Genomic DNA, 71639 nt, shown 5'->3' on the forward strand with positions numbered 1-71639 from the left:
TACCTATAAAATACCACCACAAAGCATTTATCTTTTTTAATAGCTGGGTCCTATTAACCCTTTGAAACCTGCGTGAATTGGCTTGATTTATTTCACACTGCAATATAACCACACTGTTCACATACATTTAGCAATGTTCTATTTATGCTTCTCATTTCACCATGACACAGAATGCCCACTGTAAACTCTGACAAGTTGAGTTTACTTCCAGTTTACTTTCTAGGAAACCTTGAAAAATGTAAGCAAATATAGCTATTAATCTTGATTTATGTTTATAACTAACTGTTAAACTTATTTACAATTTAGTAATTTTAACTTAATTTTGTGAAGTGGTAGCAACCTAAAAATGACAAGTTAATTTGAATCAATCTTTCTAAGTTTTGGCAACATCAGTAAACAAAATTTATTGTGCTATATGCCTGTATTCTACTGGTCGCAAACTAGTCATATTAGCAAAACAGAACTGGCAGATCTCCTAACTTCATGATTTGCCAAATCCTCCTTTTCATGATCAAGTTAAGTCAGACTAAGTTACTATACTTAAAAAGAACAGGGTAATCACACTTGTCATTTTTAAGTTGAAACAAATTCATAAAATTTAGTAAATACAGATACATTTTGAGTAAACTTAACAATTAGATATAAAGTTAACATAAATTAAGATTAATTTTAATTAGTTAATTATTAATTAATTAGTTATATTTGCTTTCCTTTATCAAGGCAGTTGGTTTCCAGTATTACTTTTAACAAGATCAACTTGACAGATTTTAAATAGTATATGGACTGCCCTTGTATAATGCTTTTCTAGTCTTTAGACCACTTAAAGCGCTTTCACAATACATGTCACATTCACCCATTCACACACACATTCACACACTGGTGGCCAAGGCTACTGTACATGAATCGAACCACTGACCTTTTGATTAGAGGACAACCCGCCATGACAATAACATTCTGAGGATGTCATTTCACACTTATAACCAACCAAGCCCTTGTTATGACTGGCTCAGATACTGCAACATAGAAGCAGACACACACCGGGTTGGATGCGAAAAGAAAACATTTATTTACAAAAATGTCAAACAAAAATGATACCAAACACAACAAAAAGGTGTCTTGCTTGCAGGGTGTCAGAGAGAGGAATGAACAGGGCATGTAGCTACTGATATAGGCTCTGCCCACAGCTGCTCTCAGTCAGTGCAATCACACACACACACACACATGCACGCACACACACGCACACAAACACACACACACACACACACACACACACACACACACACACACACACACACAGGTAAAGCATGTCAGGACAAATATGTAACACCCTCCACAAACAACAAAAGCTCCTTGCTCCACAATATGTGTGATTGGTAACAATTACAGATATCCATAGTTATGACAAATCATTAATGTAGATATAAATAATAACTTGCTGTTTTTAGTTGCAAACGTGCAGATGTAATATTTTTGTGAATCACTGTTGCAGATACTGTGTTTAAGAACATCTTTACAGGTAAAAGTTGAACTACTGTGACTGAACTCCAGAAGTAAAAGTGGGTAGAGACGTCTGCAGCAGCTCCGTCAGTTCTCACATGCTCACAGTGTTTGGGAAAGTGCAGCAGTGTGTCTGTGGCTGTTGATAGAAAGCGGGAGGATGTTGACTCAGTGTGAGTTAGTTCTCCCTCATGTGTGATGGAGCTCGGTGGCTCCAGCCCTCAATGTTTGTTCTGAGCTGTAGGTTAACTGCACTGCAGTAGAAACTCACACTCATTACTGTCATGTATGTGAGCACAGCTGATCTGAGCCAACTCTGCTGATGAATGGCTTGAACTATTCTCTAAGATAGTATCGGGAGATTTACTGTTCTTAAAAGAAAAGGGCTATCCCTATGTTGTTAAAGTATGAAAATGTGTGAGAGAAGTTTCAAATACAACGGTGAATTGTTTATCATTAAACTAATGATTCTACAAAGTGAACCATGTGATATCACACATAGCTGCCTCTTGAGGCATAGATGTTAACATTAAGAGACTTTCCTAAACTGCCAGAAAAACACCCAGCCACCTCTGAAATGTGTCAAACCAATGTTTGTGACAAAATTTTAATGCCACTGTAAAAACCCTAACCATCGCAAATTAATTGACCACAGAGGATTTGGGGCTTCGTCTAATATGACCTCACAGCCTAATCCCTCCACAAAATGAGGATGAACTCTGTTCAAAACACCACTACAACACATTATGTGTAGCTTAGATCCAAACAACTGAGAATAAAATAGCAACCATTACTTTAAGGGGGTAATTATTTCCTAGAAGTTAAGGCCGTTGAACTGAATCACCCTTCAGCATTCAGCATTCATCGTATTGTCTTTAAAGCAAACATTAGATGAGAAGCCTTATAAATGATGTGGATGTAAACGTACTGCTACTGAGGTCGCACGTAACCTGTTACAACACGTTCTCATTCCAGTTTGTCACATATTGCTGTTTTGCAGTGGAATTCCAGATCTGCTTGTTACGCCTTAGGGATCCTTCAGCGTTCACTGTTTACTCTCCTCAGTGTCAACACAAGCACATGGTGGGATGATGTGGCACGTGATTATGTTTAGATAACAAAAGCACATGGCATCCAATGCTGGGATGTCAACAAACAAAAATGCTGGCATGGATGGTTAGGATTCGGGGAAGGTGGCACATGGTAAGGAGTAAAAAAAAAAGACCATCAAATTCCTGCATGCAAGTCTGAGATTTGTTGGACCCATCCACTGCCCCCCACCCTGTAGGCCCCCTCTCGCACCTTATATTACCTTGTCCCAGCAGTGTTTCAATGTAATGCCAGCCTGCCATATATCAAGCGAACGTGCAGGTTCTGTCCGGCTGCATTCTTAAGTGACGTCACCCGTCCGTGTATTATGAGGACGTTGCAGGTGCATTCCGGCTGTCCGCCGGCGTATGATAACATTGAGATCTGTTCTATCTGTTCACGTTCTCACTTGTCTGCTGCTGCAATCAAGATTAATGAGAGCAGAGAACTGAACCAAAACAGTAAAGTTCTGGGGCCTCATTACAGAAACTTCCTAATTCTGAAATCTAATTGTATCTTGAGCCTACACCAGGAAAAAAAATTCCTTTCCTTACTTATGAAAAAATCCTATCCTACATAGTCATAGTCATAGTATTAGGTAACACAATACTGTCCAAATTTAGGGATTAACATAAAGAATCCAAAATTAAGATATCATAGACCCTGCAACAAATTCAAAATGAGTGACAAAATGGTAGCAGCACTGTTGTGAACTCTGCGAGCAGTGGCAATGAAGATGACACCCTGAATACCAAATCCTAATATTTGAAACTCAAACCATATGACAATACTTTAAATTTCCCAGACCATGTATTACTGGGTATTTATATCAACTACCAAGATGATTAGTTCATAAATCTCTGTCTTAATAATTCAAATAATTTATAATTAATTTTGATTATGATTGATGTGTTGCATCTGACTCTGGAGAGGCAATATGAAAATATTGAATACTGCAATTTTAAAGGTTCCTCAGGAACAATAAAACCTTTAGTGGCCCAAGGCTCGTCCTCTGCAAAGTTTTAGACACCCACCTTACCAACATGGCAGCAACCAGTGGGGAGCAGCTACCATGACATCAACAAATGCACAGGGTGGGATGATGTAGCGTGTAGTTATGTTTACACAACACACACACTTGTCAACCAATGCCGGAATGTCAACAAATGCACATGCTGACATAGATTATTAGGATTAGGGGAAGAAGGCACATGGTAAGGTGTCAAATAAAAACATCACATTCCGACAAAGTCTGGGGTTGTTGGACCTAACCACCGCCCCTACCAGCCACCCTGTAAGTGCTCTTGCACTTCTTATATAACATCATTACCGACAGTGTTTCAACCTGATGCTGTTCTTTGGCATATCGTGTGCAACCGACAGGTTCTGACCACATTCTCAAGTGACATGGCAGGTGCTGTACGGCCGTTAATAATGATATTTTGATTTAATAATCGTCTCATAGATTTCTCAGATCATGGCCGTGCCTGGATCATGGTCATGGTTGCACTGATGCTGTGAATCTACTCGACATCAGCTACCACTGCCATTATTATTAGTCACACTTCCACTACACTTATGACTGTTATCACCACTTGCATGGATTGCAGTGTTTGTATGTTATGTTACATGCTCTCATGGTTTGCATTTGTTGATTTTTGTGTCTATTACTATTGTTGTATGTTGTTTCATTGTTTCTATTGTTGTTACAGTGCATCTCTCCCTCTCTCTCTTTCTCTCCCCCTCTTTCTTCCTCCCTCTCTTTCTCCTTTTCTCTCACTCTTTCCTATATATAATTTTGTCATCTTCTGTAATCTTATTGTTTTTTTACAACATCTATTGCACATCTGTCTGTCATGGAAGAGGGATTCCTCCTCAGTCACTCCTCCTGAGGTATCTACCATTTTTCCTCATTGCAGGGTTTTTTTGGAGGTTTTCCTTAGTCGATGTGAGGGTCTGAGGACAAAGGGATGTTGTATGCTGTAAAGCCCTCTGAGGCAAATTTTGATTTGTAATAATGGGCTTTATAAATAAAACTGACTTGACTTGACTTGACAACTACTAGTAGTAGTAACAATAATTATAATTCTAACAATGTGACTGGTTCAAGGAGGGGGATCTATATCCCCAGGATGTGATAGACTTCTCTCAGCAGAGATTCAGGACGTGATACAGAAACAGGCTCTGTCTGGCATCCCCACTCATAACAGACTCCATTGACTTCCTGGTGCCCCAGGCTACACAGTTCAGACCCATGTTGGATCTCCACGGCCTAAACCGACGCATTGCTTGAAAGATGTTCATATGCCAACCATCAAGCATTGGAACTGTCCAACAGGAAAAAAGTTATAGCAGTGCGCACATCCAAAAGCAGTAAAGACTAGATGCTGAACAGAACAAAAATAGATGCATGCTCTTCTTCAGACAAGTCTGAAAAAGGGCGCGGGCCCAAAACGTCATACGTGTAGAGGTAATAAATGTTCATGGGAGCATTATCTAGTGTGTGAACTTTATTTGTATATTTGCAACTGTCCAGCTGGGCCATTGGTTCACTACCATTGACTTAAAGAATACATATTTTCATGCTGAGGTGACTTATATGAACATTTTGTGTTTCGTCTTCCAGGGGATAGCATACAAGTATTCCAAACTGCTGTTCAGCTACTCCCTGGCACCTTGCACCTCCAGTTAATCGATGACCTCATCATCATGGCCAAATACAAGTGGCTATGTTCTATACAGCCCAGTTGATCTTATACCTAACCAAGTTGGGGGTCACAATCAGCCGGAAGAAGAGCAGCCCCCCAACCGCACAGCAGGTGGAGAATGTCGGAGCTGTGCTCATCGCACACAACCTGTGGGCTCTGTGGCAAGCAGTTGCAAACTGCAGCTGCAATGGTGATGGCGCTAACTGCCATGTAAGTGTTTGGGTTTATGGCAGCAGTCTAAACTGTGGTACTGTTGGGGCTACTACACATGCAGCACCTGCAGAGGCTGTTTTCCAGCCTTTGCTTGGATGCCAAGAAGCACGAGCAATGCTTGGTTTCTGTTCCCCTCTAATTATTGGACAACCTGATCCTGTAGGTCCCCATGATACCTGTTGCTGAGAATACTGCAGGAACAAGTGATCTCCTACATCATGGCATTCACCTGACAGGGTAGGGAAGGACCTGCCTGGGGAGACTAGTAGGTGGTGTGTGGCCTCTGACAGAGGTCTCACACATCAATCTCCTGGAGCTACAGGCAGTTTTTTCAGTCCCCTATCACTTCAGGCCCCTTAAACAGGAAAATCACCTGTTGGCTAAGCTCAACAACCGCGCCACGGGGGCCAACATCAACAGGCAGGGTGGACTTCAGCCAACCGCCCTGTTGAGGATGGAAGAGAGCCTTTGGTTGTGGGCATCAGAGCACCTGTTGTCTCTCAAGGCTCTTCACGTTCTGAGATGGAAAACAAGGGTGCAAACCTCATGTCTTGGGGCAGCCCCCATCTGGACATGTGGAGGCTTCATCCCAAGGTGTTGAGCTAGAGCTGAACTCAGATTTGGAAAGCGAAAGTGGATCTGTTCACCAGCCAGCGTCACAACCACTGCCCAATATGGTTCTCCCTGACACCACAAGACAATACCCTCATGGGGGTGGACACATTTGCACATGCACCATGGCCAAGAAAGCTGTTCTATGCCTTTAACATTCATACACATCCAAACCACCATCTTAAACCAATTTGGGGCTGTAAGTATCTTGTATCGGTATCTTGCCCAAGAAAAGGAAGGAATCAAACCACCAACCTACCCGCTCTACCTCCTGAGGCACAGCTACCCTTATGTCAGTGTGTTGCACTTGACTCTGCTCTTTTCATGATACACAAACATGTTTCCATGTTCCTTGATGACCCAAGAAATGTGGTGTGTAGGGTGTCTATTGCTTGTCTTTCGACCCCTGCAAGGTTAGGCCAAAGCTCCCACAAGTTTGGTTGCTAATACTTGGGGTGGCTGGTGCCCCTTACTTCTCCACTGCAGTGGCCGAGATCATGAAGAAGTAGGCAAGCTATGGCGACTAACTTTTAGCCGGTCAGAATCAGTGTGACTAGGTCAATGTTATGTCGCGACAGGGTGTCCATTCATCAGGCTCCACCCACTGACAAGAGCTGTCATTTGAACAGGCTGTAAATGAATTCCCATGAGTGGGGGAAATCCTGAAATTTAGTTATTTTGGATTTTATACAAGGACTCTGCTTCTTGCTGGAGGTGTTTATTTCACAATTTTTTTTCTCCCTCAAATTCCTGGTTTCAGCAGTTTGAGTTGAGGTGGACCCTGAGAAAACCAAAACCATGGTGCAGTTCCATGGTCAGTCAACCTAAGGACCCCCCAGAGATTTTTGTTTAATTTTTGTACCTAACTTTTCCCAGCTAGTTAAACTCCTCAGTGCCCTCAAAAGGAAGGGAGTCAAGTTTAGGTGGACCCCTGACCCCTGAACACAACACCAGGGGCAGTGTTGGTACAACAGACTGGGCTCGGAACAGAGAAAGTTCAAGCTTATCCAAGCAGGAGATTAAACAAAGCTGAGCCACAACATAAAAAAATGCTTGGCGATGGTCTTGGCACTTGCGAGAATGAGATGCAAACTAGTTCCTTCACATGGGTGACAGATCATTCCTCTCTGATGTGGGTCTTCAAAACTCAGGAGCCAAGCATGTGCCTCACCTCGAGGTCTCTTCAGCTGCAGTTTACTTTCACTGTCGAACACAGGAAGATCCTATATGTGCCACCATGGTGCTTGTCCAGGGAGAGCCTATCAGGGAGCTATTCATATCTGATGAGATTACATGTAAGGCCCAACGGGAGGCTTCAGAGATCCAAAAGCTGTAGAGCACAGAGAGGTTACAGTGAATTACCAGCCTGTTCTCATTCCAAGCATGTCCAATACCACCGCTTTGACAGTGCTTTGAGTGTACAACCTCAACACCAAAAAGCACCTTTCGCACCAAAGAACAGAACATTGTGTGGATGGGTGGATGGTGTGGGTCCAACAAACCCCACGCTTTCATGCTGAAGTCTGGTGCTCAATTTACCATCTGAATGTGATATTTTTTCTACACTTTACCATGTACCTCTCTCCCCTAATCCTAACCATCTGTGCCCTTGTTGCTCAGTCATAATCATCCATGCCAGCATGTGCCTTGGTTGACATTCTGGCATTGGTTGCCATGTACTTGTGTTATCTAAACATAACCACTTGCTGTGCAATCCCACCATGTGCATTTTTTGACATCATGGTATCAGCATCCTGGAATGTAAAGAGCAGAAACAAAAGGATACCTAAAACATAATATGTTTACGTGGAACTCCACTGCAAAGCAGCAACATTTGACAACTTGGGATGATAACATGTTTGAATGACAGCACCAAGTTTACCATCTTGGAGGATTAGATCTATAGAACAGTGTTAACCCCTTACAAAACCCCCTACCAAGATACCTGAGTATCTACAGCATGAATTGTTGCAGTTGCTACTAGAGTTTTTTTGCTCTCAACTCAGTTGTCCATGAGACCACTAGTGTCACTCGTACAGAACTGAAATCTGGCTAGGCCTTTCAGAGGGCCCCTTGATGTTTCATCTGCTCGGCTTTATAAATAAAATACATTTGACTTGACCTGAAGATCAATGAGCACGTCAGTGGAGTACACTATTTTGGCTCTTGAAAATTGTATTGTCTGGAGAGAAGATTTCTTCTGAACTTCACTGAGCTGGGAGCCGGCAAATAATTGTCTGTGCTTGAATTCCTGTTGGCACAGGGAAATTCTGGAACAGAGTTATTGTAGATTTTACTTAAGGACTGTGCTTCTTGCTAGAACTTTTTCACTCACACACACATTTGCTTTTATAGAATAACTCATCACTGTGCTTTGAATATATGTGGTTTTGTGATTTATTTAAAAGGGTGGAAATCATCCAGGGTATTTTAGTCACATTGCAATGCTTAAAAGGGTTCGTGTGATTTTATGAGGTGTATTCTGATACATGTACTCTTTGTAGGGTTTGACAAGAAAAATATCAGGCCCTGACCTGACTGGCACCCCTATAACTTTAAGTCAAACCATCACAGTAATGTCATAGCAACCCCATTCCAATAGCTCAGTGGTTATTTCTTTGTACCAGTTTTATAGTTCACAACTCTCATAACACTTGTGTTTTATTGGTGGTCATTGTTGGTTTTTATTTATATTCACAAAATATTTCTACATAGACCTTTTTCACATACTTGTGTACATTATAGCCTTTATTTGTCCAGCTTTGTCGAGAAGAAGAAAAAGAAAACAAACCAAGTCAAATTGTATGTGTTCACACTGGCCAATAAAGGTGATCTGATTCTGATTCTTCTATGTACAAAAGTGTTCTTGTGCTCTGTATTGGAGATCAGCCGTGAATAATATTACACTGGAGGCCCTGAGAGGGAAGCCGAGACAAAAATCTCCACCTTGCCTGTGACGCACTAAGGCCTTTTAAGGCTCAACATTGGTGAGGAGTGAAAATGGCCAATCCGTGATTAGAAATGAAGCAGCATGGAGAATGAGGAAGTGGGAGGGGGCTGACACTGTATCCAGCTAATAAGAAAGGAGCCCCAGCCTCCGCCATTTTGGCTGTTGAAGAAAACAGGAGGCCTAGAACAGACTGCGTGGTGGCGGCATTAGCTAGACTCCACCTCCTGCCAATTACATAAGAAAATGTTTTGCCAGGGAGAGAAAAGGCCAGACTCCCACCACTGTAAATCTGACACCCCCTACTCCTTCAACCACAATGCCAACAGCAGCTTCGCTTCAAACGAGTGAAATCAAAGCAATTTACCCACTGCTCTTACAGGATGAAACACTTTTTCAGCTTGGCAATTTCTGAGTGTCTGAGACATGCAGCCAAAAGCACTGATAAAACAAGGAGCTGAAGATGGAAAGAATATTCAATAACCAACATTTCTAACAAAACGAAAAATGAAACCAGTAGGTATGAATGTCTGAAGCATTCATTCAGATATGTGGGAGACTTGTTATCAGCAATGCAAACTGCAGATACTCATTTAGAAAAGAGTCAGATCCCAATGGCCTAAAGCAGGGAAATGACCTCGTTTTCAACTGTTGGTGATATAATAACGGCACTACAACACTGAGAGATCAAAATAAATCTATTCAATAGATCTTGCACTTGTAAATGTCTATGAAATTGTGCATTTGCAAAAGCATAGTTTTTCTGGGCTGTTTATCCTGAGAATTGGGTCAGACATTTTCACATTAACTGTTTGACATTTTACGCTTTGATTTAATACTTTAAAAAATACCTGATTTTACAAATGATTACACATAATAACATATAACAATATAAAATTGAAATTAAATGTGTTTTTCTCAAACCCTGTTGCCTGGAAATGAAATTACTGATATTCTTGCATTGCATTGTTATCCTGTGAATCTCTGTGTATCACACAAACATCATTATGTGACACAATGCATTTTTGAAAAAAAAAATCTTTCATTTTTTTTTATTAAGCTTCAGTAGTAAATAGGTATAACAGTGGATTTTCTTGATCCATAAAGAAAGTAGGGCCATTGTATCTAAATAATCAAATTTACCTTATTTGGTGGTGTTTTGCACTGGACAGAGACAAATTGCACTTTTTTGGTATAAATAAAATATTATTATGAAAAAAGTGCAGTTTAACATGAAGAAACGGCATTGTTTTAATAATGTATAGCAATATGAAACAAGTAGACATTTCAGTTTACAACCATACACAGACACATAAAGTAAGCTATATGATATCTGATTAATAATGTATAGCAGTGAGGAGTCCAGTGTGGAGGATACACCTACAGAGCTCACCCTAACTGTGGTTGAAGTGCATGAAACCGTGTTGTCTGTAATCTGGTGTGCACATTAGGAACCATAGATGAATGGGTATATGAATGTGTTATTTGTTATTTGGTAAGTTATTTCATAAGAATTCTGAGAGACAGGTTAAGTCCCTCGTATACTGATGTTTCCCTCCCTTCCAGTGGTCACCAGATTAGAAGTCATATTTCCCTGGTGACAGACTGACTGCAGCTGCAACCTCCTCCTGCTCTGACCACGTGACGGTGGGAGTGTGCCGAGGTTCAATTCCCCTCCAGAACCTCAGCTCAGTTCTGCTGCTCTAAAAAAAATCTAACTTTTTGATTGAAACAGATCCTTGCAGAGGTGCTGCATGAGTCCGGCACAGTGAGGACTGACGGCCCCCCAGAGGAGAGGACAGAAGGAACACAGAGGTCAGAGAGCAGAGCAGGAGGTAAGCATGGGCGCAGATCACTCACACTCACCCAAAACGTATTTTCTCCGCAGAAGGCTTTTTTTTTTAAATTTGTGATCATAACTTATTTTAAAAAATCCATAAAGTATAATGCATTTCTGCTGAAAGAAAGTCTGTCAAAAATTAAAATATCTAAATTTTGTATTTGCATGAAATATCTTTTTCTGACTCATAAATGGTGACATCAGTGGACATGGTCACATTTCTGCAAGTTTGCTACCTAATTCACCTACAGTGATTCCTCGGGCTCTGGCCTCGTGACCACGGAGCGCACATGTGTAACATGCATGGAAATTTACTTTTAAAAATATATTAGACAGCTCAGTTTTGCTTTTATCTCGCGATATTATTAGAGCTTAGCTATATGATTAACAATTTTCCCTACTGGAGTTGCGCTCATTTGGCCGATTGTGTAATTGGCGGGGATAATAATTAGGCCGTTTACTGAGATAAACGCAGCCACATCTTTCTTTCTCTGCTGTGGACAGAACTCACCTCATCACACCGCAGCCGTTATTTTACAGCCAAGAGTTCAATCAACGCGCAAACTGAAGCGTGACAAAACAGGAACATAATAGAATAAAAATGAATGAAATGATTTATAGACTATAGAAAGGAACAAATTAAGCAGTGATGTGTTGTTTAGAGTGTATGTAAGGCAGGGTGAGAGCGCGCGCGCGCGTGTGTGTGTGTGTGTGTGTGTGTGTGTGTGTGTGTGTGTGTGTGTGTGTGTGTGTGTGTGGTTAATAGTTTGAGGTTGGAGAATAAAGCAGCAGCTCCATCTCCACTTTTCAGCAGTTGGAGAGAGTCGCTGGGTGTCTGTCAGCAGCAGAGCTGAAAACACACACACACACAGCCCAATGACAAACGGTGCCATGTCACCAACAGATATAGAAGTCACACTGGTACCTGATTTATAGACTTATGCTTCATTTACTGCAAAACCACGGGCGCATATTTCACCTGCAAATACGGCGCGGCCTGCGAATCAGCCAGCAACACACACACACACACACACACACACACACACACACACACACACACACACACTGGACTGAGTATTTTTTTTTCTAATATTTCCGATCAATTTTACATTGAAGCCGTTATGAGGCTTGACAGTTCACCGAGGGATGATTTTAACGCATGAAGTGATCCAAATGAGCCTTTACTGCCATCACAATCGGCCTCACAGGGCTCAAAATAAAAAAAAAGTTGAATTGTAATAAATAATCCGACCTCGTATAGTGCTGGTTCGGGAAACTCCTTGATCAGTGACATGTGAGTAACATATAGTACACATTAATAACGCCAAAGAAACACAGGTTTCAGGGGACTTTAATTGAAAAATATTACAATAAAACTTTATTTTGTCTTTATTGTAACAAACGGGCCCATTTTCTGACTGTAGAATTCTGAAGCAGTATAAAAAAACGGACTTAATGTGTTACTTTGGAGGCTGCAGCGGGCCGACAGCATTACATGACTTTTCAGTGAAGTGGACTGACGTCATTGTTTAAGTAGAGATAAAGCAACTGATATTGTAAATTGACAGAGATGATTTCAGAGTGGATATATGTTGAGGGAATAATGTTGCTATAGGCAGATGACAGATGGGGAATGTGTCGTTATATTAACTGCTGTGGTTTGTAAATGAATCTATGCAATGCTGATCAGAAGTAATGTCTGGTTTGGTGGGTAACAGAATGTTTTTGGCTAAATTATTCTTGTGAAAAACATCTTGAGGTGGATTATCACTGAGGGGCATCCTGAGGGCAGCTGAAGCCTGTTATCTTTTCACTTTAGCGGGCCTCTGTGTGTTTATTCCGCTGTGATGGTTGCGTGAGATGGCTGTGCGCATTGTGGCCTTGGCTGTGCCACTTTGACGCAGTGAGCAGCGTGTCAGAGTCAGTTCAAGTGAATGAAGGCTTCTTACAGTGTAGTCCACCCTGCTAACCTAAAATAAGCTGATGACGTTGAGACAGTTCACCTCATAGCAGGTTAATAATGTTCGGTCCATGCAGCTACAAACATTTACCATAATCTTGGTCTCGCAGGCAAGATCACACGGGAAATGATACAATAAGTAGCTTATTGCAAAAGTGCGTATTGGCACGAGACAGATGGTGAATGTAGATGATGGTGTGTGTGTGTGTGTGTGTGTGTGTGTGTGTGTGTGCGATTTACAGGGAGAGAGAGTTTGTGTGTGTGTGTGTGTGTGTGTGTGTGTGAGTGGGTGTGTGTGATTCCAAGAACACACCACGCCGAGTCCCTCTCAGAGCTCGCAGAGCGCGCTGCACAGGCGCAGAACGCAGCTCGGTGCAGGAGAAGCTGAAAGGCACTAAGGCAGCCGAACCGACCGACGCACTGACACTTCCCAACGGACCGCCGCTGCCGTCGCCGCCGCATCCACGCTTGACAGCAGGCGTTTTAAAAGCACGTGCAGCCGTTGTGGGAAGGCAGTCGCCCGCTGCTAACAGGCTGAGGACAGAGCCGCGCTGCGCAGGATGGATTTAAGCAGATGATCAGAGGTACCGTAGAGACGCGTCTGCGCTCTTGATAAGCTGCTCTGTAAATTCATTATCTGCTTATTATCTGCTTGCTTGTAAACAGCGCTGTCTGTTCCAGACGGCTATTAAAGACACGGTGTCAGAGGACAAGTGGACTTTAAAATACAGAGTGTCCTCTGGGAGGAAAAACAGCTGCGGCACGAACCGCACCGCTATCTGATGCGGAAGATTTCAATCTGACAGTTAAATGGACGGAGAGAGCGGGAGTGTGAAACAGGCTCAAGTGGTCCAGCAAATTACGACAACACTGAGGCTTTATTGTTATTCATTTTTCTGTACATTGCTTTTATCATCTATTTTATAGTTCTTGTAATGTAATAACATCATAATCAAAGTAAAAAATATTGGTGTTATTTACATATTAAGTCGAGGCACACTTAATACTATTTTAGAGTAACTATTTGTATAAATGTCATTTTAACTATTACTACTACTACTACTACTACTACTACTATTGTTATTATTATTCATACACAAATTGTTACAAGTTTTTAAATGTAGCCTACTGCTTAAATATTGGCAATAGGCAATTTTAATATAAGTAAATAATGGCGTGAATTTAGGTTTTGATTTTTAATTCGTGTTTTAATTTGAAATTATTTTTCAAATATGGAAAGTGGTGGTGAAAGGTTTTGATGTTCATTCCGTAATTATCCTAAAATAGCCCTGGACAAGACATTGACATGAATTATTTGTACGGCGGGAGAGCCACGCTGACTGGCTCAGGTCACTGTGGGAGTTTGTGTGAAAGTGACCTGGTGTTTCATGTTTGGGAAAGTTTGCAGTGTTGTTAGATTTAATGTCAAATTTGGGCTTGAGTCTATGCCGACTTTTCTAAAGTAATTTGTTTTTCTGTCGGCTGCAGCAGGTTTTCAGTGAATTGGTGTAAATATGTTGGAGTGTTTTTGTGGTTGTTGTTTTTGTTTTAATTGTGTTTGTTTGTTGTTTTGTTGTGCGTGCTTTTCTTATTGGTCATCTTTTACTTGTAGTATGAAAGCATTTCCAGTTGATGCTCAGGCCTGCATGCATCAGAGCTGCTGACAAAATGGCGGCAGGAGAAATAGAAATTTATTGGGCTAGCTGTGTCAGTTAACACATCTCTTACCTAATACAGCACACTTAACTCATATATTTGTTTTTCAGCGTTTTATTATTATTATTATTAGGCTATTATTATTATTATTATTTGCTTTTTAAATTAATTAAATTAATATTTTAAAGGTCTGCTTTACTGTCTGCAGACCCTTGAGAGGATGTGATATGGCCAGTGGAGAATGTGATGTCCTGGTGGTGGCCAGACCAAGTGACTTCACCAAAAGCGTGTAAAAAAACAGTGGAGCTTACATGTGCAACTGAATGTGCACCAGGGATAACTTTGCTTTTCTGAACCTTTTCTCAGTGTAGGAATACTCAAATTTACCATCTAGATTTTTTTCCCAGACATTCTGGATCTGCAGAGGAAAATCACTAACACTGTTCGTCACTGCTGCACACGCACTATTTCATCTGCACGGCAATGTTTCACAGATTCAGTGAAAAATTCTTACAGTTAACACAAGGGAAAACAGGCTCTTTTAAATACACGATGTGTTCAAAGCAAGAAAGCATTTCTAAGCAGAACCTATGTTTTCATTTATTTACTTTCCTTAGTGTTGACAGGTTATAGAGTGGCATAGCAGCTACGTGCAGGAACGAGGCCTGAATAGTTTTCAGATCGAGTGTCAGAAACACAGACAGGGTTCTGGCTGGTGCTGCTCAGTGAGACAGCAGTGAAAGGCCCAGTTTCACACTGTACAAAGGTTCTGCTCATCTCCCACTCAGCTATTATCTTTATTAGCCTTCGCAGACGTCTCCATCAGTTTACACTGGACGCCGCCTCTACACTTTCATGGCTGAGAGAGCGGCAGCTCTGTGTTTACAGGCCCACATCCCCTGTGTGTGTGTGTGTGTGTGTGTGTGTGTGTGTGTGTGTGTGTGTGTGTGTGTGTGTGTGTGTTTGCAACCCTGAGGAATGGAGAGGAACCCAACAGGTTTCATAAATACATATATGAAACCTGTTGCGTTCCTTTCCATAAATGTATATACCTGTTGTTATATATATATATATATATATATATATATATATATATATATATATATATATATATATATATATATATGTGTATATATATATATATATATATATATATATATATATAACAAATTTAAAAAAAATAAAATTAGATTTTTATTATTTTTGCAATTCTACTGAATACATTTTTTTTAGCAGTTGTAAAATATTCAGTTTCTATTAGAGATACTAAATACTAACAGCTACTAATATTTTTAACATCAAGGAAGTTTTTTAGAAAAAGGTTTCAAATAGTAAATAAGATGCCAGAGGGCACTCAAAAAAGCCTAAAATAGAGCTTGTTCATCAAAAAATAAAAAAGTCTTGGGAGAGAATCCCCTCTGGACCCCCGACACAGATCCAGGCTAAACCCCCAGTGTCCTCAAATTCTACGAATGCCCCGGTTAGTATAATTGAGAACACTAGTTATAGGACAGTGTGGATAAGCTGGGGTTAGTTTGAAATACAGGAGCTGAAACATGGTTACAGTCAGAATATGATGTGAAATAATTTGATGCAGAGTACTGAAATGCTTTGAACTTTAAGAACATTTTGACAAAGTAAATGTTTTTGAAGGAGAAAAAACTGGTTTGTTAGGTAGCGGAGTTATGAAGTAGTGTAAAAGACAAGCTGCAGTGGGTATGCGGTGCTTCCGTGGAGTTCCTTTCACCAGATTTTTTCACTGGTTTTGTTCCTGCTAAAATCTCTGATCCATCTAGCTAGAAACTTTTAGTCTGCCCTGTGTGCTTCAGAAGATTAAAAGCTGCCCTTCAGTGTGTTACAGTATGTCACAAACCTCACATCTTCTTCCACCAAATTGCTCTCTGCTGTGTTTTTACTCCAGTTATGATCACATATGTCAGTGTGATTTGATGCTGAAACTGTGAGTTTTTTCCACAAATGTGAAATACCTGAGCTTTGATTTGTTGACTTCCTGTCATGGTGCTGAGCAGCTGAAGTCTGTGTGGGCTTTGCTTCACCTTGGTCCATGAGTAGCTGCTGGGATTCTCTAGATACTGGTATACTTGGTGACCTCCTTAGAGGATCAGATAAGTAAAATAATGCTGAACTGTGTGGAGTTTGCTACATTGCATGATGGGATGCTATGGCTGTCCACAGTGAGCTAAACTGAGCCACCTTGATGCTGGAATATTCATAAAATTATTCTTGAGGACAAATGGCTGTACATTTACACATATTTTATGTTGCAAAAGCTTATAAATCATTATTGATTCATTACAGTTTAAATCCAATTAATGATTTTGAGTTTTGTTCATATCTAAATATGTGGGAATTTATTCAGTACACACTGACTCTTACTATTGAAATGACAGCATAACATGTAGACACCACACTGTAAACAGCATTATTACAAAACCTTGTCTTCAATGGTCTCAGCTGTATTTGGTTATTATTATTTTTACATTTTCTATTTGGAGTGTTTTACACTTTTCAGGTCATCTTTTAATCAATGCAATTCATGTAGGATTATTTAGTAAAATATATATGACTTGTAGTGGGAAATGGTATTTATACCATTGCTATTACTACCATTACTTTGATGTGCAATAATCCAGTGCAATAACTACATCCATGTATAATATTCTCTATTCAGATGTTGGTAATCTGTTGTTTTTATGAGGACACATGGTAGAAACAAGAACAAAAATGTACATTTTTATTTATACTTTAGTGTTTAGATATATTTACTATTAGTACTTATGTTTAAATTTTATTGATATATTCTACACTTTCCTACTTCTTTTAAGACTTTTGAATGGGAGCATCTATAACTAAAGGCAATTTCCCCTCAGGGATCAATAGAGTATTTCTGATTCTGATTCTGATTCTGATATTATAGCACCTTAGCAGTAGACACTCCCACAGCAACAGGAATTCATTTCCGGAAATGGATGATTTTATACACAACAAATAAATATTTGATATTCCAATTTACATTAAGAAGCCTGTTGAAAATGTGTGTGATGTTGAGCATCTACTGAGCTGCAATATCAAGGTTTTACCTCTTAATTAAACAGAGCATGGAAAATGAGCTTGCATATTGAAAACCCAAAGCTGGCCAGGGAGAAAGGCAGAATCACAAGCTGTTTTTTAGATTTTTCATCACTGAGCAGGAGGGACATGTGTAAACATATTGTGGTTAAAATAATGCGTTAATTAACTTAAAGATTAAAGATGAAAAGTGAGGATGAATTTAGATGTAAATAATGAAGTAGTTAAAGATCTGGACTGCCAATGTAGAGAGTAAAATAGGACTACAGGAATATTGAAATGTGCTAAGTTAAAAAAAATATAAAATGTGTATTTTATTCAAAGTCATCATTACTACATAATTCATAATTTTGGCTGGATGCACAAATTGCCCAGTAAAATAGTTGAATGCAGAATTTAGGGTCTAACTGTTGATGCTTACACTCCTGGCAGCTCACATTCATTGCAAAAGGGCAACAAAAGCACACTACACACACACACATGTAGCCATCTATACTGAATATGTGCGTTTTAGCTCAACATAATGGCAGTGACTAATGTTGCATTTCTATACTACGATGGTATGGGATTGATAACATGTATTTTTGCATAGCAGACACATCACATGGCAGGTCTGCTTTGCAGCGGACACTACAGCTACTCACTGAGAAGTCTGACAGAATTTTTCTAATCCTGCAGAGATGCTGCAGGAGAAACTTTCAACTGTGACGGATGAACGTATGAGCCTGGTGCAGACTGGCGGGGAGACAGATCTCCTTCCAAACCAGTCACGACTGGGCCTGTCCACAGCTCCCACCATTCCCAGCTCCAGTGAGCCCGACCAGGTATAGAGAACCCCGAGACCAAACACACAGCTGCTTCTTGTGGCTCCAGTTAGTAGAAATATGGACCAGCTATTCTCCAAATAATTACATGACATGACATGACTTACAGAATTATTGTGATTTTTAAAATATGAAATAAATCCATTTTAGAGTAGAAAGAAACACTAGAAGCATTTGTTTATACTAAATGGTGTATCAGACCAACAGCCCTTGAACCCAGCTCTCCATTCATGGTACCCTGATAATTTTTTTTAAGGTGCCAAAACAAAGGAAATACTTCAGTCAATAAAATAAAGTGGATTTTATATATGACTTGAATTACAGATGATTTTATACATTACTCAGCAGCACTGGGGAAAGAAAATCCTTAACTTCAGTAAAAGTAAGTAACACCACAGTGTGGGAATAAAGTCATATGTTAAAAATTGTATTGAAGTAAACATACATAAGTATTGGTATCAAAGTATACTCAAAGGACTGAAAAATACAACAACTCATTATCCAGTATGATTTATTCTAGAAAAATATTTATTATTAGATAATAATTATTAATTACTGTATTAATATAATTATTAATTAATGTGTTAATCATTTTAATGCCATGTATGGTATACATGAAGCTAAGTTTAGTTTCTATTTTATATATTACCTGACATATTGCTTGGTAGCTTGTTAATCTTTCCCTTCTTGATATAATCATGTAATTTGTCAATTCAATTTTGAATTGTTTAATCAAAATTGTAAAGTAACTAAATCTGTCAGATAAATGAAATAAAAAGTATAGTGTTTCTGAGTGGAGTAAAGGTATAAGGAAGTGAAAAATAGAAATACTCACGCAAAGTACAAACACCTCAAATTTGTACTTCATTACAGTACTTGATTAAATGTGGTTTGCTGCTTTCCACCGCTGCTCTGTAGTGTGTTTATATGCAAATACTTGAATTGATCTTATGTTTTGGTTATGATGAAGGTTGTGGTGATGACGAGATGTGTGAGTGTAAAAGTGATGTCTGCTCTCTTTCAGAATATTGAGAACATCAAGGTTGTTCTTCATGAGAGGGAGCTGTGGAAGAAGTTCCATGAGGCGGGCACAGAGATGATCATTACTAAAGCAGGCAGGTCAGTGCAACAGCTAACACACATTCAGTACAGACTGGGCGCAGGAATGGCAAAGCATGGTTTAGTTTTAGGTTGAAAACTGGTCACCGTGCTTTAATTCTGAGTTTTAACATGTTTCTAATTCACCACCTAAAAGTCATGTCTTGCATGTACTGAGAAAAGTAGCAATAGAAAATGTATGTATATCTGTAATAATTCTATTATTAGAAATTACTTGATAATCAGTGCTAGAAGAAGTATTCAGATCTTTCACCAACACCAAAATACTGTTAGATGTCCTGTATCTTACATTTTATCATTTACCTCTAGTTATCAATAGGAAAAGTACTTGTTGCGCACACTGGCCCCTTTAGAGTGTTTTTAATCAAACTTTATATTTATTTACAGATTATTTTACATTTGCTCAGAAATGTTGTTGAGTGTATTCTTATAAAGTAGCAGAACATTAAAGTTCTCAAAGAACAAATGCTACTAATACTAATACAACATTAGATTTGAATAAGCACAGAACTTTAGTTAAAGAAATGGGTTACTTTCCAAACCTTTAAATGAATCATAAGGTTTTTTTTTCACACCACACGAATATGGGATCTGATCAAAGATCAAGATCAAGACATAATGCATCATAACACCAGAGTGAAGTCATCACAAACAGTGAGGCAGCGGCTGAAATGAGTCTTTCCTCAAATAAAACACTTTTACTGGAATTTCACCAAGCTGTCAGCAGAAACTTGGAAATGCTGCATGGATTATTAGTCACATTATATAACTAAAAAAAAATGCTCATCTTCTTCATAAGCTTGTTGAATAAATAGAGACATTTAAGTGATCAATTCATTATGTAAAATTAGTGTGAAACCTTTCTGTGAGCATCTGTTTAGACAGTTCATCGTAACATAAAGCAGTTCTAAGTGAGTCTCTCCGGCAGAGTCAAAAAGTTCCTGCAGCAGTGACTACATAATTGAAAACACAAATGACTGCTCGGCTTGTTGGATTTAATGCGACCTGAGGATTAGATAGTGAGGCCTTTGGACATTAACCAGAGAATGAGTACACTCAAATTGACCTCCGCCTCTCATTCCTCATGGCTTGGGTTTTTTTTTCCAGTAAAAAAATGTAAAAGGTCACCACATTTTTTCCTTAATGCTACATAACCGTAAGAGATGGGCTTTCCCTTGTCCAGCTGATAAAGTGGGCTCTGAATCCTTAAAGCCCTTTGAAGGCCTGTTCAGTGGTGGAGCTGTGCAGCTGTGCTGGGAAGCCTGTGTGGGTTTACCTGGTGTCAGTCTGCAGCTCAAACTCTGTAGGTCACACAGAGCTTCATCCTTCACGGGCAATAGCTCTGAAAATACACTCTACCTATATGAAAAGAGCAGACAAAGTTACCTGTTCTGAACAGCATGCATAGATACTTCCTATGTTTTCATGGCAGAAGACATTTAGTCACATTACATGGATTTCCATAACAGATTTTCACAAAACTAAAGCAATATTTTGGAAATGTCCGTAAAACCCAATTGCTAGGTGACTACATTTCCATTGAGTGATGTTCTGTGACTTCTCCTCTGGTGATAACATTCCATGAAGCATGGTGATGGATGTTCAAGACATTAGCAGCTTTATTCCTATTGCAGCCATCACACTAGCTGCCATTATTTCCAATCCAAGGCCACATAAGTGTGTTATGGAGCCATTATGGAAAGGCCGAAATCCAATTAACCCCAGACTTTCACCCGGGAGCTCGCTGTTCGGTTCCTGTATGAAGGTAGAGCCAAACCATGATGGTTTTTTCTTAAAACTTACCACATGCTTTTGTAGCCAGCATTGGTTGCAGCATCTCAGCACCTCTCAGAAACAGCAGATGCAGAAGTCAAGTCAAGTCAAGTCACTTTTATTTATAGAGCCCATTATCACAAAACATGGTTTGCCTCAGAGGGTTTTACAGTATATGACATCCCTCTGCCCTTAGACCCTCACATCACCCAAGGAAAAACTCCCGAAAAACAACCCCTGTAACAGGGAAAAAAAAGGAAGAAACCTCAGGAAGAGCGGTAGAGGATGATGAGGGATCCCTCTTCCAGGACGGACAGACGAGCAATAGATGTCGTAAATAACAAATGAAATACAATCATGGCAAAAAGGAAAGAGAAAGAGAGAGGGGGAGAGAGAGGGAGAGAGGGGAAGAGAGGCACAGCAATAATGGAAACAGATGCATGTCATATTACAATAACAATAGGTGTGAAATTATTAATTGCACTCTATGATGATGTTGAGGGTGATAAGAGTCTCATGCACATGTTGATAGGGAGGTGTCCAAAGGCAAGATCACAGCATCGGCGCAACCAGGACCAGACCACAATCAGGGCGAGCAGGGGGCACAGTATCAGTACAGCCACAGCACGGGCACAACCAAAGGCAGGGTCACAGCTAAGGATACTTAGAGTATAATATGTAGACGTTAAAGTCCACTGACAAAGCGGCAACATGTGATGAGTTGGGATGAGGAGGTGCAGCATTCTCTGCTCAGGACTTCATCACTCCAGTGTATCTTCACTTAGCATACAGTAATGTGCTGATATATCAATCCAAAATGTCACATACAGAACATTTAAGATCTGCTTCCAAAAAAGCTCAGTCCACGTCTGGGCTGTGGGCATCATTGCAGCTTCATTGCATGGAACCCTCCTCAGTTGCACTTCCTGGGATTTCTACCATTTTTTCCTCAGTTAACTTGTTGTTGTTGTTTTCTTAGCCCTCTGAGGCAAATTGTGATTTGTGATATTGAGCTCTACAGATAAAACTAAATTGAATTGCAGCTCAGGAAACCAGTTTAATGGAGTTTAGCTGGACTTAACTGTAAAAAAAAAAAACCAACACCAACTTAATAATCATTCATACTTTAGTAGAATCAAAAGTAAAGATCTGGGCAAATTAACAACATCTGCAACCAAGATTACAGGATTTCCTGATGTTGGCTCTGGTAGATACTGCTATTATCTCTCTCTCACACAAGTAATTGTCAGTTAAATTATAAACTCATTGAGCCATTAAAATACATATTGTTTTACATTGTTGTTTGTAGTTGGGTCACAAGCAGCCATTATCAAACCCTCCTTAAGCTTCAGTTAAAGTTTGCCAGTTAAAGCTGACCCTCACCTCAGGCTGCATTTGTCTTTGAGTTCAAAGCTCAAAGTTTTTTTTCCCTTTTGGGACTTTTTTTTATATTCAAATGTTTTAAAAGGCCTGTAAAAGTAAACTATCAAGCATTTTACAAGAAGTAAAGATTGGAGTACATTTTAAAAAAAGTAATAAGAATTTTGTGAGACAGACATAGATACGCTGTCTTGTCCAGTGAGTAATTTTTTGACCTTTTCAACAAAAATCTTTGCTGGTCTGAGTTTCCTTTGTTTTGGTGTCCCATTCCAGTCAGAGATTTAGAAGACAAGAGCAAGGTGGACGGGGGTTAAACAGGATACAGTACAGATACAGTACATTACAGATGAGGCAGAGATCTCAGTGGTGTTAGCATCAGATGAAGGAGAAAACATCATGTGCCTCGCAGCTCAGCCGTCAGGTGGGGGAGAGCCCGCTGTGCCTCCAACAGCTTTACAGCAGTTCTGACACTTTCAAATTTGTAATGTTGAAAGCAGTTAACTCAATCCAATAATCTGTGTCCTCACTGTTAAAGATTTTAAAATTTGTCTGCTCTTTGCATGCAAAAAAGGGTTTGCTGTGGGGGGATGGGGCTCACCATTAAGGTGCTGCTCACCTTCAATGGCATCTGGCAAAGTGTTCTATTTCCAGAATATTTAATAAGTACAGCCAATTGTGTGTTGCATCATGCATACACTTGTCATGCAGGATGATGAGTTTGTTGTGAGTAAAAATTTTCGGCTCTTTTCTCTTACCTCTTGGTTCTGAAAGTTTGTGCCACGATTCTTCCATTTCCTTTCATTAATTTGAATTAAATTAAGTTTCACAGTATAAAAAACAGACTGGCATTAATGTCATTAGTGACATGTTTACCAGCTGCAACAAACCTTTTGGCTCAACAAAATGCATGCATCAAATCCTTTATGTTATGATGACTTTATGAAATTATGTTCAACCAACAATGTTGAGTTCACGCAATCAGCTTTTTCTCTACAATCAAAGGTATTTTGAAGTACCACTTACTTAATATTTTGTTGCATAAACACAAGATTTTAAGTTTAATAATAAATTCAGTTGTTCCAGCTTTTTTAAACGAAACTTTTAAGTGTAATATACCTCAAAACCATCATTCTAAACCTTGGTTTTAAAGTAGGTAACTGATAAAATTAAGTTGTTCCAACAGTTTTTTTCACATTATTGTGTTTTTTAAAGTTTTATGTACTTAATAACCATAATAAAGAACATACGTTTTTAAGATGACAACCATTAAATGATTAAATTGCCCCAATTAGATTTTCTCCAGTAGTTTTTAGTTTTTCATAATTTTGCGTATTTTCTTCCCCCCCATGAGTTTGTGTGTGTGTGTGTGTGTGTGTGTGTGTGTGTTTGTGTGTGTGTAATCATAGTAAGATGTGGTCCTCCAAGGGTCATCATTTTTAGCGGGAACCACAACAGAGGCCAGTCCAAGTGTTTTGTCAGGTGTTTATGAGTCTGTCTGTGGACAGAGTTTGTCAACGCGATAATGTCACAACCATGCAAGATGCAGTCATGAAACTCTCCAGGTGTGTAACTGAGAACAAAAAGAAGGTTGAGTTCAAAGATAGGTGCGGTCTGTGCAAGGGGCCAGAAATAGGGGGGTATGGAACCACTTTACGTACCTGGCCCACAATGGTTTTAAGTCGCAGATCACTGTATCATGGCTTCTTGTCATTGCAGGATGATATGAGAAAAAAGGGAATAAATATAGACATCATTATATTAGAAAAACCTGTTAAGTATGTGGTTAGCTTGATAACATTGATGATAAGTCCACACTTCCTGGTTGCAATAGTAACAAAACACACTTTTCTGATTGTGAGTTTTCCAGGTGCACAGTGGTCAGAGCAAGTGTCAGAGCAAGAAAATGGAAATATTTGTCACTGTATATAGAGCTCAAATAAATTCAACACCAGTTTTGATTTTGATCCACATATGACCTCGACACGGATGCTTCCAGCTTCCTCTCTGTCAGCTCCGCTAAATTTGAGCTGATTTTGAGCTCTTATGTCTATTTTGCTTGGTTGGTGGTGTGTTTTGTGGTTGGTATTGGTCAGTGGTGGTGTGTGGCTGTGAGTCACATTTCTGGATGAACAAATCAACTCAGCAGTCTCCTCCTGCTGACATGTACTAGCTGGCCAAGTCAAGGTCTTCAGGGGTAAATGCCAATGAAAAGATGGAGAAGATGGTCACAGCTGAACTAGTATCCTGCTTGTCATTGTACAGGCGTTGAATTAAGTTGGACAATATCTGTGCCACATCATTTTCCAACAGGATATCAGGAACTGTAATATCCACCAAAACTACTACATCCTGAATAGCACCATTCAATCAAGTGACTCATTTTCTGCATGCTGATCTGACAGAGCAGAGGACTGGGAGAGCGGGGAGGAGGTGGGTGCTTGGTAAGGACTGGTGTGACAGCGGAAATGTGAGGTGCTGTCCCATTCCTGCCCACCCTGCGCCACAGGGGGAATAAACATTTTGAAAGAGTGATGTGTACCCTTCAGAGGCGACTGCAGAGCAGAGTCGCCACCCATGTTCAGGAGGAGCGTCCATGCAGACATCTTGTTGCATCTTATGCACTGTATACAGTTTTGGGCAAAAACCAAGCAGGTTTTTGCATGCAATACAAATGCACAAAATGTGTTTGCTGCAACCTACGAACTGAGCACACAGACGCAGCTAATCAGACTAATGTCAGCAGGCGGCCGCTTCACTTAAAACAGCAAAGCACTATTTTGGAGTGCACTGATCTCCACAGACCTGTGAATGAAACTAAATCAAAGAAGTTAACTTGGAAACTGACTGCAGACCAGTCAGCATGGTGGAAGACTATGGTCTAAGTGACATCCTTAGGTTAGCATGTTTTGACCAGTCATATGTCTTACTGCAGTTCATTCACAGCTAACCACACACAACCACACATAACATAAAAGCATGTCTGTGATTATCCACACGACAAAAAAATCTTAAAAATAAATACTAAATAAAAATATCCAGTAATAATAATAGTAGAGTATCAAAAATTCGGAGTGCAAAATTGCGGTACTTAAAAATAGTGGTTAAGACCTGTATGAATCAGAAAAAGACACTAAATTCAAACATCTGAAAAGAGAAAATTCTGTAATTTGATTCCCAATCAAGACAATCTGGTAGTAATTGATTTGCCTGTTTACTATTAACTTCAAATTTGTTTTAAAATGCAAAATAATAGAATCATAAACAAGCGATTAAAAAAAATGCAATTTATGTGTAAAATGTACTGCAAAATTAAAACAAAAATAAGGGAAAAAAACTGTCATCTATTTTATCAACATCTTTGTAAAATAGTGTACCATCAACAAAAAAACCCAAACAGTATAATAATGGGGTGCCCTGATTTAAAAAGAGACCCTTATTGTAACATGTAAGGAAGGTCAGTGCAGAGGTGGCGCTAGAGGAGGTGCAGATGCTTCATCAAGCAGGGGATCCCACATTTTCCCAACACTCAAAGATGAAACTTGCTCAGTCCACTCCCAGGCAGCACCTAGCTGAGCGCAGTCAACTTGTTATTGTGAGTGTCATTGTCCAGGCATAATCCTCCCTCCTCAAAGCACCCAGTGTAGCTCTTCCCTCACTCTCCATCTTTGTACACAGCCCGTCAAGAGAGCAGCGGCGGCTTGATAAGAGGAATCTGGCGCCCACAATAGGCCGAGTCTACTAGGTTGTAGCGCTTCATCATCCTCCACCCCTGCCGCCCCCCACCCCCATCACTCCTTTTGATCTTGCTGTGGTACTGAAGATTCCCAGAGAGGGAATGGATCACTGGAGGGCCTAAACATGTGGGACTGTTAAGAGAAACAGCTGGCTGGGCACAGAAACACACACACACCCTGACACTGATATCATACACACACTCTCTCATTTCCATTTCTCATACTCCTCTTAAACTCACTCACTTAGTCACACCGCCATATGTATATGTGTGCCTTCATAATGTCTGCCTTTGAAAATCAGCTGTCTACAATTGCAATACCTCAGATTTTTTAGAGATGTTACAGATATGCAATACCAAGATATGCCATGTTTCATCACATGTATGTAAGATTATATACAGACAATGACAGGACTGTGATAAGAGCCACTTTGCCTGAGAACATACAGTAATAAGAGTGGGGAACAAGGATCAAATCAGTGTATGTTATATTCCAATATCAATATATATTGCAATATTCCACTGAGAAATCATTTATCCTTATAATATAAATTGCACCAATTGTCCAACTACAACTTAAGATATTATCGGGTCAGCTACCTCAGTATAAATGGTACAGAAAATGTCAAATGGTTGACCAATTTCCATCATTTCTTAGTCTGCTGTATGTCATCATATTTCATAAACCTAGACTCAATGGTTGTGCCAGCCCGTTTATTACAAATTCATCAAATACAGCCGCTTTTACAGTACTTCTGGCATACTATCCCAGTGCCAAAAGGCACCTTTCATGTCCACACGATACACCCCTGGATGGTGTCAGTTCAGAACACGGCCGGACAGATCGTGTCGCATTGTTATTATATGCCGCTGGGCCGCCAGACAGCACCTGTCACATCAGCCTGATACGCAAGCGGGTGGCATCATTTAAGAACACAGCCAGACATAACCTGTCACATGTGTATGTCATGCCACTGAACGACATCAGGTTGAAATGCTGCTAGTAACAATGTTATATAAGAACCCAAGGTCTCAAAAGGGCGGGCAGGGGGGGCAGCAGATGGGTCCAAAAATGGTCCTCATGTACACGGATACACAAAAGCAACCAAAAAATGCTGCAGTATGCATGCCAGGCCAGTAGTTGGCGGTGTACTTTGTAATGACACACTGTAGGAGAATACCACGCGCATGTGATGTGATTGTTCTCACAGGATCTGCACACTGTCAGTTTACATAACAACAGAAAGGGTTGCGTTTTCAAAATTTTACATTCTGGAACCTGGTTTCATAAGTTCGCGTTTTCAGGCTCCCAAAATGCTGTGCTTGTGTAATAGAAAGGCCAAACCGCAAGAAAAGCTTAACGTTGCATGCAGGAATCTCGTCTCGTGTTAATAGCCCGCAACAGGAATAAATGAGGCTTTCAACAATAAAGGGTGAAGATGTGCAGTTTCCAATACAGACCACAGATCAGCTGAGATATTTAAACACCTAATTCACAGGGTTAAGTGGGTTTTTATAAGCCTCAGTATGCTTCAAACAAAGAGCTTGTTGGATCGCCTAACATTGCCTTAAACCCCCTTTCAGATTGTGGAACTAGGAGGCTTTGGTAAACCATTTTGTCCTGAAAGTGATTATCCACACAGTTGGCTGGATGTGCCGAGGTGTAAGGCACAGCTCGATCATCTCTCAAGCCCTCCTTTTTTCAATTTTACACACTTCTGTTACTTTATGTGTGTGCAGTCAAGCACTACATTGTGATTGCCGTTGAAGACACTGTCCACATGTGTGACAAAATCCCAAATTGTACACTTTATTGTGTCTCCAGGTATAAACACTTGCCGGAGACATGGCATACAACCTCGTTTGTAGTTTGAAGCATACTAAGAGTTCAAGAGCATATGTAATTCTAGAACCAACCAAGTACATTTCTACAAAACAAGACACAGTTTTACTCAACATTCACTTGTGTGTAAGATGGTGGTGCATCCATCTGATCTGGCTTGACAGACTGATGCCCATAGCTGAAGACTGAGTACTTATGGCCACATTACACAAATGTGAGGGCCACATGTGTTGACACAGGCCCCCATCTGCTCTGTCTGTACAGTGTGAGTGGAGCCAGAGATGAGAAGAGGTCTGTTTTGAATGTTCCTCTAAGATTAACCCGTCTTTCAGTGAGGATGATACCGGGACTGATCTCTTGTACTGATTGGATTTGAAGCCTGGGAGAGAGATTTGAATTACCTGCCCTCAATCCCCCTCCTCTGTCTATCGTATGTTAGGGAGTATTTACAGTAACATGATCAGATGGTGTCAGGCACTTTGAGCCTTTGAAGATGGACATTTGCACCAAGCGGAACAGCAAGTATGTAGATAGGGGTTTTGATGCTCGGCCATCTTCTCAGAAAGCATGCAAGGTTTTCATGAGAGTGTCCTGCGATGTTTGAACCTGTTGCCATGGGCACCACCCACACATAAACTGCAGACCTTGTTGACTGCAGCCTCTTGAGCAATGACAAGTCGGCTGTCTAAACTGTTGTCCGATCTCGGGTGCCATTAAAAACCACTTAGGGCTTTATAAGGGCCAAAAAGCCCTTTGTGAAAGTTCCTTTGGTGTGGATGGGATGAAAAAGTTTTTGGTTTCCCAGAAGAGGTCAGGAAAAGTAGTTCCCTTCATATGTTTTATGGCTTTGAGTGCTATTTTAGCATATTTTGTCTTTTAGTCTGGATGCATTTAAAGATGAAAGATAAAGCGGGTTCCCATACTTTTTATGATTTCTCTGTACCAGAAGTGTGCAAGGGTATCAATCTTTTCCCGAAAAAATACCTGCATTACCAGGCCAGCAATTTTTGGTTCCATTAACATTCTGAGAATGGTAAATTGCAAAGCTTCAGTCATGTTTTCAGGGGCAAGTTTTCTTTTAGTTCCAAGAACATTCATCTTTAAGTTAGAGTGACATTATCTATAATATCATAAAAACTTAATTGTGTGTGTGCTTGTTTGTTTGTTTTGTTTGTCTTTTTGTTGTTGTTTGCATATGACATTACAGGAAAGTTTTATAAAAAATGTTGTGAAAATGTGTATTTTCAAGCCTTAATAATATTGCGAAAAAAAATTCTAAATGTTGTTTTGAAAATGTTCTTCCTTTGTTCTCATGTAATATTGTGGGAATGTTTTAGAAGAGAACATTTTATGATCTGTCACCTCTAAACACACACCGCCAAAACATCCTCAGAATGTTGAAGTTATAATGTTGCATCTAAATTTAACCTTACAGGGTCATTATTTGAAATGATAAACATGATAAATGTTTTCTTTAAAACATTATTACAACTTGTAGGTAACATTAGCCAATGTTGTGGGAACATTCCGTGGTAGCCGAGTAAGGACAACATCAAGAAAATGACCCTAAAAGGTTTGGCAGCTGAGTTTTATTCCACACTGTGCACAGTGGGGTTGCCAGTGTAGAAGCAGGTTTGATCCACCGTATGTTCAGGTTAAGGTGATTTCAGGTTTCGGAGAAAGCAGCTTCTCATCCTCCTCTTCTCTCAGTACCACAATAATTATGGGTCCTCTCTCATCCCAATCCCTTAAGGACATCACTGATCCACAGTCAGTGAGCTGATCCGATCTTTATCTGCACTATCCGTGACGATACTACACTTATCCTACACACACAACTGTCTACAACGGCCTTTTCCAAGAAGAGGATCATTCAAAATGTAAAATACAGACCTTTGGTGAAAGCAGCTTTTTATTACTCCCTGAGATTGGTTGCATATGAAAAGGCAGTTATTTTTGAAACTGACAATCATGTGTACAAACTATAATCAAATCTTTCCTAAAGGTTCCAGGTTAACCCTTTGAAAAACTGAGCAACTTTTAAAAAAAAAAAAAAAAAAGTTCATGTTCTATTTGCTCTATGTACCACCTACATGTTTTAATAAAAATCTGAAAGATGAAACCTGAAATGGTGGATTTAGAAAATTATTTTTAAAAAAGATAGCCAAGGGAAAAATATGTAGGGAAAACAAAGAAAAAATGCTAACACAACATTATCATAATCACATATTTAAAGTTGTGTTACAAAATTATTATGATACTGTAATGTCTTTTTCCAGGTCATATCTCTGTATTTTTCCCTCTTTTTCTTTTTTTTTCTTTTACTAATTTTCAGGCAATTTTCTTGTACTTGTTACTAATTTCTTGCCAACCTAGTGGGTCATTTCTTCCATTGCTATTTGCCTTCTTCCAGTGTTTTTGACAGAAATTAAGCCAATTTGTTCAGGATTCAAGGGGTTAAATAAATCAAATATTCATTGGTTAAATCAAGCATTGCCTTGATTTCTCATGAAGGCCAAAGATCATTTCTAACACTTTCCTTTGCATTCTTCAACAGGAGGATGTTTCCCAGCTACAAGGTTAAAGTAACTGGGATGAACCCCAAAACCAAATACATCCTTCTCATTGACATTGTCCCAGCTGATGACCATCGCTACAAGTTTTGTGATAACAAGTGGTAAGTTTGCATTTGCAAACCATAAATGATTCTTGTTGAGGGTTGCCCCATACTGTCTTGTATGATGACCATTACTCTAACCAAAATTACCATATCAATAGCCAAGTAAAGTTTAAGGGATTGTGTTGTTCTTAGCACTGCAGAGGATGGTGATCATCCACCCTTGTGCAACAAAATTATTACATAATCAGTATGAATATTCCAAAAACATGCATTCAAAAGAGAGGGAACAAAAGCAAAATACACAATGTATATCCTAAGCAGTAATTACATACAAATGTGTATGTATGTGTGTTTGTGTGAATCTGTGTATTTGTGTGGAGAAAGAGAAGGAATTTCTCAAGCAAAAACTGATTTTAAGATTGCATTTGAGCTAAATTTTGTACAGGGATTGCAAAGGAAACTGTAGACTGCGGTGAAATTGTCAAAAATCTGAACATCTGCTATGGAAGATGTGAGATTTGATGTGAGAGACCCAAGAATAGGCTGAAGAGGAAGGGTCTGAGAGGAAGGGTGCTCAAAGTGTGCTCTGCCCAGCTTAAAGGGCCTGTCACTCATTTATTTCAGATGCTGCTTAACAGCTGTATTTTTCCACAATCATGGAAAAAATCCACCATAACACCTCTGCCTAAAGTCTGGAGCAACATCTTTTAAAGATTTTAGACTGGTTGTGCTCACTTCACAACTTCACTAAGTGTATGGAGAGAATAGCCAGCATCCATCTAAGGAAAGCACACATTACGCCTGTTTTAAATGCTTTACACTGGTTGCCTGTTGGTTTTTGGATTGATTTTAAAATCCTATTATTAGTTTATAAGGCACTACTTGCACCAGACTACATCTTAGAGATGCTTTTAGTTTATGAACCAGGAAGGCCCCTCAGATCCTCTGACTCCTCTTTTTTAGCTGTTCCACAGACTCGAACACAAACTTTTGGTGATTCTGCTTTTAGCCATATGCTCCAAAACACAGGAACATCTGCCGGAGGATCTGAGAGGAGCTGCAAATATTGATACTTTTAAACGTAAACTAAAAGCCTATCTTTTTAGTCTGGCTTTCATGTAGCATCTTACTATTTTACATTTTTATGGTTTTATGGTTCTTACTTACTCTTTTCCATTTTATATGTTGTTCTTGTTTTGTTTTTTTATGTTTTCAATCAAATTGTAAAGCACTTTGAATTGCATTTGATTTGACTGAAAGGTGCTATATAAATAAAATTTGATTGACTGATCGATAAAGTCCTCTGTAGGGGATTAGCTTCACCCCCTACAATTTGCTCACAAATCACACAGGTGAATAGAGGATGCGACAAATAGCAAGACACCTACAACAACTGAATTCATCTGTTGTGTTCTTTTTAGTGATTTTCGATTTTTGGTCTACTTTTAATACAATACAAATTGACCCTCTTTCAGAATTGCTTTTTAAGATGATAGGTCTTATTCACTGGATTAGAAGCTTTATAACTGACTGCCCTCAAAGAGTTTTAATGAACAGGCTCTACTCAGATGAGCTTGTTTTAAAAAACTGGGGCACCACAAGGCTGTGTGTTGTCACCACTGCTGTTTTCCATTTATACAATGAAATGTCCGCCCACACCAGTAATGTCAAGCTGTTTAAATATGCAGATGATATGACTTTTCTACAGAAAGATAAGTATGAAGAAACTTACTTTGGCCAGGTCACTGAACATCAGGACTGGCAAAAACAAAAGAACTTAAAATACAAATAAAACCAAATGGGACCTGTCACATCCCCCCTGTCATACTCAACATAACAGCATGGTATGGCAACTTGAGTACAAAGAGCAAAAAGAAGCTCTCTAAGATTGTCAGTATTACAGGGCAGGTGATTAGCAAAATCAGAGAAACAACTCAGTAACTCTGCACTTGTCTGGCCCTCAATTTAGGGTCACAACAATGTGTCGCAACATTTATAGGAAGTTTAAGAATTTTATTTCTCATGTCATTCAGGCAATGAACACAGAATAATTGTATCAGGAAAACTACTATTTTGTAAGATGTGCGCTCTTTTATAATGAATATAATTTATTGCTCCTGCCTGCATGTTTGCACTACTGAATCTATACATCGATTTGTGCTTTTTTAATGGTGTATTGTGATACATGTTTGTATGTACCTTTGCTGTGTTTGAGCGAAGCCAAAGACAATTTCCACTAAGGTGGACAATAGAGTCTATCAATCTTTCTAGCAAACACAGTCAAAATGGCCACATGAGATTACAATGTCTAATGCTGTGTTTACACTACAAGTAACAACACATGAACATGACCAGCAACATTATTGCTGAGTCACTGTTGAGGCATTGCTTAAGTGCATTTGCGTTGTCAGAGCTTGTGTTATCTGCTTCTTGCCATAAAGCACCTTGACTAAAAGTTTGTATATGGTCAAAAAATATCTATGTTTATGATCAGTGTCTCAGCCTCATTTTAACATCACATTTTAGAGCTGCACATTGTCTGTGTGCCCACCACGAGGCACAGACAGCTAGCATACTGCAAGCCACCTAAGTTAAATAAAACCACAGTTAGAAACAAAAACATATTATTGGTGATGCTCCAACATTTCATTGGAAGATTGAATTTTGAGACAGTTTGTTAACTGTTCTGATCCATGTTTTGTGCTGATATGGGGGAAAAATGTTTAATGACACGATATCTTTAATTTGCAGTTATGTGACCATGCATCTCGTTGTGGAGCAATGCAACAATAACGTAACAACAAGTGCAATAACGATAGACTTTACTTAGTATGTCTCCAGTTGACCCTATGTCTGGAGGTAATGGAACTGCAGTTCTCCATCCATTAGGATGACACTAGATGTGGCAAACTACTTGTTCTTGGGTGGACAAAAAAGTTTTGCCAGAAAAAGCTGAAAAGAACAAAATCTCCAGCAGAAAGAGGTAATCTTACAGTGATTTCCTTTTAATCTTGCAGCATGGCCTGCAGTTTGGTTGGTTCTGGAGTTCCTCAGCGACACCTTGGAGAGGCATAATTAGTAATGATATTTTAACAGGCCACCTTCTTCCTGTCTGCCTGGTCCCTTATTTAACTTTGAGGGTTAAATAAGTGTGTGTGTGTGTGTGTGTGTGTGTGTGTGTGTGTGTTTAGGTATGTGTGTGTGTGGGTGTGGGGGGGGTCTCTTTGTCTCTTCATTGACAGACTTTTTTTGTGTGAGCTATATTAAATTTACCAAGACATATTCTCCATATGTTAGATGTTCACTTTTAAAAAAGCTAGAGAAAACATTACATTTGTCCCCCCATCCCAATACTACAGTTTATTTCTACACATTTCTTCTCTCAATCTGCCTTCAGGATGGTGGCTGGCAAGGCCGAGCCAGCAATGCCAGGCCGACTCTATGTGCACCCCGATTCCCCTGCCACAGGAGCTCACTGGATGAGGCAACTGGTGTCATTTCAGAAGCTTAAGCTAACAAACAATCACCTGGATCCTTTTGGGCATGTGAGTACCTGCAGCATCTATTAGTTCTTTCGATGACTTAATACCTATTCAAAGAAAAGTTAGCATTTTTACAAACTATTGTGGAGATTTTTTTTTTATTCTGATAACATTGCTAATGCTAACATTTTACTCACCAATGCTATTGCTAAGATCTCACAACATGGTGAGAGTTCTTAACCAAGCTATATAGTGGTGTCACTCAGAAATCAGTGATTTATATAATATAGTATAATAGTAGGCACCACCAACAGGCATTCACCTGATTGCCTGTTGGTAGTGCCTACTGCTGAAAACTGAATCAGCTTCAGTTGTTCTCTACAGAATATTTTGCTGGCAGTGTTTGAAACTGATTTAAAGACCTTTGCACTTTGGATGGGAGCCTCTCGTAAAAGGTGGACGTGGTTGGCAACAATACAAGATGATGTAAAATTGCAACGTGCACAGGCGGTGTCACTTAAGAACAGGGCCAGATGTAACCTCTTGCATGCACATGAGATAGGTGAGGAGGTGGATGGGTCCCACAAACATCTGACTTTTGTGCATCTGTGACTTTTTTGGCTAATCCCAATAATTGTGACAGTCTGTGCTGTTGTGTAAACATAACGACCATGCCGCTTCTGCATTTGTTGACATCACAGTGACAGGTTGCGTCATCCCACTATGACGTCATCCCACCATGTCTACATTACTGTAACACCATCTGGAAGCATAAACAGCTGACACAGAGGGATACCTAAAACATCATAGATACAGAAGATCCTGACAGAGCTGCACCATGTGATGAGTTCTGAGCGAGAACATGTTGGACTGACTGCAGGCTGAACACCACTGCTGCCCAGTTCTAATATATCTAAAACTCTTCTTTTTAAACTGACAAATCAAAGCATATTTATATCATTTATCATTAAAAATATATAAATAAACTCTGCAGCAGTGTGATTATTTTACTGCTAGTAGCCTAGGCGATTAAATTTTTACTGGTGTCCAGCTTGGTGATATGTAGTGCGTGCATGTCTCCTTCGCCAATGCAATAAAAGCAGACTCGATATATACAGCCACATTCTGAGTCAGCTATAAGCATTAATATTAAATATTATAACAGTATTAGTGTTATATAATATATAGGCAAATATTAGAAATATATTTATGCTATTGGTAGGTGCATATGGATGTGTAAATTGAATTTTGTAACCTTAACTTGTTGACCGCAGCAGTCTTTTCTTTCCACACTAAATTAACTTTTCTTTTGGTGACATTTTTCAGGCTGCCAAAGAGAACCAGTTGGTTAAATTGCACCTGAAATGTCATCTTATCCATTTCTAGCTCAGAGGAGTCCCCCCCCCCACCCCACCCCCCTTGGCTGTATTACTCCTCTTCACGCTGTTAACTCTCAAGCCTCTCAAGGCCTCTAAACCCAGAATGCATTGGGGTGGGATATGTATATGACAATATTTTTAGCAGCCACATTTAGCAACAGCCAATCCTTCATACACTGTCATCAGAGAGAGAAGAGCATTTCACGAACCACACACTGGTTTGTACATTAGATTGGTACTATGATAAAAGTCAGAGGGTTGCCAAAATCATTAGGATTAATCCTCTGGGCACAATGAATATCTGAACCCAATTCCATGGCAATTGATCCAATAGGACAGACATTGCCATTCACAGCTCTAGTATGGTTTAACAAGGAGATTCGAGACCAAATCAAGTCTTACTCTAAATGAGGCACAAGTGTCCTAATACAGTCTACTAATCAATACAAAATGCAGTAAATGTGGTTCGAGGTGAAATCCCTTTAGATTGTAGAGCTACAGCAAAAAAAATAAACCATGAGTGAAACACATATTTCTTTTTAAGAGTCCTTGTGCTCCCAGGGCAATTTATAGATTTCAACTTTGTAAGTATGGATTACACCTCCTTCAGTAATCCTATATACTGCTGAAATTTCATGTCTTAGAAGGAACTCTGCTAAGCCAAAAATCCCACCCAGTGTCAGCAACATCGCAGTGAGAAGAAACCATTTGTGAAACATGCAGATGAAAAATTTAGTTGATCCATGTGCGAACAGAAAAAGCTTAAGGTGTTTTTCACAGGCATAATTCTGAAAGGAAGGATAAAGAAATTGAGGAGGCAGAGTCTGCAGAGGGAGGTGAAGAGTGTGACTGTGGCAGTGCTCCCCAGGGGGACTCTGGGATAGCTTGTCTGAAGCCATCCCATCAATGGGCAGGCTCATTAGGTTCATAACCTCGCAGATCAGTGGCGGGGCCTGCTGTCAGACGGAGTTGAGTGCCTGGCCAGTGATAAGGGCGAGTTATGAGGACAGAGTGAGTTTAAAGCCAGGCAGAGCCCAGATGATGCCCAGACCAGGAGGTGTGTAGAAGGGCAACTCCCATTCAGTACTAAATATTGCTGAATGTGTAGAAAATAAAAAAGGCAAATTCAACCATAGTTCATGCTCTACCTTCCTGGAACTGCCCTTTATGGCGGGAAGCACTGCAGTACAAATTAACATTTTTCTGTATTGAGAATAGCAGAGATGATGTCCTTTCAAATACAGGTCTATGTCTACTAAGTGGACATTAGGAGTTAAAACCATCTTTTCCATAAATCTTTGGAAATCTTTGGTCCACAGAACAGTCCCATAGTGGAATACTAAAGGTTCTCACGCTGTAAATGTGTTCTGTGGTCTATACTTTGTGTCTGTAGACTTTTTTTCCCTGAGTTCCTTTAAAATGCATAAGTCATTCTTCTCGGCAGTATATTGAACCAAATCCCCGATCCACCATCTTATCTTGACAATGGACCTGTTGGACATTAGCAATACAATATATCTTCTGTTTACTGATAACAAACAGATGTTAGTGACCTGGGATAGATTTGCTATTGCTCACCAAAGGATGCTCAGAGCAATCTCCACAGAGCTGATTCATTTCATATAATAGTGATTAAGTGGTGTCATCTCAAAGAACAGTCCAGAGTTATGGATATTGATCATTACCCTGTCCAAACGCATGTACTAACATTACTCAGCTCAGTATCCCAAAGAATGACATCCGCTTGAAAAATCTAGCCCTTTACGATTTATACCCATTGGCAACAGTGATTATCAAAGCAGGAAATATCAGTCCCTTTATGATTTTCTACCACAACAATTGATGCAAATTCAGCCATCACGGTAAATTCCACACGACCTTGCATATTCGTCCAATTTAGACATTTTAGAGCTGTGTTCAGCAGATTGATTCTCACAGCCCCTCCTTGCCCTTATCTCTTTATCATGAGGCCACCCAAGTAGCAAACCGTGTTTGCTCATACTAATCCAGCAGAGAGAGCAGGAGGAGAGTGACTCGCAGGACAGTCCTTTAGCACTGCATAGAACAGCAGTAGGTGTCATCAGTTGTTGCATGAGCACATAACGGGTACATCTGGCTACATTCTCAAGTGACGCAGCTAGTGCCTGTGTATAATAACAACTAGACTGATTCCATCCAGCAGCATTCCATGTGGAAGGTGACTTTTGGCGCCACACACTTACGCCAAAAGTACTTTCAAAGCAGAGCTATTTGACCCGTTGGGAATGAGAAGGGGCTAATCTTTTCCTAACCTTAAAGGTAAACTATGCTGGCTCATCAGTTCCTTTTTGTAAACACGCTCGCCAGCAAAAGTGAAGTGAAAGCCAACCCCATGTTCTCTCTAATACAGCATTTTGCCTCACAATATTTGCTTTTTTGGCACTGTGCCTCCTGGATGTCAGCTACTTATAATCTGGCCTCTGGTCACTACCTTTTTGTAAAGTACCAACCTCACCTGAGCACTGTTAACATCCCAAAAACAGAAAACAAGAAGAAAAAAATAATGCATGTATAAATAATCATGCCTGGATGTTTTTATATCAGGGGTGATGAAAGCCAATATCCTCTTAAGCTCTTCACTGGAATGAGGAAGGTTTCCCTGATCACTGCACTCAGACACTCACCCTAGGGTCTCTGGGATCACACTCAAACAGCAGCCAGACAGCAGAGCAGACAAAGGTCAACTGGGAGCCTCTGGACCAGCCAGTAGCTTATCTGTGTCTTCAGCCTGCCTGTGAGCTCGGGTCCATTCGGTGTTCAACCTGACCCTGGCTCCCTGTGACCTGTTCAACCTTTGCCTCTCTTTGAGAGCCCCCTGGAGGAGAAGGCTCCTGAAGAGAGTGTCTGGTGAATGGGTAGGGGAGCTGAAGTGCAGAGCATGATGCTGATCAGCACTGACAGAGTTGGACTAGTAATGACCCTGCCCTCCTGTTGCTAATGCTTCACTGGGCACAACACTCGGCTGCGCTGAGCGGACTGATGGTGGTGAGCTGACCTGAAGCTACCCAAACAATCTAAACACTGAACACGCTCAGCACATGCTACCTGCTATACTAATATACAACACATTCACACTCCACATCAAGTTAGATTCAATTCAGTTTTATTTAATAATCGCATCATCACAAAACACAGTTTGCCTCAGAGGGCTTTACAGCATACGACATCCCTCTGCCCTTAGATCCTCACATGGTCTAAGGAAAAACTCCCCCCAAATAAACCCTGTAATGGGGGAAAAATATGGTAAAAACCTCAAGAAGAGGGGCTGAGGAGGGATCCCTTTTCCAGTACGAACAGACTTGCAATAGATGTCGTAAATAACAATTAAATTACAGTAATGACAAAGAGGAAAGAGAAAGAGAGAGAGAAAGAGAGAGGGGAAGAGAGAGGGAGAGAGGGGGAGATAAGCACAGCAATAATGGTAACAATAACATATCATATAACAATAGTGATAGAAGTAAAATGACTAAATGCACTCTATGATAGCATGTGATGTTAAGTGCAAATATCGTAGCTATTGACAAGACTCCCATGCGTATATTAATAGTGGAAGCATGACACATAATAATGGCAGTAGAAGGTCGCGTCAAGCAGGATCAGGGCATCTGTGCAACCAAGGCCGATGATACAGGCGCAGCCTCAGACAGGACCACAGCAACAGCACAACCAAGACCATGATCAAGGCGAACCAGAGTTACAGCCACAGCACAAGCATGGCCAAAGGCAGGGCCACAGCATCAGCACAGCCATCACCACGATCCAGGCACAACCAAGATTGCAGCCAAGATCCGGGAAAACTACGAAACAAAGGAGCACAACTGCTCCAGAGAGGCAACCAAGTTAGTGTAAAGCAGTAAAAAGACAAGAGTGTTTGCAGATGGAGGGAGCAAGAGAAGGAAAAAGGAGCTCAGCATATCCTGGAAAGTCCCCCAGCAGACTAAAGCTATGTCAGCCTAACTAGGGACTGGTCCAGGCAACCTGAGCTAGCCCTAATTATAAGCTTTATCAAAGAGGAAGGTCTTAAGTCTACCCTACAAAGTCGAGATGGTGTCTGCATCCCTGACCGAACTTGGAAGATGGTTCCATGAAAGAGGGGCATGGTTAGTGAAGGCTCTGGCTTCCATCCTACTTTTGGAGACTTTGGAAATTACAAGTAATCCTGTGTTTTCAGAGCGCAGTGATCTTGAGGGAACTATGAGCTGCAAAAGATAGGACAGAAACTGTCCATTCAGAGCTTTGTAGGTAAGGAGGAGGATTTTAAATTCAAGTCTGGATTTTACAGGGAGCCAGTGCAAAGAAGCTAAAACACGAAAAATATGATCCTTTTCCTTGGTTCCTGTTAGTCCAACTGGTGCAGCAGCATTCTGCACCAGTTGGAGAGACTTCAGGGATTTGTTGGGGCAACCAGATAATAGGGAGTTACAGTAATCAAGCCTAGAAGTAACATATGCGTGCACTAATTTTTCGGCATCTGTTTGAGACAGGATATGTCTAATTTTTGCAATGTTACGCAAGTGACAGAAAGCAGTCCTTGAAGTTTGTTTTATATGGGATGCAAAAGATAGATCTTGATCAAATATAACTCAGAGGTTCCTTAAAGTTGTGCTAGAGGGTAAGGCAATACCATGTAAAGATATAAAAGGAGTTTCTGACGTGTCTGGGGCCAAGAACAATAACTTCAGTTTTGTCTGAATTTAACATAAGGAAATTGTGGCTCATCCAGGCTTTTATGTCCTGAAGGCATGCTTGTAGTCTAGATAACTGAGCCAGTTTCATCTGGCTTCATAGACAGATACAGTTGCATATGATCTGCATAACAATGGAAATTTACAGAAGGAAGGCATATATAAAGTGAAAAGGATTAGTCCAAGCACAGAACCTTGTGATACTCTGAAACACACTTTAGCATACATGGAGGATTGATCATTAATATTTACAAACTGGGAATGATCTGATAAGTATGATTTAAACCATGCTAGTGCCATTCCTTTAAGGCCAATTAAGTGTTCCATGCTGTGCAGTAAGATTTGATGGTCAGTGGTGTCAAATGCAGCACTGAGATCTAATAGGATTAATACAGAGATCAGACCTGTATCAGAGGCAATCAAGAAGTCATTAGTAACTTTTACTAGTGCCGTCTCTGTACTATGATGAACTCTGAAACCTGACTGAAAAGCTAAAAGACTGAATAAGCTATTATCTTTAAGAAAGTCACAGAGTTGATTAGCAACCACTTTCTCAAGGATTTTAGAAATAAAGGGGAGATTAGATATCGGTCTATAGTGAGCTAAAATCTCGGGATCAAGAGTGGGCTTCTTTAGAAGGGGTTTAATGACAGCTACTTTAAAGGACTGTGGTACATAGCCTGTTAATAGACACATTGATTACATCTAACAAAGAGTTGTCATTTAAAGGTAAAACTTCCTTAAGTAGCCTAGTTGGGATGGGGTCTAACAGGCATGTCGATGGCTTGGATGTGGAAATCAATGTAGAGAGTTGGTGAAGGTCAATGGAGGATAAACTTCAGGCCCTACTGCCATATCCAAATTACCTGTGTCTGAGGTCAGGTCGATTAAGGGAAAGAGGTGATGGATTTTGTCTCTAATAGTTATAATTTTATCATTAAAGAAACTCATAAAGTCATCATTGCTGAGGGCCAAAGGAATACAAGCTCTATAGAGCTGTGACTCTGAGTCAGCCTGGCTACAGTGTTGAAAAGAAACCTGGGATTGTTTTTATTTTCCTCAGTTAACAATGAGCAATAGTTTGCTCTGGCATGGTGGAGGGCCTTTCTATACGTTTTAAGACTGTCCTGCCAGACTAAACAGGACTCCTTCAGGGAAAACTGTTAGCAGTACAAATCTGATTCTACCCAGCAGTTATTAACAAGGTTATTGACAAGGTCGAGCCATTTTGGTGTCAGTGTGAACAAAACCGATACACAAACATGTCGGCCTACCAGCAGCTCACCGCAGGTGGAGCTGTTTTCTGAGACCACTTTAGAACACGGGACACAGATTTTTGTATTGAGTAACTGTTGGAGATTTTCAACTTTATAAACTATAATGAGTCACAACCGCTGTCAAGCTGGCTGACAGGCTCTCCCTCACCTGACGGTGGAGCTGTGGGGTGCAGTGTCTCTGTCTCTCATATGTGTCTTGTTCATATGTAATGTAGATCTGATATTCTTCCTGTCGATCACTGTGTTTACAATCAGGTCGGCCTGATTTATTCTCGTCAATCTTGCTGTTTATAATCTTCCAGACTGGCTTTGATTTACATGACTAAGAAAAGTTTGAATCAGCTAAGATTTTTTAAAATATGTTTTATTTTACGCCAATATTGGCTCTGAAAATTCATCATAAAACCATCTGATCCTATGTAATTGTAACTTTCCAACAATACAACCTCCTATGATAAAACTAAGTTAAAAAATATCGCAACTTGCATTACAATTTTTTAGCTGCCATGAAATCAGGCATTTCAGGCCGCAATGAGGAAGTGTATTATATGCACAGACAATGGGCTGAGACTAAAAAGTAGTAGCATTTATTAAAATTACCATAATTTATTTTCATCTATAGTATATTTATTTGTTTTACGCATTTAAGTCAGGCGGCAGTAAGCTCAGTCAGTAGGGACTTGACTTGGGCACTAGTGGGTGGCAGGTTAAAGTCCACCGAGTATGGACTGGTAGCTGGAGAGCTGCCAGTTCACCTCCTGGGCGCTGCTAAACCCACAACTGTTGCGAGTGCCAGGCTACTGCAACCCTGTCACTCTCTCCACAGCAATAATGCATGTTTAAATATCTCATGTGTACATGTTGGGAATTTAGGCCTTTGTGTGTGCTTAACAACGTGTGAAAAAAAGAAACATTTCCTCAAGAAGGACATATTTCTTCTTCTTCCTCTGCCTCTGCTTCTGCTTCTTTTAGATATTGTCATTGTTAATTAAAGTCTGTGAGAGTCTTCGGATGGACAATAAGAACAGGACAGGAAATTAAATGTTACAAAGACAAAGTGAGGAAGTTACAAAGATTCTGTGTTTGTGTACACTGTATACTTGATGATGCAACATGCCCTTTCCATGGCAAGCATTTTCAAATGTCAAAGAAAAGCTCAGGGAAATTAATACCATTAAGGATGTCCCAATTCCTCAACAAGGCTTACGGAGAGACTCAGATGGAACTGAGACTTCATTATTGTTATCAATTTTACCTGTACTTTACCTGCTAAGACAAGTTAATACTGAATGCAAATATAAAATCTTCTTGATTTAGTTTTTTAGCAATAAAGACACAAGTGCAACTAAAGCGTTTTTAAAGCATTTTTATGACTTTCACACTATATAGCCTATTACCTCATAGGAAATGTGTTGTTCATCATTCTCGTGTTCTTTTTAATTATGTCCCAGGTCTATAACTCATTTTGTAGTGTCATTGTTCAATGAATCAGTGGCTGTAATTTAATTCACTGTATAGGGATTCATAACCTATTGCAAAAAGAAGTTTAAAATGAAATGTATTTCCTTTCATTTCCCCCATCTAGATCATTTTGAATTCTATGCACAAATACCAGCCCAGACTACACATAGTCAAAGCCGATGAAAACAACGCCTTTGGATCGAAGAACACTGCCTACTGTACCCATGTCTTTCACGAGACAGCCTTCATCTCTGTAACTTCTTACCAAAACCACAAGGTACAGCAGTTATTAACAATATACATTATACTACATTATCTCACAGTTAATGCTATATTCCTAGTTTTCTATCTATAAAAGTAAGACTTATTGATGCAAGAACTTGATTTTATTAATGGAAGGGGATTACACTCCTTATATTTTCTGTCTGACTGTGAATCATCTTTTACAAAGTTGGAGAGTGTAAAGCCGAGGTTCTTAACCTTTTTTATGTCAAGGACCCCTTAATTGATCCTCATTAGGGCAGGGACCCCCATTTGACAAGATTTTGCTTCAGGGACCTCCATCTGAATAGATTTGTTTGTTATGTTGATCTGATTAAGATCAAAATTCTATAGCTGTCAATGACAGTTGAGGAAATAACCGTAGAGGAAGTGCAACCTATGGTTGTAATAGTCACTCAATAATACTACTAAAATGATGTTAGAAAAAGTCAAATTATTGTATAAGTGTGACTGAAACTAGACTTTTAAAATACATATGAACATGTTAGTCCAACTGAAATCATATTAAGTCAAATTTCTCGAAGTCAGACTAACAATGATAGCTAATGCTGTTGGTGGTCAATTTACTCTTTCATGTATATGCCTCAATCGAACCTGAGCTAAACCTAGGCATTCTGCACATGCTGTATAGCCCAGGCTTTGACCTGGAAGATGAACCGCATAAATTTGTTTGAAGAAAAACTGGAAAAACAAAAGAAGATAAAGAAGAAGTGAAGAAAGGGAATAAAACAAGGTGAAAGTACCAAGTAAAGCATAGAGTACCATGTTATACATGTTGCCACAGTTCAATATGCAACCCATTTGCCGCTTGCTAACTTGTTTGGTATGTGATGTAATATGTCAACCGGAAGAAGGTCCAATAGCAAGTAGGTGAAAGGGGGCATATCTCCACCTTCCGTGGCAGAGTCAGATATGCTTCCATCAATAAATGGATTCTCTCCTGGCATTTGTATACTGGGACAAGGTCAGTAAACCAATTAAACGCCCTAATGGAGCTATAAGTGTAGCTCGACTAAACTGTGCATTAAAATGTACTGACCATCTAGACCCACAGTCATATTTGGCCCACTTATAAATAGTGAAAATAAACTGTTCCCCATATTTCTGAGTATCTCCCACAAGGCCCCCTGGTCGGGATCCACTACTTTAAAGAGTAGTAAAGTTTTCTAGGTGCAGAATAGGATATAATATTTAACTATTAATGTTTGCATAGGGGTGCATGAGTGCTGGCATTCCTTTCCCCCACAGCAAAAAACTAAGGTTGAAAATTGTCATTGTTGCTTTAATTGTTTTACTTATGGTTTGGTTTATACCAAGCAGAATGTCATCCTAAATGAAACCTTATTGTCCTAGATCACTCAGCTGAAGATTGAAAACAATCCATTTGCTAAAGGATTCCGGGGTAGTGAAGAAGGAGATCTGCGTGTTTCAAGATTACAGGGGTATGTTTACACAAAATGCAACCAGAAAAGTAAAACTGATCCTGTAGGTCCATTTAGCACACTAAAGTGTCCTGTAAACATCAGCTCTTGAGGAGCTTATTCTGTGGACGGATGTTAAAAAAGATAGACCTTGCCTCCTTGATAGACAGTGTTAGGTGGAGATGCAGGAGTGGAAAACTGATTCCTTTTCTCATTTGTTGTTGCTTCTGATGTATAGGAAAGAATATCCAGTGATTTCAAAGAACATGGTTCGCCAGAGGCTCATCACTTCGCATAGTCACCTTGCAGGGAAGCTCGGAGCAGGAGTTTTCACAGGGCACCCTCAAGTCCTGTCCTCTTATCAGTATGAGAATGGGGTTCCATTGTCTAACTCAGATCCTCAAGATCTTATCTCAAACCACTTCCCTCAGAGCAGAGATCCCAGCCTTCTGTACCACTGTTTCAAACACAGAGGTATGTTTTTAGCCACTGTTGTTTTTCACATTCTACAGAATCACATGTCCTCCTAAAGAACTCCCTGGTTTTAAAGAAACTATGCCAATCACTTTCTCCATTTGCAGATAATGCCCGACACCTAGAGCTAGGATGTAAGCGGCCATATCTGGAGACATCACCTGCGGTCTCAGAGGAGCATTACTTTCGTTCAGCTAGCTCTTATGAGTCGCCCTTACTGTCTCATCCATACTGCACTGAGGCAATCACCTCAAGAGAAGCCTGTATGTATGGTAGTATGGAAACAGAGTCTGGATCTGGGGCAGGTGACAGAGATGACCTGACCAACACCTCCTCAGTAAATTGCAACATGTGGGCTACAATGCAGCCTTACCCTCGCTATAGCATGGATGGTGTCCCGTACCAGCCCTTCACTGCTCACTTCACCAACGCTGCCTCGGTCACGCCTGTTGTACCACACCCCACATCATCCATGGCATCACAGCCACAGGCTGACTTGGGGGTCTACAACTCAGCTACAGTGCAGCGAGGTTTGCCCATCATACCTCCTTCATCCTCCTCTTCATCCTGCTCCCCATCAGTTCCGGGATCCAGAGATAGGTCAGGTCATCCACCTCTCTACCACAAGAAGCCAGGGTCCCCGCTTAGGCCTCACAGAGATTACTCAGCCTATCCCACACAAGGCACTATATCCATCCGGGATCCATCCTATCAGTACCAAGTGGGTCTGAGTAGCGCAGGGACTCACTGGACTGATAGCTAATGTGGACACCTGGAAGACTACTTTGTCTAATATACAAGTCTGAAATCAAAACCCCACTGTGGGCGGTAGATGGCAGGAAATGATAATGAACTACAGCCTTGATCATTGCCAAATTGCACTCGAGAGCCATTTACATCCATAAATTCTCACTGAAGCACTGTCACATACAACGCTGTATGTGGAGAACAGTGGTTGATCTCTTATTTACTTGTACAGATGTGTGCCATGTGTACTATCCTGTGATCAGATAAGGTGGTTTTTGCATGTTAAAATGCAATGTGCAGGCTTCAGTAGCACTTAAATGTCTATTAGAGGGCGTTGTAAGATCAAGAGCACAATATTTGTTAATGAGACACAAAGTCTGACAGCAGCTTGTTAGCAAGAGCCATCTAAGAGGTGTTAGCTACAAATCCTGAAAATAAAAAGGAGGATACTTTTTTCAATAACATACAACCCCAATTCCAAAAAAGTTGGAACGCTGTGTAAAATGTAAGAAAAGAAAAAGAGTGTAAACAGAATTCAACACTTTGGGATCTTTTCCAACCTATTTTCAGATGAATGCAGTACAAAAATAAGATATCTAATTTTCAAACAGATTAAAATTATAGAAGTTTTTTGTAAACATACACAGCCTGTAACACAAAAAAGGGTTGTTGGTGACCATGGCATTATGGGTAACTTGCACATTTGTGAAGGCACCATGAATGCTGAAAGGTACATACAGGTTTTGGAGCAACATATGCTGCCATACAGAAGACATCTTTTTCAGGGACGTCCCTGCTTATTCCAGTAAGACAATGAGACACAATCTGCATGTGTTCCAGTGGCATGGCTTTGTAGTAAAGGAGTGCAGCTACTAGACTGACCTGTCTGCAGTTCAGACCTGTCTCCCCCTGAACATGTGTGGAGTATTATGAAGCACAAAATATGATAATGAAGACTGCATATTATTGAGCATTATACTGAAGTCGTATATCAAGCAAGAATGGGAAAACATTTCACTTTCAAAACTTCAACAATTAGTGTCCTCACTTCCCAAACACTTACTGAGTGTTGCTAAAAGAAAAGGTGATGTAACACAGAGCTAAACATGGTCCTGTCCAAGTTTGGATCATGTCAAAGGCATATATTTACCAAAAAAAGAAAATGATACTTATGATATAATGATATACTGTATATATGTGCATGTGCTGTGTATATATATATATATATATATATATCAGTTTGACCATTGAATATATTTTCTTTGAACTATATTCAATTAAATATAAGTCAAAAGGATTTGTAAATAATTGCATTCTGTTTTTATTTTTGTTTTACACGGCATCCCCACTTTTTTTGGAATTGAGGCTGTAGATAAGGGAAAATCAATTATTATTTTTCTTGCCTATGACGAGAAGGAGAGGCCTGGATATTTAGATTATGCATAGACCTACATGATAGTCTTCCTCTGAAAACTAAGCACTGAGGGGTTTGGAATTTCTTGCAGAGCTCCACCTAGACAGAGCATGTTTAATGAAAAAGGCTACTATTAGTATGTATTTTTCTTATTGTCAATAAAATCCAATGAAAAGACCAAAACCAACACTTTGTAAGTCCATCTGTCAATAATTTCTGACTCTAACCCTGTCTGTCACATCACTCATCCACTTCGGGAACAATTGTAAACCTTAAAACAGGTGACAAACATACAGTTTCATGATCAGAAATGTCTCTTCCTATAGCCGCTGGCTACTGTAGTTTGGAGCAAAACTATTAGAATTTGTTGGGGACTATTTTTTAGCTGCGGCAGACAGTTGGAGTCCACCATGTCACTCACATCACAGCCTCGTCTCAGTGCAGTATATATCCATTGTACCCTTTTAATCATGGCGGTGTACTTAAACTGTCAATACTCTGCTCGCTCTTGCTGCCTGCCTGCTCCCACACAGCTCACCTGAGAGCTGTGCTGTCACTCAGCACCACTTATCAAGATCAACACTGTATGTATTTTACATTTACAAAATAATTTATTGTATGTGAGCTGACTGAGTGGAATACACATTTGGTGAGGAAGGTGTATGTGGGATTGACTTTAAATATATTACAGTGGCTGTGTTTGTGGTAATAAAGGGCATGTAAGCCTGTGCAACAATGTTACTCATTGACATTAGGGATGAATGCATTTGTGGTTTTGGTCTTTTCGTGAATTTACTGGCAGTGTTCAAAAAAATCACAGATTTAAAAAGTTAGCTCCTTTGAGTTCTTATAATTCGCATGTGCCAAAATGAGATTTGTCACACTGCTAAAAAGAAACAATTTATTAAACTTTTTGAAGAAAAAAAAGTCAGTGTCCAGGCTGCCTTAAATTTTAAGTGGACTAAAACTGAGAAGACAAGCTTACATAATATTGCAATGATTCAACTTGTTCTCTCAAATTCAGCCAACGTAAACATTTAAGGCAGCCAGGACATTGACTGTTAACTGAAGTTAAAACAAATAGTTTCTTGGATGTATAGAATAAAGGTCAACTGTGTCCACTGCAAAGTAAAATGGATCCTATCAGAATATAACAGACAGAAAAGTTAATTATGTATACACTAACAATTGAGGACATTCAATGAAAGACATTAAATTATCTGGCTACGTATGACAGTATTGTCCCATGATGTACATACAGAGCAACTGAGTCAAGTGAAAGGTGCACCAAAAAAAAACCTGTTGTGAGAGTTGTTAGTGCAAGGGTCTTATTCACATACTTAGTTATTAAAAAGATTTTAAACAGGTCTATGTTAGTTGTGTGATACTAGCACTAATCTGAAGAAAACATTCTGTGGTGAGTGTAAGACTAAGCCGTACCACTGTGGTTGTTTGCCAAGGCTTGGCTCCAAAGTCATGACTCCAAACAATATTCTAGTGAAACGGGACAGCAACCAGATGCGGGCTTAGAGAACTGTTGTTAAGCCGTGGCAAGTACTGGAAAAGAGAGCCTCACACAAATCCCACTCCAAAATGACTTATTTGGAAAAAATTCTTGCAAGACTGCAAATACAAAAAAGCCTGAGCAGGCAGGAAGCTGATAGAAACAGCTTTCTTTATATGTGTGTATATCGTATAGTTTGAACTTGAAATGGAAAGATTCAGTAAGATATAACGATCATCCCTCATGCATTTTGTATTGTCCATTTGTTGTATGTTGTAAAATTTATTATAAAATTTTTGAATATTCTGACTTTTTTTGCACACATGATAAATAAAGATTTTCATGTCTCATTTGTTTGCTTTATTTAATTCAAGTCCTTTAGACTTTCCATATTTAGCACTGTAAAATGTATTTTTTTCTTTTGCAGTTTTACCCTTGTTACATCATGTGTTATGTTTGTTTGTTTGTTTGTTTTGTTTGTTTTAAGTGATGTACAGGAGAATGCAAAAACTGCACATAAAGATTAGAATATTTTTTCTTTCTCACTTTCAGTACAGTACCTGATACAAAAATAGTAAAGACTTAAACAGAATAAAACCACCTATCTAAACTTTTTCATGCCAGTATTTTGGTGTTATGCTGACAAATCACAAATCATATTCTTGAGTATAAACTCCAGTTTGAATGTGACATTAAATCAAATAAATTGAGACTGAGATTGACATACTTACAAAAAGCTTTGTTGGGACCTACAAATATGTAGTATATGTCCACCTGTAGTCAAACAGTAACTTGCCAAATGTAAGAATTTAGATGAGGAATTTAAATGCAACAAAACATGGTAAGAAGGCATTGAGCAGCAAAAGAAGGAAAATACAAGAAAATTACCTGAAAAAATGTTATAAAAAAAATTGACAGTGCTGTCCCATTATAGAATACCTAGCACAGAAACTAATGGCTGCCTGCAATGATAACTACATTCACAAATCCAAAACAGAGAAGTTGGCTGTACTATCAAGTATGTGATTTGCAGTAAATAGGATAAAACATGCAAAACCACTGGTATGGAAAACTTGTGTCCTAGAAATTTTGTTCATATTCTACTAATATGTCTGAGGGAAATATAATTGCTGCTTGGATTATCTTCACTCGTGATGTTTATTTCTGTGGAGAAAGCACCATGTTCTTGTGCGAAACACAGACACAGGGAGATGGTCAGGACACCAGAGGCCTGAACCCGTGGAGTGTCTAGGCAACCAAAATACTTTGGTTAACAAAGGACTGGTTTCATTTAAAATGCATTTGCTATTGCATATTCATATAACTTTAACTCAACTGCCAAATTAACAATTGCTGCTGTTTGTTATGATATGGGCTAACATTACTGACCCTGTGCAAAACTGCAAAAATGATTTTAAGGGTCCTATAACCTTTTTCTTGGTCCTTATTTATTAATTTACCACATTAGTAAGTTCAGTAATAACAACATAGGACAGAGTGCTCACTTACACATGTGCCATATTCTAAACATGGCTGTTACAAAATAAGGGCACCAAAAATTAATAAGAATTTATATACAGTTGGGATGTCCAGATCTGATCTCAAACATCAGACTCAGGGCTAATTTAGGTTTTTTTTTGATGATCAGGATCTTTAATATTTAGCTTATAGAGCACTCTGCTCCTTTGTTTTGTGTCAGCTGTTTAACAGGGCTTTTTTTTCTCTTTCATGCACAGCAACATGGAGTGCAACCTTTCGTCAGTTCTCCTCTTCTCAGCTGTCTCTGTCTGCCCTCTGTTAACCCCCTAAGACCCAAATATAGAAAAGCCTTTTAAAAAAACCCTTTAGGAGGCCTCTAATGCAGAAATTGTTTTGAAAAGTTTTGTTTTGTTTTGTTTTGTTTTTTTAAATGTTTTTGTACGTTTTTAGAGAGTTGTAATATTGCAACGTTGGGCTGAGATGGGAGAAGATTTTCTGTATTTGTTCTCACATTATCTGGACAATTCTAAACAACTAAGGGTTCATTTTCAGGGTTGATTACTTACTTAGCCCCATAAAGGTATATATAATTAATAATATTCACACATTAGTCATATTTTTATGAAGTCTTCCATATGTGTGTGTGTTAGAGCAGCGGCCGCAAAACACCACACACCTTTTCAACAGAGTCAGAGACTGTTTATTTGTTATTAACTACAGTTATGAGCACTTGTTTCGTTTCAGCTCAGTGTGAGAGTGTTCTATTTTGCTCTCAACTATAACACATGGTGTTTCCCCACCCTGCTCAGAGGAAAGAGTAGGAGAGTAGGAGAGTAGGGCAAAGTGTAAACAACCACACTTACCACTGCAAGTATGCAAGCTCTGCAAGCAAAGATTCAATGTCCCTTATGTATTAATGAAGTGTAATATGCCAAAAAGAAGTGAGGAAGACACAAATAAGCACTCAAGGGAGTACAGTTCATTCAGGTAACTCAGACACTAGCTGCACTGAAGCAACAAAGACTGGAGAACACACTTGTATAGGGACAGACACTCCCCTGAGACAGGCCAAAGAGATTAAAGGGAGGGCTTGTCATTTTATACTTTATTTTGTGAAATAAATAAATAAATAAATAATAATATTAATAGGTTAATGCATTGCAGAGCTGGGTTGCCAGGCATGGGCTTTACATTGGATTGAGTTCTTTTTGTTTTTGGGTTTCCCTTAAGTTTACAGGACAGCATTTAGAGTGAATCAAATCTGCGGCCACTGCAGAGAGGAAATAGTCTTTTCATTCATTGGGAGCCTGCTCTACCACTTGAGATACTGGGCACCCCAGATTGTGTTTTTTAATCACTTCAAGGAAGTACTGTACTGTATTAGCTGCATTATCTAGAAAAATGGAAGTATCGGATCAGGACTCGATATCAGCAGATATTAAATTATTCAGATCAGGATCAGGGACAAAAAACTTGAACGGAAAAAAAAAAACTTGAACAGGAATCCCCTAATACAGATACAGATCTCCTACCATTTGTGGTGTCTTCACTCTGGTCCTGTTTAAGCTGAAGAGAGCAGATCTGGACTGCTGCCAACCACGTCTTTAAGCAGCACAAAAAAGTCTGATACTTTTCCTAAAACATAAGGTGCTGATAAAGGTATTAACACATAACTATCTACTTATTTCTTTATAGGACATGGTTATTGGAAAATTTGCATTGTTGAAACATTGAACCCAATGGTAGAAATTTAAAGTAAATGACTCTTGATATTAAGAGGAAAAGTAACATAAGTTTACACCAAAGATCTTTGAGTTCAGATTAATAGTCCAAGCTTTTTATGCAATGCCTTAATAGTGCATTAAAGTGCCAGGGAGGCATATTGAAATTTATGTTATCTAATTTTCCACATAAAACCCCAGTCAGTCTCATTAGAAAGAAGCCAAGTTTAAGCCCCTTATGGAGCACAAGTTAACCAAGCGGAGTGTGTATCTCCAGTGAGAGAACCTGGACCTGCAATCCATCTGGAAGTCATTGAATGAGATCTGGCCATTCCCCTCTCCCCTGCGTCGCACTGCCCTTCCCTACTGTCGTCCCATAATCCCATCTAACAGCCGCCTGGGCTTGGCTGACCCATTCCGACACACTGACTGGCTTAACTTGGCCGTCTTGTAAAAAAGAAAAAGCCCGGTTTTTCAGCCAGGCACTCCAAAAAGACACTTTAAATATCTGAGGGGGATTTAATATCAAGTCCATTAAGGATTTTCTCTAGCCCTGTAAATAGTCAATTAGTGGATAATTCTGATGTGATCCACATGCAGAAAGATTTGCCATGGAAAAAACGAGGAGAGGCTGGGGGTTTGCATCAGATTACCATCCATGTGCCACGAGCACGGGGTGACATTGTGCATTAGTAGAAGGAAAGGATAATGAACATGCTAAGGTGTTTTAAGTATTCATTCTTTTATTCCTTCATAAAAATGATTCATTGTGAACAGAAGGCCAAAAGAACACAACACTCACAGATGGATTAGGACCGGCGGGCACTGCTTAGAGGAGTGGGAGGCTCGAGGACTGGGCCAAAAGGGCACGCTGTGGGTTCAAAGCTCTGGAGGAGGGACATTAAACTGTGTTTGCGTCCCTTGATCAAACATACAGCTGGTTGGCAGCAGAATAAACCAAAGCTAAATCTGCTGTATAAAACAGGATTTCTACATTTCAAAATGGCTTTGGATAAAAGCATCTGTAAAAACTAATAATCATTCCAATGTCTTCCTGGATTAGACATTAAGAGAAGAAAAGGAAAAAGATTATTTACTTTTTGCTCAGGACAAAAACACTTTATACTAGAAAAACTCATATTCCTTGGAAGTGGCGTACAATTTGTGCAGGGCAGAGACAGACAAACAGGCTGCACAAAGTGCTGAATTTGGAATTGAGAAACTTTAAAGTGAAACAAAGAAAAATAAATCAAATTCAAATTACCTTCAATATCAACATTGGAGTAAGGCATACAAATACACCACACTATTGTGAAGAAATACAGTGAAATACTGCACATTGAAACATAAAGAGAGCTATGGTGTGCCCCCTCCGAGCACGGTTGTAAATAAGCCAGGCTTTGGACCAAACTGTTCTCAAAATTTTCATAAAACATATGTGAAATGGAAAATGGAGGTAAATTCCTCTTCTCCACCCTTTAATGCATTTCAACTGTTTGTTTGGTTGTTTTTCTGTGACAACACTTTATGATTAGGCACTTTTTTCTTTGTTTTAAGACATCAAGATAGAGACAAGACAAGATAGAGGAATCTAAAGAAATGGGAGCTGATCAACATTTAGGTTAAGATGACCATGTATGAAAAATGAATAATGAACACATGAAATAAACAACTTCAAGAACTGAGTGAAGATGGGCCAACTGTTGACAGAGAAGAGGTATCTGCATCATCCTGCACAGTGAGAACAAGCATAGGAAGTGCAACATATTGCAAGGTCCATTCACATGTGTAATGACATCTGTGAACATAGTATTTTTAGTAATCAAACATGTGCAGCCAATCCATTTAAAGCCCAAAGACAAAAATGACTAAGTGAATTCACTTGCACTCCAGTTACATCTTTGTATGTTTGACAAAATCAGGGGTGTGACTGCCTGGGCAACGCTTTCATGCACAGTTTAGTGGAGCCACAGTTATAGCTCAATTAGGTCATTTATTTGGACTCCTGTCCTTGTCTCAGTATACAAGCACTGGGGGGAGAATCAGTTTATTAACAAAAGCATGTAACACCACAGTAAGTGTAGATTTTCCCCCTTTCAGCTAGTTGCTATTGGACCTTCTTGAAGTTGATCTATTACGTCACATACCAAGTCATCAAGTGGCAAATGGGATGCAAGTTGAACAGTGGCAACATGGATAACTTTTCGGTGCTGTACATTTCATACATACTCTACGCTTTACTTGGTACCTTTGTCTTCTTTTGTTTACTCCCCTTCTTCTTTTTCTTTGTTTGTTTTTCCCAGCTTTCCTTTATAAATTTATGCTGTTCGACATCAAAGCCCAGCGGTTGGACTATGGAGCATGTGCAGAATGTCTAGGCCAGTTCAGGTTCTGTTGAGGCGTATACATGATAGTGTAAATCAACTTAGAGAAATTCAACTTAGTACAATTTCAGTCAGAAATCATAAAAAGTCATGTTTACATGTATTTTAAAAGTCCAGTTTTGACTAACACAATAATTCAACTTTTTATAACATCATGTAAATGTACTTGTGTTAGTAAAAATTCTAGTTCTTATCTTCACAAACCTACAAAATGAGCAAGTCTTCAGTGAAAAATATCAGTACACAGTATAAATGCACTGCACTTGCATAGTGTTTTTCTAGTCTTCCAACCACTCAAAGTACTTTTACACTACATGTCACATTCAACCATTTATACACATATTCATACACTGGTGGCAAAGGTTACCAAACATCGAGCCACCTGCTGCTAAGTAACCAATCACACACACAAATGGAACAGTCACTGAGAGCTATTTGGGGTTCAGTATCATGCCTTCGACATGTTGGGTGGAGGAGCCTGGGATCAAACCACAAATCTTTTTTTAGTGGAAGACTTGCTTTACCTTTTGGCCACAGCCGTATTTCATTGAAACATAATGGTACTAGCAAATATAAAATTCAGGCTTCCTTTTTTTGTGGCTCAATTAAAAAGGTCGAAGAAACCCTAAAGATCAGATTTTAGAAAAAAAAAATTCTTTGAGCAAAAAAAGTGATTATTTTTCATCCAGATTACAAAATGAGACAAAGGCTGTCATCAAAACCATCAAAACATGCACGTCAAAGCAGGGGAGACCAAAGAAAACGACTAACAACCAAAACAGCCTGACGCTCATTTGATTGACATTAAAAGCTTTGGGAAGATCAGTGATGCTGATATATTTTCTATGTTAGTGAGTCCCCAGTACCCACTCTGAGTAGGTCTCAGGAAAATTAAGAATGGGCCAAATAAAATTTTGTCTTTATTGACAAATTGTAGTGTTTAATGTTGTAATAGGCCTACGGGTTATAGTCATGTTAAAAATGTATCTGCAAATAAACAAATAAAATCTCATATCTAAAAAATGCATTTACAAAACACCGTACACAGACTTTATATGTGTCTTTATATACAGTGTGTTTATATTAGGGACACTAAAATCATCTACGCAGGATGAAGCAAATCAAATGTGATATGACTGTAATATACTGGATCATCTAAACCAACTACTGTATGAGTTTAATAGTTCAATATTTTGAGAAGCCATTCTTTCTAAGAAGGATTTTTATGTTTTCCTGTCACTAATTTAGACAAAAGGAGCAGTGGAGATATATGCACAGACTGCAGACTATTAACATGAGTGACTACAGGATCTGCAGACATTAGTAAATGGACCACTCAAAGTGCTGTCACACTATTTCTCACATTCACCCATTTATACACACAGTCATACACTGGTGCTGAGGCTACTGTACAAGGTGCCTATTGCTACTCATTATTTATACATTCGTACACAATCACACATTTGGGTTTTGGGGTTCAGTATCTTGCCCACAGATACTTTGACATGCAGACTGGATGAGTCAGAAATCGAACCACCAATCTTCAGATTAGAGGAGGACATGTTCTACCTCCTGAGCCACAGCGTTGTAACACATCCTCATCCCAAGTCGTCATGTATTACCACTTTGCAGAGCACTTCCATATCTACATATTACACTCTAGGTATCCTGCTGCATCTAATGTTGATGTTCCAGGATGGCATTACCGTGATGTCACTACCGTGATGTCAACACAAGCATATGGTGCAATTACGCTGTGCATGGTTCTGTTTAGACAACAGAAACACATGGCAACCAATGCAAGGATGTAAAAAATGAACATGCTGGCATGGATAGTTAGGATTCGGGGAAGGAGGCACATGATAAGGTGTACAAAAAACCCCATCAGATTCAGAGGGGAGGCAAACTTCTGACTCCCAAATTAAAGTCCGGGGTTTGTTGGACCCATCCACCACCCCTCCCACCCACCCTATAGGCACCCTTGCACTCCTTATATTATGCTGTTACCCGACACGTTTCAATCAGGCCGTGTATCATGCAGACATGACAGGTTCAGTTCAGCTGCGTTCCGTCCGTCCTCGTATAATGTGGACACAAAAGGTGTCTTTTGGCTTCAGGATCTTATGCTGAAAGCAACTAAAAAAGCATCAATATTTGCCATCTTTGGAATGAAAACGGGAAGGAGCACCAGAATCAAAAAGAACGGACACATAACTGACGGTACGACAATAACATCCAAAACATAAATTTCACTCTTGAAATTGGTTTTCTGTGACATGATTAATACTTATAAAAATTCACATGACTCCATTGTTTCTGTGATTTTAATACTGATTTCCTGTTCACAGTGCAGCATTGCCTGGGACACGAGCATGGCCGGGCTCTCAAGTGACGCCACCCATGTGTGTTGCATGTGGATGTGACTGCTGCCATCTGGCCGTATAATAACAACACCACCAGTTCTGTATGCGCGCATTCTCATCTGATACTGTCCAGCCGCGTTCCAGTTGGATGTGGGAGGTGGCTTTTTGTGTCATACTCGTACACGGAAAGCACTGACAGAGCCGACGAATTAGAGTTTGGAATGAGAACAGGCTGAGAGGGTCCGTGGATCCACATATTTAACCTGCAACCGGAGTTTCATATTTGACTTTCTTCAAAAGAATAGTTTGCCATTTTAGAAAATACACATACTCACTGTCTTGGCAATTGCTAGATGAAAAGGTAAAAAAGGTTTTAAAATTGTATTTGCCAAAATGTTGAACTATTCCTTTAATATGTTACTAATTACAGAAAAACTTGTTCATGACTGATAGCGCTGACAAGTTGAAGTGAAAGTGAAACATAATTGGCTTCTCCTCTGATAACCCTCATTTTGCTGTAGCATTATGGAAAGCCTAACTGCAACATGACAGGACTGGTTCCTTAAGGTTGTGACATAACAAATCCTGAAAGTCTGAATCCCCATTTATGAGACTGTCTTAAGCACTCAGTCATCAGTACTCAGCCATGGTGTTGATTGCTTTTTTTGTGCTCATATGTCTTGTAGCACATAAAAAATCAACCAGTTCTCACCCCAAATTGCCTCATATTGCCACTTTGCAGTGGACTTCCATTTCTATATATTCCACTCGAGGTTTCCTTCTGTGTCTACTGTTGATGTTCCAGGAAACCAGGCACTAAAGTGATCAATAAATGCACATGGTGGGATGACACTGCACGTGGTTATGTTTAGACAACAGCACATGGCAACCAACACCATGACGTCAGCAAACGCATATGCTAGCATGGATGGTTAGGATTAGGGGAGGGAAGCACATTTTAAGGTGTAGAAAAAAAACATCACATTCAGTTGGGAAGTGAATAGTCCGGGTTTGTTCAGTCCATCCACCATCCCTCTCACCAGCTCTATAAAGACCTTCATGCTATTTATTTTACATCATGAATGTCAGCATTTCAACCTGATGCCTAATGTCGTATCATGTTGACGCGGCAGATTCTGTCTGGACAGGTTCTTAACTGATGCCGTCAGTCCTGACTCATGCTGTATGGCAAGTGCTATCTGGCCATCTGGTGGGGTAAAATAGCACTGCAAACAGTTCTGTCCAGTTATGTTCTCAGCTCATGCCACCCAGCGGCATATCATATAGAATGGAAGGTGGCTTTTGGCGTCGGGATCTTATTCAAAAAGCACTGCAAAAGCTGCAATATTTGAGGACTTCAGAACGGAACCGGCTGGTGGCACAGAGAAACTGATTGGGCTGTTGGTAGTATGATTATGTTTTGAGAATGAACAAGCAGAGATGTTGAGTGTGGAGCAGATTTAGAAATACTTTGTGCAGCACAAGGCTCAAAGATTGACTTTGAGACAGGTGAATACAACAAAAAGTGTTAAACTCACTCTCCAGATGAGAATGTCAACAACTGCTGTGTTGCGAGGCAGTGTTGAATGTGCACACAACAAGTTGCAAAAAATTGTGTGTGACTGCAGTCATTGTTGAGTTTACATCACTTTATTCTGCTGTTGATTCAATAAGGAGTGTCAGATTATTTTTCATTCAATGTAGCTCAATACTGCTTTGCATCTGCCATTGCTGTCCACAGAATTTCAATTTATGTCTGAGTTTTGTCTCTTTTCTGGTTACATCTCGTGAGCCTAAACTGACATCAGCTGCAAAGTGCCAACGAAAGAGTTGAATTTGCTGTTGGTTTGGACATAAGGGGCCATGTTACATTTTAACTGACTTTCTTTTTACTTTCTGTTTACAAATGATACTGTTTTGCACAATGTGTGAAAGTGACTCCTGCTGTTTTATCAAGAGAGTGGGCCACCTTCAGTGCACACACAGTTTACAGATAGGTTAAAGAGACATGGATTTGCAAGCTTGGTATGCAATGAGACAAGAAGGCTTGGGAGTAAATGGAGCACCTCTTGGAGCACCTCTACCCTCTACTGGCTGAAATGTGTTATATCAAATAAGAATGCTTCTCACTCTCCGAGGTGAAGCATCTGCACTTGCCCTGAGATGTGAAAATGTAACAGTTTTTATTAAGGATTATCTCAGCAGCAAACAGTAGGTCTAATGAGGCACTTTTCTGTAGCCATGAATATTGTGGGTTCAAGCCAAGAAGGGGCAGAAGTCTATTGAGTCTGTGCCAGTTTATAATTATTAGTATTATTATTATTACTTTGTGCCTGATGTGAAAGCTGAAGACACACTCAATATCATTTTATTTATAATATTATTAAGTTTTGTTTGTAAGCTGTTTCAGTATACACAGACACATGCACATACCCACACAAACCCAGGCATTTATGCATTCATTTTGCACATTTATCCTTTTCTTTCAACCCTCAATACTTTTTAAATTATTATATCTCTCTCTCTATCTCTTTCTGTCTCTGTCTCTCTCTCTCTCTCATCTTTAATTTACTTCACTTTGAATTTTACCTCTACATGCTTTCAGCTACAGAAATTATTAAAAAAAAAAAAAGTATATAGTGTCACACAAAAGTAATCCCACTTAATCATAACTTATGGCCAGCTAGCCTTGTGTAGCAATGTCTTTATCTGAACCTGCCCTCTGCCTGTATTTTCTCAGGCTGGCCCTTTAAAGTCTAAGATTTAAATCATGAGTAGGAGACCACTCAGTTGACTGAAATTGCTTCAAAGTCCAGAAGTCGTTTTTAATTTACACAGTACTTGACTTTAGTTTGATATCTAGTGTCAGCAAAAATGTTGCTGTGCATTTGCAGTCTATCATTAGCACACTTACTTTATGACATGAATGCCACTGTGACAATGAACATTCCGCTGAGTCAAGTAAAGTCAGATTTATTTATAAAGCCCATTATCACAAATCACAATTTGCTTCAGAGGGCTTTACAGCATACAACATCCCTCTGTCCTTAGACCCTAAATATCACCAAAGGAGAAACTCCCTAAAAAAAACTGTAAGGATGGAATAAAAATGGAAGAAGCCTCAGGAAGAGCAACTTAGGAGGGATCCCAGATGGACAGACTTGCAATAGATGTCATGAAAAACATTTAAATTACAGTAGATGACAAAATGACAAAGTTTAAAACTTGATATGGAAAAAAAAAGAATTGTTGAATGTTTGTAAAACACCTGTGATTTTACTAGCATGATTCTGAGTCAGGTACAGCCCTAGTATTTTCTAACCCTTTTCTTCTTCTTGTGTCTTGTTCAGGTAGTTTCTGGATGTCAGCCTTTAGGTAGTGGTGTGTAGCCCCCAGCCAATAGCTGCAATAGGCCTGGACTCTATAAGAATATAGCAACCAGAAAATATTGCTGTTTCCTTTTTTCCTCTACTTAAAGAATGAGAACTCCAGGTCTGTGTGTCTGATTAAGGTTGAGGTTAAACCACACACACACACACACACACACAGCCAAGACGGCAAGTGAAATGCAGGATGAAGCATACGCTTCAGCTGAATTCCCACAAGTCTTCCAATGCAGTACCCTCCTGCTTTGCTATGAGGAGGTGTGGATGTTTTTAATCTGTGCTTTGAAAAAATAACTGCCATGAAAAAAATTGTTTTGTTAGTTCTTATAATGGCAATGATATTAATACAAACTTCTAGCTACCACCTTCAATAGTATTAAGATATAGTTTCCGGCTTTCTTCTGTCTTTTAGCTTGTGGCTTTTTTTATGCAATGCACCAACCAGATAATAGGAGCTCACAGTGGTGGCTCTGGTCAAAGATGCTGCAATTTGGCTTGATTTTCAAAGTAAAAGGGACCCTGAATGAGGCTGGATTTTCAAAGTTACATACTGAGACGATAACAGAGGTTTACTGGAAGGGCCTCAACCAGGTTTGATTTTTAAAATTAATGCTCCAAATGGTAACATTGGAGCATTAATTGGAGCTGGAGTTTTCTTCTTCTTTCTAAAAACCCATAGATTGTAGTATAATCAAATTTTAACCCTTTTTTTAATTTCAGTACTTCCATCGAATTGAAAAATGTATAAATCTTCAGTCTACTTCACTTTAAACCTCTACTACTCTGTACGCTTTTATCGACAGACTTCAAAGTCTGAAACAGGTTACAAAATACTAATATCTCTGTTTATTTTTTTATAATCTACCACCTCTGCTCTGATTTGAGATTTGAAATTCAAAGATTGCTGGAGAGAAACAAAGTCTTCTTTAGGGACAGTTTGGTTCATTTACATTAAATTCAGCCTCAGACAAACATATTTCTTTTCTACAACTTTAAAGTTCCACCATAATGGATTTTTTATTTATTATCAAAGCCAAAGTTACCACACAGACTTGTGGGACTGAGATACATATTTCTATTTTAAAATAGCAAGATCAGTTAAAAATCCATCAATCAGGAAAACTTTGCAAAGGGCAGAGCTTTGCAGTCTCAAGGCCAAAACTCATTAACGATTTGTCCAATCAAATCTTGCCTGACCCAAGGGGCGCCACAAATGCATGGTGGACAGAATTTCACAAAATGTGATGAACATGATCTATGGGCAATTGAAGACTTGGACTAGGTGGAGTGAATTTCCCCAGCTTTTGTTTGCTACCTTGCTACCACCTGAAGAAGAGCCAAGTTTAGAAATGATCCATCTCGGTCAAGTAAAGGTGGGATTCATTTAGCAGAGAGGTCACATGTTTCCCTCTAACATGTTTGTCCTCTATTAAGTCTGTTATCACAATGCTCTGAGCCGGGTCCTAAGAGCTTCATCTTTAGCTGCTGGCCTGGTCCGGATCAAGTATTTAGTTAGATAAGTACGGTTTACCAGGGATCACACACTGCTGATGGGCAGGTTAGCCAAAGGAGGAACTATGCTCCTGAAGGTGATTAAGTACCCGAAGGAAGGTTGGGTGAGAGGCATTAGACAACTTAGTTCGTCATTTTGCACGCTCTATGCAGGTAGATCTCATAATGGGATCAAACAAAACAAGATCACAATTGCTCCACCCTATTTCCTCTGCACTCACCGCACACATGCTTTAAAAAATGACATACAGAGTAATCAAATAAAATGCAAATACATTCCCAGCAAGACTGAATTTACCGTTGTTTCTTTTGAACTCTCCTCTGATGTGTAGCTGGTAGTTGTCACCTGACTGGTCAGCCGAAGGGAAAACTAGAACAGAGGACAGAAGAATATGAGCAGGCCAGGATATATTTGATGAATTCATTCTTAAATATATCAATAATCAAAGATTATCTCATCTCACCCTAAAAATGGCATAAGATTACAAGTAGATGAACCTGCACTTGTATAGTTCCTAAATAGTCTTCTGACCACTTAAAGGGTTTTATGGTATTAGCCATTCATACATACACAGGCTGCCATACAAAGTGCCACCTGCACTCACTTTATGTTCTCAATTGAGCAGCCATCAGGAGCTAGCTTGGAGTTCAGTATGTTGCCTAAGGATACTTCATCATGTTGACTAGAGAGCCAGGGGTTGGAACCACCAATCTTCTGATCAGTGCCCGCTGTACCTCCTGAGTCACAGCTGCCCCTAAGTGTGTGTTACATTGCATACACTTCTTAATAAAAACAACAAACCTCTGGCTAAGCGACGGAGGTGTTAAAAACAGGCCTCGACCTTGCAATGCAATCTCACTGAATGTGTAACAGGTGTCCTTAAAGCAGGTGTTGGATTACCAGCCGGCCTTTCCAGGACACAACTCTGTGTCCTGCGAAGTGAGTATACAGCTGAAGGACTAAGCAAAGGTAAGAAAGGTAAACTTGGGGATTTAGGTCCTCAGCTCTGACTCCAAAGAGTCTTAGCAGGTGATTTGTGGCTCATCTCCTCGGGGCTTAGGCTGTGACGATCCGACAAAGCTCGACCATCAAATCAGGTGTCTACTTAACGCAGTGCAGCCAGGTTGATCAGGGAGATGGCTGAAAAACGGGTCGCACATCCTGTTAGCATAGCTGTTTGAAAGGGTATTTAAAGGGAAATCCAATTATGCTGGATTGAAAACTCCATAATGTGTTCCAAAACAGGTCCAGGAAGGATTCTGACAGCAGCTATTGGCAGGAAACATTTACAGAACATATGCTAACAACATGCATCAAGCCTGTTTTCATCATGAAAGGGGGACTACTGCAGTTGTATTAATCTACGAGAATGATTAGCAGATGTCACAGCCAACTGCACCCTATGGCAACTGTCAACATGTTTCTGTACTGCTCACACTTCAAGACAACTTCTGTCACTGACTGTTACCATGTTGACATGCAGGCACCCAAATAATCAATCCCAGATGAGGTGTGCTGATCACAATATAATTTTAGCTGGACTGTTCTGTACCTGGAGTGAATCACTGTGATATTTAGTAAAAGAATGCAAGAGGTTGCTGTGTGTCATTTCCAGCTTTTTGGCAGCCTGATGGTCCAAGAGGCCACATGATGCTGACATATTTTCATTTGCTCATGTCCGTTAGGCGTCTGTGTATGATTGCAGCAAATTTTAATGTGAATAGCTCAGTGCTTGAGCTATTCACAGGGTGGAGGAGTAATGGAATACAAGTAACTGGGTTGTGCATTTAAAATACAAAAAAATGAGTAAGTCAGTCACTCTTACAATTTGACTTGCTGGTTGCCTGAATGCTATTACTGTATTTAAAAATAGATTACTTGAATGGATTACTTTATTTGCTTTGTTTTATTTCCTCTAACTCAGCTCCTAACTGAATGTAGCGCACATGAGCATCAGCTGGATTGTAGTTTTCTACTGAAATGTCCCATCTGGCTGTGAGCGATGCAGCGCTGCCGTTTTTACTTCACTAACAAGACCAAAATGTATGGTAGAAAAGTATTTTATTGGATAAATGGAGGATCAGGGAAGATGAAGAGGGTTGAGTTCAATGGGATGATGGGTGTCGAGGGGAAAGATGAGAAGAGGGTCTTTGGCCAGGGAATGAATTTGACCCTTAGGTTATCAAGGTCATGTATGATGGGATGAGGAAAGGGGATGAAGGGGGTCGAATTCGGGATGATGGAGGGAGTCGTGCCTCAGAGTGGGAGACACATCTTGTTCAGCTCTGTGCTAACCACAAAAAGCTAAGTAAGGTGCATCTGACCAAGAGATCACAAGGAGGCAGAAAGTTTCTGGTAAATGATCATCGCATGTTTGTTGTATTCCATGTATTTTTAATAAATTTCATGTCAGACTGATGTTGGGAAATGCAGCAACACATATGCGGAAAGGACGCTGGTGCTGTCTGTTCGCCGCTTCTCCATCTGCTACTACCTTTGTGTTCTCTCTCTGTTACCTGTTGCCACTGCCTCCAGCCACCAACCTTAGTGTCAGCCAGCTGTTATTCTGGGTCTCACCCCTGTACATCCTCTCAGCAGCCTCCCAAAGTCGCCTGGACTCCCGGACCGATTTGCTGCCTCCTCTGCTAACTGCAAGCTGGTCGCCCTCACACAGCCAATCGATAGGTGGCTATTGCTAGCTGCTACAGCGGCCTCAGTTCCTCTCACTCTGCATGACCTCTCCCAGGGGACCTCCGTCTCCTCCCCTGTTTCATCTCCTCCTGTCATGCCATGGATAATCTTGCCATGCACTGTAGCCATCCACCTCTGTGCACCTAGCATACGGCTAGTCACTCACGCTCAGCTCTCCATGTCCTTGCTCAGCATCATGCTAAAATATTCAACTGCGCAGCGAATTCTACAACCACACCACCCTATCATGTATCTCAGTGATAAAACAACTGGACTCCTTCGCCAACCCCACTACATTCACAGAGGCTCATGTCGCTGGTTTGTTTACTCCTCTCATGGACACTCTATTCCAACCATCTGGTCACCTGCACGGTCTGTAGCGCCTCCGACACGTCATCAGAGCACAGCTACCTCTGGACCTCATCGCGCTGGGCATCTCCAAGCAGGTCGTAAAACCTGGGCTGGATTTTAATGCTGCCAGGCAGGTCGAAAAACCTGGTCTTGAGTCCAGTGCCCTCTGCCCTCCAGCGCCTGCTCGCACTGTTAACCGGGCAACAGTTGCCCTCATCCCACAGTGCCCCATCCCACCACCCTCTCACGACACCAACTTCGCTGTCCTCAACCCTCGATCACTCAACAATAAAGCCCTTGCCCTCCATGAACTTATCCTCGACAACACTCTGGACTTCCTCCTGCTCACTGAAACCTGGCAACAACTCAACGACTTCTTGGTTCTGGTTCACTCCCGCACTCTGAAAGATGAAACAAACAACTCACAAGGAAAACATCACTCACAGTCCACCATGAAGCCTACAAACTCCACCTCACTGCTGATAAAGATGCCCTCACTGCTGCCAAGTCTGCCTACCTTTCCACCCTCTTCACTGACCCCTCCCGAAACCCCAGAACTGTTTATTGTCATATGCAGAACAACAAACGTGTAAACATGTCTGTGTGTGCAGTCAAAGCCCTTAAGACTCGCTCTCAAGTGTTCAAATGAGTTAGAACAAGTCTAAATGCAAACTGTTCTCAGAATTGTGAAATTCTGCTGTCAGAAAGAGGGATGATACACAATCGTTGCTAATCTTGTCAGAAGCAGCCCCTTCACCCTGTCTTCATTCCACCATCAAAAATGGGGTTTCACACTGTTAGACTCAACAGGCCAGTGATGGATGAAGTACCTGAAAGCCAGACTTGAGTAAAAGTACAGATTTCTTACCAGAGAATGACTTTGGAAGAAGTTAAAGTCACCTATTCCTGTTCCTTCATTCATCCATCCATCTGTCCCCTCCTCCCCTATTTTGTAGTGAGAAACTAAAATGCTAAGGGTAAAAGTAGTGGAGTAAAATAAATTTAGAAAGTTTAATGGAGTAAAAGTCAAAGTTGATAGAAATACAAAAAAAAAAACAAGTAAAATATTGTACTGTAACATAGTATTATTACTGTGTTACATTACACCATGGTTGTAAATGGTTGTCATCAGGGTATGTTCCTGTTGCTAAACAAAGTTGTGAGCATCTTCACTGCAGATTAACAGGAAGATTTGAGTGTTACATGATTAACAGAAAAACTTAGGATCGTGCAGGAAAAGCAGCATGATTGTCTCCAGTGTAAAAAGTCCTTTCAGAGCACGACAAGTCTCACGTGTGAACCGGCAGTCTGTCCTTTATCACCTTAAGTGTTTGTTTAGAGTCTTGTCATGTCGCCCTTGGCTCCTATCACGAGTTAATGACGGCAAAACAAGCTGAGTGATGATCATTACCAGGGCCAGGAGAACTTATCACACCCATCTTGCAGTCACTTTTTGTTGTGACCGAAACTCCTTTGCATTTCCTGTCCTCCTGGCCCCAGAGCCTCGTGTCTGATATGAGAGGATGACACCTCCCCTTCCGTTGCCTTCTTCTTACAGGCCCCACTCCTTAACAAGTAATTTGAAACAAGCACATTAAGATTACAAATTACAGTTTGTTTGCTGAATAGGAACTCATGTCCTCTTTCTGCCTTCGAAAAACATCCGCTCACCCTCCAAACACACCTTCTCCTGAGGTTTCTGCATAATGGCAGCAAAGATGTATCAGATTTGAGCTGCCACATATCTCAGTCACTGGATGAAAGGGTGTGTTATGTGAAGAAGTCAGAGTCTAGGAGCTGCTATCTCTGATGACTTAGATAGCAGAAGCATGGAGCCAAGGTTTGCTATCACTGGCATTCATCTCACATAAACACGCACAGCCCAAACAATGACAAGCAACTTTTCTGATAGCACAAACAACATCCTGATGCAATTACACAATCAGGACATTAACAAGACAGGGTGTCTGCTGCAGCAGGAGCATGTACCCAACGCTGAATCTCTGTGTCTGAGAAAGGAGGACCGAGAGGAAGGGGTTAAATACCACAGGCTGCCCTGTGCATCCACACAGATAACTGCCTGGCTACATCTTGAGATGACAACAGGGATAGCCACTTGTGGTGGGAGAATTATTCAGATCCATTTCTAAAGTAAAAAAAGAAATGATAAAGTTAAAATAATTTTGAAAATCACAAGTAGTGAAGAATGCCCTCTTCCTATGTTGTATTGCTGAGTAATTATTACTAATGCATTGAAAGTCCTAGCTGGTTGAGACTGAGCTCATTTAATGGTTTTATATTTTGATGGCTGGTAAAATACACTGCTTCACAATATTTTCAACAACCACAATACTAGAACAATTGGGACACTGTGTGAAATTTAAATAAATACAGACTGCAGTTATTTGCAAATGTGTTTTGACTTATATTCAACAAGATATTTGATATTCAAACAAATAAAATATATTGGGTTTTTTTTTTAAATATAATATAACCCTACTCTGAATGTCATGTCAGCAACAGGAAAGTTTGAAACCTGTGGAATGCTCCAAAAAACATCTGTTTAGAAGATTTCACTGGTAAAATGGTTAATTAATAACAGATTAAAGTTTCATGACTGGATATGAAAGGTGCATTCCTAAAAGACTCAGTTGTTCACATGCAAGGATGATCGCTTTGTGTAAAAGTTTGGGCTAATACTCCAACTGTTTAAGAACAGCTTTTCTCACCACACTACTGCAATGAATCTAGAGATTCACCGTCTACATTCAAAAGCCTGTGACCTTTGACCCCTCAGGCTGCTCTGCAACTACATTAAAACCACCATGACTATATAAAGGATGTTACTACATGGGCTCATTAAAAAAGAAAATTCAACATGAGAAGTTGAAAGTAACGCACACTTACAATTATGTATGTGTGATATTTGAAAATATTCAGAAAAACATCTTGAAATGTCAATCTTTTGCCATGCTAGCACAACACCTCTCACAACTAAAAAATCTAAAAAAAAAAAAAAAAATCATAACTTCAATGCTACTCAATTCTTTTGATTGATTACCATTTTTATATCCCTACTGCTGTACAATGAGCAACATGCAAACTTGCAAATGGTCATGAAAATGTTCAATTCAGTCCCATCCATATCAGGATATCCCCAGACTGCAGTGCTTGCAACATTGCTGTGAGATTCGGTATGGATGCTCTTTTTCTGTTATTCCTAACGGATTTGGCGATCTTCTCTTTAGCTCCACAATGTGGCTGAAATTTTTATTTGTACAACAAAAAAAAAACAACTAACTGACCTATATGCCATTAAACTAATGTCAGCCATCTATCAGTCAGGCCCTTTTCATTTTGGACACAATATGAGCTTTCCTCTTTTGCCACCACCAGGCTGAAATGTAAACTTTTCACAGAAGATATCTACTGATCTGACGAGCAAAACATCATGGAAATTGACAAGCATATTAATGCTCTCAAGGGAATAAACACCACCTTGATGATCAGTTTCTTTAACCTCTAGGAAACTAAGATGCTTCATTTAGAAATTTTTGTGTGTATGATGATAATTATAATAATTTTTCATCATGTTTTCTCTTGCGCAATGGAAGTCCTTAATTCATTCTATAAACTTTAAGATTTTAGTTCTTCATAATTTGTAATTTATTGTTTATACATGTTGAACTGTGGAGTGTAAACGTGTTGTGAAATATTTTGGCGAGACTGTCCTCCCAAAGAGAACAATTGCATTTATTATTTCAGCAACTCCGGATGGATGGGTCCAAAAAACATAAGACTAAAATACAGGACACCGCTACACGTTTCCTGTTTCCAGCTGTTTATTATTGCATGTGTGTCCCTTACCTTAACCAAGAACTGATTTGAACCCAAATTGTGATCTTTCCCGAAACCTAACCACACCATAAAACAGGTTTATCAGAAAATGCTTCTATGTGTGGTTATACAGGGCATTTAAAATGAGGCATTTTGTCTAGTAATATGGAGGACTTATTATCTTTACCTTTATTTTGGTTCAGAGTACGTCAAATGACACATATACCAGAGCAGAGAATTCCACTAGAGGCTGGGGTGCAAAAATAGAAGTGGAGATTTCATCAGCGGTGTATTTAAGATTAATGATGCCTGAACATTATACAACTGTAAATTAGAGTCTTGTTTAAGTATTCAATAAACATAGTTACATTTCTAAGAGGTAAATATTGATTGGGTGGAGGAAGAATCATTGGGAGAGTGAACCATGAGAGTCCATTTTTCAAAGTCAGTGAATACAAAAGCCTTACTGCTAATTAATGAGTTTTCTCAGATTTCTTCTGTCAAAGCTTATTTTTCCATTAGCACTCAGTGCTGCTGAAAGGCCACACTGGATAGGGCTTTAGCTGAGAGACACCTGTCAAGCAGGCTAAAAGAGCAAACATCAAACCTTTATCCATACCCATAAGCAAACATACACACGCAGGTAGGCAAGCAAACACATGTGTGTGCAAACACAATTCAAAAGGTGAGAGGTAGAGCTCTCCCTGACACCCACAGGCCCTGCTGCCTGAGAAATTTTAAAGCTCCACTCCCTTGTTTGCTCTGCAGCTTATTCTTGTTTCTTCTGCATGTTTTTGTCTCACTGCTGTTTGTGCTGTAAGTGTGTGCTTATAAGGTGAGAGTTTGTAGGATGTTTTTGTTCAGATAACATAAGTGTTTATTTTGGGGAATGCCCTGTGCTTGGTTGGCATTCTTAAATATCATTTGATATGTCTGATTCTGTACGAGTTGATGTCTCTACAGAGCAACCATATGCTCCTTTTATTAAGTACATTTAACTTAAAGGTATTTCTAGTAATTTTTCCACTTAATATTATCTTAATCTTGAACTCGGACTTGGTTTAAAGGGAACAGCTGCTAAATTCCTACCTCTCAAACAGAACCTCTTACATGGGTACAGAAAATACCAGCTCCTCTATTGCTCATTGGAATTATGGGGTTCCTCGAGGGTCCATTCGTGGGCCACTGTTTTTTTCAATTTATATGCTCCCTCTCAGTCAGATTATTCAGAACCACAGTGTCTGCCACCATTGTTACACCAATGACACAAAGTTATATGTCCTCCTCCAGTCCACTGACTATTTAGATAACCTACTTGTCTGCATCAGTGATATCAGATGCTGGATGATTAAAATTAAAGTTATTAAAACTTAACAATGAGAAAACTCAAATTTTATACTTAGGTCCTATAAACTTAACCAGCTTGGTCCACAGCAAGCTTGTTTTACCCATTATTCATTTGAAACCAACTGCTAAAAATCTTGGCATAGTATTTAATGCAGATCTCTGTTTCGAGTCCCAAATAAAAATGTTGTTGCTTCTTTGTTGTTGCGTCATGCTTCTTTCATCCTAAAAATAATCTCTTAAACCAGATCTTTCTTGTCTCCTTTGAATTTACACAAAGTTATACATGCTTTTATTTTTTATTGGCAGCACCAGTATCAGTCAGAGCTCCCCTCACCAACTCCAAATGGTGCAGAATGTTGCCGTCTGAATCTTAACAAGCACAAAAAAATGCAAACAGATTATTCCTGTGCTAGAAAATTTACACTTATTTACCACATCAATTTAAAAATGTAAATGATCACCTTTAAAGCACCTTTAAATGGCCTCTCTCCAAAATACATCAAGGAATTATTGACCCCTATGTACCTGGGCATATTGCCTCAGATCAGTGGATGCAGCTCTGCTCGCTGTTCCCCATTCTCAGTTTGTGATTTAAGGTGACTTTTAAGGTGCTTTTCCACCAAACTGTGGAACACCTTGCCTACTGAGATAAGATTTGCTATATTATTAGCATCTTTTAAAACCCTTCTTAAAAGTTTCTATTATAGGAAATCATTTATGAATATTTAATTTGTTGCTATGTTTTAACTTCCCTCTGTGGCCATTCTATGCTACTTTTGAAACTTTTCTTCATTCCCCAGTGTTCATCCCTTTGTTGTTTGAACTGTATTTTATGGTTGTTTTATTGCTGCCTTGTTTTTATCTCTTGCTTTTCCGAGAAGCATTTTGTATCCTTGTTAAGGAAGTGCTATTCCAGCAAGAAATGCAATGTTTTAGTAATGTTTTCAGCTGCAAGTTTTCTTTAAGTTCTCAGAATGTTCTTCTTAAAGTTAGGGAAACATTCTCCATAAACATACAAAAATGTTTGTGTTTTTTTTTTTTTTTTTGCTTGTTTGTTAACATATCACTTTACATTACATTTTCATTTTAAAAAATGGTCAGTAATCTTAGGCCTTTTTTGAAATGATAAACATCCTTAAAACATTCTTTGAACATTAGATTAAAATGTTTCTTCAAAACATTATCGGACCTGTAGGTGACATTAACCAGTGTTGTTGGGACATTCCTGCTTGCTGGGATATAAATAAAGGTTTATTATTATTATCATTATTATTTACCAATGACAGTGGACATCTCAGTAAAACAAATCCAACAGTTCAATAGCCCCCAAAAACTATATCCTCCAACATGACCATTGGCATGAGGGCGAGACGGAGCAAATGTCTTCATCTCTATTGATAACCTATTTTAAAATATAAACTCCCCATGGTTTTGCTTGATACAGTGGCATCAAGAGAAAAACTCACTAGTCTGGCTACAATCTATCTCTACATGTTAC

At 39.6% G+C, this 71639-nt stretch overlaps 1 protein-coding gene across 1 annotated transcript; it reads left to right on the top strand.

Annotated features, from left to right (window-relative positions):
• Positions 1–13220: 13220 nt before the first annotated feature.
• tbx4 (T-box transcription factor 4) lies at positions 13221–49438 on the top strand. Its single transcript, XM_042487209.2, has 9 exons — positions 13221–13450; positions 18291–18436; positions 19461–19555; positions 30842–30961; positions 34302–34449; positions 43352–43504; positions 44863–44951; positions 45169–45404; positions 45512–49438. The coding sequence occupies exons 1-9, from the start codon at positions 13441–13443 to the stop codon at positions 46165–46167; spliced, it is 1653 nt and encodes a 550-aa protein (XP_042343143.1). The 5' UTR covers positions 13221–13440; the 3' UTR covers positions 46168–49438.
• The last annotated feature ends 22201 nt before the right edge of the window (positions 49439–71639 follow it).

The sequence above is a fragment of the Plectropomus leopardus genome, chromosome 6 (genome assembly GCF_026936395.1).
Source record: "Plectropomus leopardus strain MGB_pleo_1.0 chromosome 6, ASM2693639v1, whole genome shotgun sequence".
Lineage (NCBI taxonomy): Eukaryota > Metazoa > Chordata > Actinopteri > Perciformes > Serranidae > Plectropomus > Plectropomus leopardus.

Bases quoted from the DNA above. Each gene is read 5' to 3' on its own strand.
- tbx4 (XM_042487209.2), top strand. The intron at 18,437-19,460 runs GTATAGAGAACC...GCTCTCTTTCAG, and splicing joins GCTCCAGTGAGCCCGACCAG to AATATTGAGAACATCAAGGT. The intron at 34,450-43,351 runs GTGAGTACCTGC...TCCCCCATCTAG, and splicing joins ACCTGGATCCTTTTGGGCAT to ATCATTTTGAATTCTATGCA.